The 72,089-nt window shown below is 45.4% G+C and overlaps 1 protein-coding gene and 1 long non-coding RNA gene across 4 annotated transcripts; one reads left to right on the forward strand and one right to left on the reverse strand.

Moving 5' to 3' along the window:
• The first annotated feature begins 22,818 nt into the window (after positions 1-22,818).
• Positions 22,819-39,528, forward strand: LOC149338411 (uncharacterized). 3 transcript variants are annotated; one of them, XM_089547646.1, is made up of 4 exons: positions 22,819-22,944; positions 32,388-32,533; positions 36,023-36,874; positions 37,455-39,528. In XM_089547646.1, exons 2-4 carry the CDS (start codon positions 32,531-32,533, stop codon positions 37,575-37,577), a joined length of 978 nt encoding a protein of 325 aa, XP_089403772.1. In that variant the 5' UTR covers positions 22,819-22,944; positions 32,388-32,530; the 3' UTR covers positions 37,578-39,528. The 3 variants fall into 3 exon arrangements, with proteins under 3 accessions (XP_089403772.1, XP_089403771.1, XP_089403773.1); XM_089547645.1 differs by lacking the exon at positions 22,819-22,944 and having other exon boundaries at positions 30,941-32,533; XM_089547647.1 differs by lacking the exon at positions 22,819-22,944 and having other exon boundaries at positions 30,941-32,533; positions 37,648-39,528.
• Positions 23,046-38,031, reverse strand: LOC149338412 (uncharacterized). The gene is made up of 3 exons (XR_016283440.1): positions 33,232-38,031; positions 26,819-26,857; positions 23,046-25,870 (listed from the first exon to the last, which is right to left on the reverse strand). It is a non-coding gene; the product is annotated as an uncharacterized LOC149338412 (long non-coding RNA).
• Positions 39,529-72,089: the final 32,561 nt, after the last annotated feature.

Here is a 72,089-nt window from a genome sequence, read left to right on the forward strand (position 1 = left end):
ACCACAAGAAAGTGGGTTGTTTTAAACTGCGCCCTCAGTTCATGTGGCAAAGATTTTCAGTGTTTGATGGTGCACTGCAGTTTTGGGATAGGTTTTCGGCGGACAAAGTTGTTTTGCATGGGGTGCTTAGATCTTCAGGGGCTGAAAAAAAAAACACGCGAATGGTCACCTTTTCCCACTTCTCTTGAGGTTTTAGGACCGGCAACGAATGTAAAGAACAATGGCAATTTCTCACTTCGTTCTTTCTCATGGCACAGACGAGAGCTGTTCTTTCTGACATTTCTTTTTCGACATGCTATCAGCGACAGAAACACAGATCTATGACAGCAGGGTATTGGCTTTGTGGACCCTAACGAGTTGTTCATGAAAGCTGGGCTTATTAGGTGAGTGCTTGACTTTTCCTCTCTCTTGAAATGTTTGTTAGTCTAAAACTCACAAGGTTGACGTACATTTCAGAGTAATCGTTTCTGAAGACACTTCGTAAAAGTCAATCTCTCTGTTTCTCAACGATAAACTAAATTTGCAATCGATCAAAGACAGATTTCTAGTGCGTAGTTCAGATGAAGTGGTCGATGTTGTGAAATCGCTTTCAGACAAGAGTTTTCTTTATTCTTCGATAGATGTCAAACATCTGCACTACTGCCTGCCCCGTGACAAACTCCTTAATGTAGAAGAAGATTCTATTAATCTTTTAAGTGTCGTCTCCTTTCAGAATGAATCTGAATTGTCAGTCAGTATTTGTCTGCCACTAAGTCAAGGTATCCTTCGTATTCTGAGACAGGGAATATGCATTTGGCGTCGTCTGGCTCCCGTACTCACTGATCTCTACCTGGCACACCTTGATAGAATCTCTCAAGAACACATACCAGCCCCCATGTGGTTAGGATCTATCAATTTGCTTACGATTTCCTTTTTCATGTCGATTGTTCACCGTCATGCTTAGAAAAGATGGCTTCCGGTATTTTAGGCATAGTACAAGAGCGTTTTTCACCACTGGAATGAGTAACGAAATGTCCAGTGACCAAGAGATCCGTTTTCTGGGTATCAGTTTTTAATTCTTGTGAACCACGTGTGTTGGGGCTATTCACCTCGCGCTAGGAAGCATTTGTTCGCGTATAAGTGGACAAATTCAAAACTCGTGAAAGGAGGCATGATTAATTCATGCTTGAAAATCTCTGAAAAGTCATGCACTCACCTTGTTAGCCAGAGCTTTGGTGAACTACTCGTTTGGTTTCATGGTTTCGTTTGGTTTCTCAAAGCTGGCTACCCAGCTGACACCTGTGTTTCTGTCGCTGATACCACGCTAGAAAACAAATGTCAGGAGGAACAACTACCGTCTGTGCTATCCGAAAGAACAAAAGGCAAAATGGCCTTCAATTTTTACATTCATTGACTGTCCCACAATATCAAGAGAATTAGGCACAAGCGAACGTTCGCGTAGGTTTTTTCAGCCCCTCAGAAACTAAGTGTTCTATGTGCTGCAGTGTACCATCAAGTACCGAACAAACTTGTTATATGTATTGAGGGCATCGTTTACAACTTCCTACTTTCTCGTGGTAAACAGTATGTTGGTCAATCCGGGCGTTGCTTGAATGATGGAAAAGGACATGAAAACCTTTGTAGGTAGTAACCTGGCTGGGCGTTGTAAAGAGAGCGGTTGTGTTCAGTTTTTGGATAAGTGCTCGCTCGTGGTCAGACATCGCGATCAATTAACCCGTGAATTCATTGAATGTGCGCCGATCACTGCATTGCGTGATAAATGTGTTAGTGATCTGCCTAGCTCCTTGTCCAAAAGAGAGCTGGCATTCTTAAGGAAAGTAAATCACCGGCTTTCAGCGGCTTTTAGAAGCGCATGCGCCTGTTTGTACTTTAGTGTTCCGTTTCGCCTTAGTCCCTTCAAGCTTCTTTCAGTCGGATGTAAGGGCCTGTGTTGTGTACCTCTTTCTTTGTCCTTAGCTGGAGTAGCATGCTAGCCTCATAACCAGGCAGACCTCTCCTTTATTCATTAAACTCTCTCTCTTTGCCGTTAGTCCTGTTCACGCTACATATCATGAGTATCATGAGATCCCTAACCAGAATAGTTTCATGATTGCCGGTGTTCGCTGATTCGCTCACTATTATGACAGCATGTGTCCAACTGTTCCGTGGAAAAAGAGAGTCCTGAAATCGGTGAGTGCCGTAGGTGCATCCCAGGCAGCTAAAGATCAGGAAGCCCAGTTGCGTGGAACGCAGGAGTGTAAAGTGGGCATAACGGTGGCTTGGTGGGGAGAGCCCTTTTTACAAGGTCAGGGTCCCATTGACACCGTGGGCTTGTGTGTACGTCCATTGTTGTATGGGCCTTGTGAATGTGGATATCATCATTGTAGACCTCTACGCGATTTTGTGCGCAAACCGATACCTCAGTTGGGGTGGACAAGAATATAAAAGTCAGCCTCTTTTTGAGCAACACGGAATCTGTGAAGGCCTTGGACGAGTACGAGGAAATTTGAGAGCATTGATTCATTATAGTTTTGGTGTTGTGCGTCACACGTGTATTGCGATGCGCATTGAGACAGAGAACGCGAACGGTTTCTCGGAGGGAAACGGCAATGGTAAGCTCAAGATTAGTTCAACTGCTATCAAATTTGCGAGTAACAAGGAGATCGCATTTTTCTGGAGGCCAAATCGCATTGCTCGAAAACGCATAGGAGGGAATAGCGTAGACTCCGCTCTGGTGTTCTTTCCCGATGTGGTTGAGATTCGCATCATGCACTGCCATTTGCATAAACGATATGCTTGATATCCGGAATAATGTGGAATGACATCCGGAATCGATGATGGCTCTGCGGCATAGAGTAGTATTAATGTGCGGAATGGAGTAGTGGGATCGCAGCTGAATCTGGGAAAGTGTTGTTTGCTTGTGGAGAAAAAGGGAGCCATAGTGGAAATACTGGTGCCCCGGTTCATTAGAATGAAGTTTACCGTACTCTGGGCGTGTGTTGTCGACGGTCTTTTCAAAATCAGCAGGAAATAAAATGCAGCACTTTGTGAAACAAGGATTATTCAGGACATATTGTTTAACACTAAGGAAGCTACTAGCTAAATTTTCGGCTAATGTTTCCTTCATCTTTTCTGCCATTTGTAGAAAGCAGTGTTTCGTCGGTATGTGAGAAGGATAATTGAAAAGAGCATGAGGCAAGATGGATGCGTCTTGGAGGAATCCTGTGAGTCATATGTGCATTACATTATGGAATTGCTTCAGGTGGCGACGGGAGAGCGAGAATGGTCACAAGTGGTGTAGGTGTAGCTGTTTGGATTCAGGATAAGCTATTCTACGCGGTTTTTCAGTCTGAGCGAAAACTATCCAAGCCCCACGAATAATTTGTAGATGAGAAAGAGAAGATCTCATTACAAGAGATTAATAATGTGCAGTGAAATGTACACGTGTCGAGGCCAGGATTGATACTCCTAGAAATTAATACTAAGGTCACTAAAGTCGTTTTAAATTCCGATGAGTTTAAAAGGAACGAATTTGTTAGAAGAGAGAAAGCTAAGAAAAAATAATGGGAAAAAAGAGGCGTGAAAGAGGAAGAGTATTAAAGGTGTGTCGGGTGCATTTTCTTTTTATTTTATGCTGCTGAGTTCAGTAAAATCTATCCACCCCTGATAGTGCAGTGGCTTTCTTCCTGCCACCTAGCAATGTCTCTTTTTTCAGTAGAGTCCATTCTCGAGTATTTTTTATTTGTTTCCTTAGTTCACTGCTCTTAGGACGAAACGAGGGAAGAAAAAAGCGCATTCACTAAAATAACGGTGAAGCGCTCAAGGCTCATACTAGTTCCGAGATGACAGGAATGCGTGAAATACCCTGTCTGCACTGCACTGTGTACAGGGTGCAGAATATTAGGAGTTACGAACACGCCCTCTCCACTACGCATGATACGAACGCGCGAGCAGGGTCCTCTAGCACTAAACGCTGCCTGCATATCGCCGGTGTGCGATCACTAATCACGTGATGCGCATCAGGAATAGCGCGCTGGAGCGCGGCCCGTACATCACCGACGTCCTGAGTGGTCGGTTGGCGCCTGCGCGGCCCGTAGGTCTCCGACATTGAGACCACCAGTCGCGTGGCACGCACCGCGAGCAGTAAGCAGCGGCCCGCGCGGCCGTTCATAAACCCCATAAGGGCCGTCTCACATGCTTGCGATTCTCGCCTGCGACGCTACGAATTCTGTCGGTCTGCGACTGGGAAGGGCCGTCGGTCTAGCCGCAAGTGGCCTGCGACCGAGTTCGGTCCGGTTGGAATTCAGTCGCAGCGTCGGTGTGTTCGCTCTGCGACTGACCAATGGGCAGCGCCGAGACGGCACGTGACGTGGGGTCACGTGGGAGCTGTTGCCGCGGCGTAAACAAAACTGTTTTTTGTAATCAAAACATACGAAATATTCCCTTGCATCTATAGACACGTTCGTCATAACATCATCAACACAATCCGTGCAGCGTTTCTGTCGCGTTTAATCGTGGGTTTCCTATGCGAACATCGAGCAACCTTGCGTGTCCCTCCAACCAAATTCGCTGGGTACGCGTTGCATGTGAAAGCACTTAGCGAAAATCGCACTGCGGCCTCGCCGACTAGGCCGACTATTTTGGTTCCAGTCGCAGCATGTTAAACGGCCCTAACGCGTAAAGTGATCTGTCAACCCACCAGTGCCGGCGTGAAAAACATCGCGTAGGCCGCGACAGGGCCATCCCTCTCCACCAAGCAATTTGCACTTCCGCGCGCCAATAACTCTTCGCAGCCTTGTGCCGGCGCTGCACACTGCATTTATTTTATTTATTTTTATATGATTATAGTGTACATTGCCGCCCTGCCCCTACCCTTTCTTTCTATCGCTTCCCCCTTCTCCCTCTCCCTGCCCTTTTTATCACTGTAACCGCAGCTCAGGTGCTTCAGGCTTCGATGACAGATGCCGCGGCCAGCAACAACTTTTCCTCCTTTGTTAATTTATTAATAAAGAGCCACTGATACTGTTGAAGTCCACTATGTGAATGCATTTTGCACGCGACTGCTTGCGGATTTCATTGGTGTTGTATTATGCGTTTTTTTGCGACACCGCACGCTTCATATCATAGAGATTCGACTGTAGGCAGGAAGAGCAATAACTGTTTACTGAGAGTTTTTTCGCTCGCTGTTGCTTTGTACCAAAGTAGCACAGTGAGGAAGTGAAACATGAAAAACCAACCAGGCCCGTTTGGAGGCTTAATTTAGGTCATTTTTTAATCTCCTCCAACTATTACTAGGAACATATTCGGGCTGTCGTCGCCCTTGTCCACTCCCCTCCTCTCCGACACCCTGGTAGGCACTCTGAATGAATGACTCCATTATAGAAGCAACCTAGTCTGGATTTCTTTTTTTGCCGCGGTCAACAGCGCAGCGGCTCACGGTTGCAGAGAGGGAGGAACGTTGCAATTAAAGTACAGACTTGAACAAAAAGATAGAATGGAATGCCCGATTCCACTCGCCAAGGTTTCATCCAAGTGACTTAGTCTTGTTCGTAAAAGTTACGCTTCTATTTGCCGAAAACCATACATCGTCCCTTCGTAAATGGAAGGCTGAAGTTGGATCACGGAAGCCGGGGGTTGCGCTCAGCAAAGAATATGGGATATTGGCGCCATCAACTTTAAAATGATTTTTTTTCGTCAGATAGAGGGCGCTTTTGGAGTATGGATTCAAGATTCGTACTCCCCGTTCTAGCTGAGGTAGTTGCTTCGTGCAGGTGCTGTCGCCATGTTTTCTGATAAAACACCGTTTCGCTTGCCTGCTGGACCTGTGACAGCGTGCGCGGTTCATTACATTTCCGAAGAAACGCTGAAATCCTGTCAGCGGAAGCATTTTAGTAAGCTTTCAAGAATAACTACAAAGTAGCGCAGACGCACAATGCAGAGAATATGCGACACACCAAACACAGCCAGGTACTCATAATGAAGAAGCATGCCAAGCTTGTGTTCGGGATAGATGATATTAATGGGGCCACGAAATGCAAATAATCGCTTCTGCAACATTTTTCTCAATACTCTTCTCAGAACAGATCCCAGAATTGAGATGCAAAGCATCATTGAAAGTTGGGTTCCAGTCGCATATTTGCTTCATACAGCGCCGCATATTTTCATCACAAAAAGATAAATGCTCGGAAGAAACTGATAAAATTATTTATGTGGAAGCTGATTGCAGAATACAGTACACGGTAAATATGCTTACAGCAAGCACATTATATGTTTAGTGCTTATCTTAAGCTCGAGATCAATGTAAAAACTTCCCCTCTTTGATTTCCACATAAACACTTGGTGCATTTTGTTATATATAAATGTGTAGTATTTTTTGCTTGCATTTTGTTGCTACTAGCTCTGTTCCTTTTATTCACATGCAAAGATAAATAGGCATACAATGATCATGCCTGTCTCCAGCGTCAAGCATCAATGTGTATTTTGTGTAATTTATGTGCTATTATTTCATCCGGCTGAGCAATGAACAGCTGGTGATGCCTCATGGCAGAAGTTATTTACCTTTTGCCCCGTCACCTCGGGCCAAGTTCATGTAAAATAAATATCAGCAAATGAATAAACGGAAATGACTGAATAACGCTAACAGAGAGAACCGAGGGGAACACAGACACATGCGCTCCTACAGTAGGATACGACTTAAAAAAACAGAGCAATCGCTAGCACTGGGCCACAGTCCTAAGCGTACTATATTTTTCCGCTAGCCTATCATTGTACTAAATGAATTCAATTTTTTAATGTTCCAGTATACTGAAGGAATCATGTATCAAAACTCTCGGGAATATAATTTATTTTCTTGGGATTAGCTTCTTGTTTAAGTAAGAAAAGTTTTTACAACGGGCTACTTTTTTGTCGTGGAGGAATTCTATGCTGGGGTCGTGAATGTGGACGCAGCTTCACTGCAGACTTAAGCTATATACGACTCTAGCAACCAAATGATTTATTGCCACATAGAGGGCAGCAATAAACAGTAAACATGGTAAGTTTTTTCTTGCCATATTTACTTTATATTGCTGCCCTCTAGCATAAAACATAATTTTGTAAAATTCACAAGCAGGTAAAACCAAACGGTGTCACTCAGTTTTAATAGCTAAGCTATTGTGGGATGAAAGCCGCCGACGGCTGGCTGATCACACGCGTCACTGTAGCTATGTGAAAGTTATGTGAAACCCCCTTCCTGACGAATTAAAAAATAAAAATAAAAACACATGACGAAACAACAAAACATTTCCACGTGTCTCCGGCTTTCTGAAGACACGTGACCCTGGCAGCTCCCCTTCCCATCGCGGGAGAAAAAATACGGAAGCGCTGAACCCCGTTTCTATGCCACTCGTCTACACGACGACTGTTGACAGTCGACCCCCGAAATCCGGGAAGTGGCACAAACCCTGCCGACGCTGCCCTTGAAGATCCCTTTTGTCCGGCTACGTTTTCTTTGCCACCCCGTTTACAGAGAGCTATTGACATACAATGTCAGAATTTCACGGAGCCTGCTAGGCGCGTCCTTGGTAACCGTACTTCACACTTAATTGCTCCCATTAGACCTTTGCTATGTCAGGACGAGGGGGCTGTCAGCGTATGGCGGCTTCGACAGGGCGACGGACCCCATTATTCTTTGCGCCTCTGGCACGAAGCAACTCCGCGGAGGGCAATTAGCAAACCGTGGGTCACAACCCGCGTCTAGCGCGCAGCCGGATTGTTCTCGCAGACGGTAGCTCGGGAGGTTCCGGGAAGACGTACTCTGTGCTTTCCTCTAACTCTGTCGAGGCCTTGGCGGGTCAACATCTGAATGCCTCGCCTTGTGCACTTCTTGCCCGCACACACGACGGGGCTAACAAGGAAATCACCGCTTCATGCTACCAGGAAAGCAACAAAAGCACGGGTGGTCCTAATGCCCCACAACCGGGGCCTTTGAGGTAATAAATAAATAAATAAATAAAAAATAACGCCGCAGGCATCCACCGAACTATTTCACTGATTATGCACTAGGGCAATGTGTATCCATTGTAATTTTGGTATTTTGTTTTTGCTTTCCTTTCCAGTGTCTCTGTAGGTAAACTTTAGCGGAATAAACTATTCCGCAGCTGTTGGGGCAGTTGTAAAGTCAAAAATTCTTTCTTCATGTGAACCTTTCCCGCTCTGAAAATCTGGCACCAAGCGTTAACCGTGCTTCTAAAGCAATGGATGAACGAAGGAATAATGATCAACTGTGCAAGCGGTGGCTGCTCCATAGAGGATATCCTGAAATTGACTTGCCCAACTTCTGCAGGATGGTAAATATGCCAATTTTTGAATAATTCAGGGTGTAAAAGTTCGCCGTTATGTTGGTTCTTCTTTTCTGTTCAAGCTTTTCTTTCTGCACCTTCCTTGTTTTCTTTAAAAGTTCACAAGAATCGAGTGATGTGCGAGTTGCTTCATGGCAGCTTGAAATATAGCACACGGTGCACGGTAGAAACGGTGCACGGTAGAAACGAAAGTGAAGCAGACACGGCGGCCGCTCGGTTTTAAGAATTTGCTCAAAAACATGGCCAGCTTGTCCTACTTTCTGTCTTATAGCTTACTCGCAGTGGATAAGAAGCTATGTGCGCGGGCCTGCGGCTTACAGCCGCGTATGTTTGTTTTGTAAGTGCATAAGTGCATAAGAACAGCAGGCTTCCTTAAGCCGTCGTTTGACCCCTAGAGCTTCTGGTGCAGGGCGCGCCAATTCTGGACATGGTTCAGAGCCCGGTCCTGGATAGTATAAATATACGCACCCATGTTTCTGCGTGTACTTGTCCAGTACGAAAGCGGCATGACGTAAATCGAAGCGCTTTGCATTGCTTTAGCAGAAACGAAATATTGTTTATTTCAGTCCTCGTCATTTCTTTTTGGGTCGACCCCTGAGCATAGCTGTCTTTATGGGATAAAATACCTCCCGGCAGTGCACCATTCCTTCCTTGGTGGATATCCTGAGAGGCGCAAAACACAGTGAGAAAAGAGGATTCCTCGTGCCGGGTCAGAAGACTTAGTACCATGCGCAGGCACTGAAGCACCGAACAACAAAACCAGGAGGGCATTCCGGGCATATACGGACTTGCACTGCTCCCTATTGAAAATGCGCTTTATCCCTGAAAAGCAAGAGTGCAGTCGTCAACATCCGCCTCCGGTCCTCGATGGCAGAAATGACATTTCGTGCAAAGGTATTGGGAAATAGGTTTATGCCGGAGTCAGCCGGGCGTCTATATCTAAGCGCTCTCTCTGTCACTGCCTGGAGCGTATGATGCAAGCTTCGGGCGCACGAGAGCGAGGATCAGGATTCGAGAAGGAAACAGGCCTGGGAAATGTGGCCCCTGTTTGCCGTTGAGTTTTATGCAGTGTCGCATATAATACAGCAGCGATAAATGTCATGACAAAAAGAGAGTGCCTTCGAAAGAAGTGACCGAAAACGGACATCCTTTGCAAGCTGATCGCCGACATCATCCCAAGATCAGGTAGGTAAAGCTTTCTTCTTTATGTGCAGATCTTGTTTATAACAAATTAGCGTAACATAGCGCAAGAACAAGAAAAGTGTACAAAATTTCTTTGGCCTGAATCGTTCCTGTTTGTTTTTGGTGTGATAAATTAGAACAAAGGATGAGTCAGTAGCTCCCTTCACAAGGCGGAACAATGAAGTGAGTTCACAAAATATAAATATGAAGTCCAAACACAAGTGTTATTTTGGGGATCACGTCCCGTTACGTAGTTAACGCTGTTTTAGTACAGGTGCCACAGCCTTCTTTTTTTCTCTATCAGTATGCTCTGCTATCGAGTACAACCCACAATGCTTTTAACTTATCAGATCTGTTCAAGGAAGCATAATTTAGAGGTGTTTATTTTTTTCACCAAGAAAAAAAAATAAATTGAGAAGACTTGCGAAAATTGAACTGAAATGATGGTGCTCCTTCAAAAATGTTCCTACCTCTAAAGTGAGACGGTTGTAATGCGACGCCACTCCTTGCTGTCGGATTCACCATCCACGCTTAAACAACTTTGAGTGCACGCTCAAAAAGAGCAGCAGTCTTTTCTTGAACTAGGGTGGTATGTACAATAGAGGTTCTCAGGTTGAAGAGTGATTAAAAAAGCTAAAAATTAAAGAAAATTGCTGTGTCGAGGCTATCACGTGAAGTTCAGCCCTCCGGAATGCGTAGTGAAAAGGGTGACATCTGAAATAATCCCGTCTAAGAAGGAAACGGCGAAAATTTGTCATTTTGTTTGAAATAATCGGCATGTTTTACCATAGGGTAAAACATGTCGTAATTTTTTCCATTTTTTTGTCATGACCTTACTGTATGTCACTACTACGGGCATGACGCAATTTCTGTTTATACACCTAGTGCAGGGTAGCTGATCAATCTGTTCTGCCGCTGTGTTCAGCTGTGTTTCTAGACAGTTGGAAGGGATGTCAACGATGGCAGGGCTGAAATGGTGGCATTGTATTCCTACTCACATTGTGTTATATATGGCACTGTTAGAAATGTCCTCATTCACTCATTTTGAAATCGCTCTGAGAGGAAAAACCAAAGAAAAGAGTAAAAAAGGTGAAGAATGCCTACTCCAGCGTAACTGCCCCAGGCCTAAACCAATCAAAAATGAACAGGGGCGAAAAAGAAGGAAATCCAAAATTACTGCGCTATTTCCTTTTCCTCAAAACAAATTTCTAAAAATGTACATTTATATAAAACGCCAACAAGAAAAGAAAAGCGAGGCATGGTATGTCTTCAGCGGGAAGACCAAGTGAAGCCCTGGAGACGTGCACGAGATGTTGGCTAATGCGAAAAAATTAGTTTGGCTTTAAGTGGATTAACGACCCAAAGCAGCTCAGGCTATGAGGGGCGCGTTAGTAGAGGGCTCTGGAAATTTCGGCCGAATTGCGTCCTTTAATGTGCACTAAAATCACAAAGTATACGGGCCTGTAGCATTTTGCATCCATCCAAATGCAGCCGCTGACTCCGGAATGAAACCCGCGTCGTTATCAGCAGCCGAGCGCTATAATCACTGAGCCACCGCGGCATCTGATCCGAAAAGATGAAAACGAGGAATCTGTTGTCATGCCAACAAGAACGAAAAAAGACTCCCCCCCCCCCCTCCGGTAACATAAAGCGCCATTATCTTCTTGATCACAGCAACAACAATAAAGCAACACAAGCCTACAAAGAAAGCGTCAAAAGAATGTATGATGTAAAGATGCGATATGGCTTCAAACCGTAGGAAAAGCTAAATAACAAGACATGGCAGGGGAATAAACGCTAGCAGTAAAGAACCGAGAAAAGAGAAAACCGCCGGAAGATATCGGCAGGGAGGCAATGTGCTGCGTGGCGTTTTTGCTCCCGTTTCTGTATTTTCCTTTCTGTAGTTTATTTGCTCGTATCTTATTGTACGTTGCAACGAACCCCCCCATTTTGTAATATCAATCAAGAATCCCAGAACAGTCACTGAATTTCGGACGTTACTGTGTAGTTTGTATTTTAGTTTGGACGCTAAATAGAGAAAACAAAAGTTAAAAAATAATAACATAATACTTCAAATTCAAATTACCAGTTCGAAACTAAAAATAGAGGTAGTAGGACACCCGAAGTGAATGGGGAACAAGCGAATGAATTCGACAACCGCCCATCAGAGCGAAACACCAGCAAGTAGATGTGGTATGTGTTGACTTCTCGAAGGCTTTCGACAAAGTTCCGCATCATAAGCTTCTTTTTAAACTGCGCAGACTAGGAATCAGTGAAAATATAGTACTATAGATTCAGGCTTATCTAAGTAACCGCTGTCAAGATGTCAAAATAGAAAGCACAGTATCAGATAGGGGTGAAGTTCTGCCGGGGGTGCCACAGGGCTCCGTTTTAGGGTCGCTTTTGCTTTTGTTGTATATAAATGATGATGCTGATAAAAATTACTGATATATATATATATAAGATAAAGTCACCAGAAATTGAAAAACATAACAAGATTTAATTCACGACGTTTCGGCTCGAGGACCAGCCTTTTTCGAGTGTATTACAGTATTCGAAAAAAGCAGCTTTTATAGCATCCGCGAGGTACCGGAAAAAGTGTAAAACACAAATGCAAAACAATGGTGAGGGGACAGGTTTAAAAAAAAAAAGTTGGTTACTACTTGAAAAGGCGGCAGGCTGTCGGAAGGAGGTAACGACAGTAAAGTCGATGACAAGCGCGAAGCTCTGCAGCGCACAGCTGCCACAGGGTTGGGACCAAAAAAAAAAACCTTTACTGCACAAGACTTCACAAAATGGCACTCATCACGCATTGCGGTGACAAGCGCGAAGCGCCTGGCAGCCACACAGTGAGAAGGCAACATTTCAGGAGAACGTTCTAAGCATGGGGGTCCGCAGGAATGTCAAAGAAACACCTCCGATAGAAAAAAAAGAACAAGAAGAAGAAGAAGAAGAAGAAGAAAAAACGCTACTACACAAGAATATGAAAAACCCCACTCAGAGAAGGGTTTGTTAAATTGAATTCAGCGCAAAAAAACAGACAAGGGACAAAGAGAGACACACTGAGACAACACGAGCGCTGACTACCAACTGTTTATTCATGCTGAAGTACAGGGGATATATAGGAAGGGAATGAAGAGCATGCGCGTAGCGAGGTACAGATAATGCACATCCGTCAAGCAAACGAGTTAATCAAAAAACGAATCTAAAAAAGCACATTCAGATGAGTATATGTGTACCGACGTGTCACTGACACAACGTTCGGACAGCTTTCTGATATAATAAGCTTCTAAAACGAGCCTTGCCTTATCATTACCGCTCTTGCCAAGAATCGTGGTCTTCTCTAATCCCGCCCTACATTTACACGAAGCAAGGTGCCGCACAAGATTCACATTCGTGTCGTTATTTTCTATGTTTTTGGCATGCTCCCGTAGCCGGTCATTAATACAGCGGCCAGTTTGGCCAACGTATGAAGCCCCACATGAGAGGGGGATGCAGTACACCACACCTATTGCACATTTGGCGTAGGCGAACCCATGTTTTTTGTTGCAGCCCCTGCCGGCACAACCAGTAATGCGAGGGCATAGCTTGGACAGCTTGTTTGGAGCTGAGAATACCAAGGGCACGTGGTGCCTGCCAGCCACTTTTTTGAGGTTGTGAGAGAGTTGGTGTACATAAGGGACCACCACCGGCTTAGAAGAAGGGGTTTCATGTCTTTTCTGGGCGCCTTTATGCTTCTGCAGGAGGGTTTCGGCAACAGCTGAAATGACCGGGCCAGGGAAGCCTGCTACTGAAAGTCGCGAAACCTGATCGTTCAAACTCTCTAGCATTTTATGTGGGCAGGATTTTCGAAGCGCAGATTCCAGGCAAAGCGACGCAATAGCTCGCTTTACCACCTTGGAATGAGCGGAATCAAAGCTGAGCAACTCTTTGTTGGCTCGGGGGGAGTACATCCAGCAGGTATGGTCTCGGCAGAACGTGAGCTTAAGGTCTAAAAGTCTTAAGGTCTTAAGGTCTAGAAGGGTTGTGGCAGCACAACACGATACAAGATTGGTCATTAAGAATAAACACAAGTTTCTAATGAATCCTTACACAACCACTCAATACAGAAAAAAAGGAGAATCCTTACACAACCACTCAATACACAACAAAATAAAAAGACGCAAGGCTAACAACAAACACACACACACACAACACCAGAAACGAACTGCAGTCAGTGGCAAGTACAATGTACCGTGTTAAGACAATGTAATTCTTCACTGCACGTGAGCGCGCGCAGAAGAAAAATGCGTCACAATGCAATACATGGCATGACAATACAATGCAAAAATACTTAAAAACAAAAAAATAAATAAAAATATATAGAAAAGGGGGAAAAACACCAAATACGTGACAATGCATGTGACATGAAAAAAAGAAGAAAAAAATGCTTGGTATGCTTTCTCACGCCCGTTCTGTCAGTCTCTGCTATCAACATGTCTTGGATAATTACTCTAGGGGTGTAAGCATGATAGCCGGCCTACTGTTTCGTTGATGCCGCTTGAGAATGTGCTAAATTTGTGAATCAGCTATGATTCACAGCTCTCGCGCTCATAATGCGTTTTGAACCCCTATTAAAGTGCAATAGCTCTAAAGTTATCGAATGGATGCCCAAGGTTGTTTATGTGTGTTGAAAGTGGGAGGTTTGGCTGCGTCCGCACATGTGATCTGTGATTGTTGACGCGAATTCTCCATCGGATGATGGAAACAACTCCTAGCGTCAAAAGCACAGCGTCATCCTTCTCATTCCAGAGAAGTGGGAGATTTGGCTGCGTCCGCACATGTGATCTGTGATTGTTGACGCGAATTCTCCATCGGATGATGGAAACAACTACTAGCGTCAAAAGCACAGCGTCATCCTTCTCATTCCAGAGAAGTGGGAGATTTGGCTGCATCCGCACATGTGATCTGTGATTGTTGATGCGAATTCTTCATCGGATGATGGAAACAACTACTAGCGTCAAAAGCACAGCGTCATCCTTCTCATTAGGTATGATTCACAGCTCTCGCGCTCATAATGCGTTTTGAACCCCTATTCAAGTGCAATAGCTCTAAAGTTATCGAATGGATGCCCAAGGTTGTTTATGTGTGTTGAAAGTGGGAGATTTGGCTGCGTCTGCACATGTGATCTGTGATTGACGCGAATTCTCCATCGGATGATGGAAACAACTACTAGCGTCAAAAGCACAGCGTCATCCTTCTCATTCCAGAGAAGTGGGAGATTTGGCTGCGTCTGCACATGTGATCTGTGATTGTTGATGCGAATTCTCCATCGGATGATGGAAACAACTACTAGCGTCAAAAGCACAGCGTCATCCTTCTCATCAGGTATGATTCACAGCTCTCGCGCTCATAATGCGTTTTGAACCCCTATTGAAGTGCAATAGCTCTAAAGTTATCGAATGGATGCCCAAGGTTGTTTATGTGTGTTGAAAGTGGGAGATTTGGCTGCGTCTGCACATGTAATCTGTGATTGTTGACGCGAATTCTTCATCGGATGATGGAAACAACTACTAGCGTCAAAAGCACAGCGTCATCCTTCTCATCAGCTATGATTCACAGCTCTCGCGCTCATAATGCGTTTTGAACCCCTATTCAAGTGCAATAGCTCTAAAGTTATCGAATGGATGCCCAAAGTTGTTTATGTGTGTTGAAAGTGGGAGGTTTGGCTGCGTCCGCACATGTGATCTGTGATTGTTGACGCGAATTCTCCATCGGATGATGGAAACAACTACTAGCGTCAAAAGCACAGCGTCATCCTTCTCATTCCAGAGAAGTGGGAGATTTGGCTGCGTCCGCACATGTGATCTGTGATTGTTGATGCGAATTCTCCATCGGATGATGGAAACAACTACTAGCGTCAAAAGCACAGCGTCATCCTTCTCATTAGGTATGATTCACAGCTCTCGCGCTCATAATGCGTTTTGAACCCCTATTCAAGTGCAATAGCTCTAAAGTTATCGAATGGATGCCCAAGGTTGTTTATGTGTGTTGAAAGTGGGAGATTTGGCTGCGTCTGCAGATGTGATCTGTGATTGTTGACGCGAATTCTCCATCGGATGATTGAAACAACTACTAGCGTCAAAAGCACAGCGTCATCCTTCTCATTCCAGAGAAGTGGGAGATTTCGCTGCGTCCGCACATGTGATCTGTGATTGTTGACGCGAATTCTCCATCGGATGATGGAAACAACTACTAGCGTCAAAAGCACGGCGTCATCCTTCTCATTCCAGAGAAGTGGGAGATTTGGCTGCGTCCGCACATGTGATCTGTGATTGTTGATGCGAATTCTCCATCGGATGATGGAAACAACTACCAGCGTCAAAAGCACAGCGTCATCCTTCTCATTAGGTATGATTCACAGCTCTCGCGCTCATAATGCGTTTTGAACCCCTATTCAAGTGCAATAGCTCTAAAGTTATCGAATTGATGCCCAAGGTTGTTTATGTGTGTTGAAAGTAGAAGATTTGGCTGCGTCTGCACATGTGATCTGTGATTGTTGACGCGAATTCTCCATCGGATGATGGAAACAACTACTAGCGTCAAAAGCACAGCGTCATCCTTCTCATTCCAGAGAAGTGGGAGATTTGGCTGCGTCCGCACATGTGATCTGTGATTGTTGACGCGAAATCTCCATCGGATGATGGAAACAACTACTAGCGTCAAAAGCACAGCGTCATCCTTCTCATTCCAGAGAAGTGGGAGATTTGGCTGCGTCCGCACATGTGATCTGTGATTGTTGATGCTAATTCTCCATCGGATGATGGAAACAACTACTAGCGTCAAAAGCACAGCGTCATCCTTCTCATTAGGTATGATTTACAGCTCTCGCGCTCATAATGCGTTTTGAACCCCTATTCAAGTGCAATAGCTCTAAAGTTATCGAATTGATGCCCAAGGTTGTTTATGTGTGTTGAAAGTAGAAGATTTGGCTGCGTCTGCACATGTGATCTGTGATTGTTGACGAGAATTCTCCATCGGATGATGGAAACAACTACTAGCGTCAAAAGCACAGCGTCATCCTTCTCATTCCAGAGAAGTGGGAGATTTGGCTGCGTCCGCACATGTGATCTGTGATTGTTGACGCGAATTCTCCATCGGATGATGGAAACAACTCCTAGCGTCAAAAGCACAGCGTCATCCTTCTCATTCCAGAGAAGTGGGAGATTTGGCTGCGTCCGCACATGTGATCTGTGATTGTTGACGCGAATTCTCCATCGGATGATGGAAACAACTACTAGCGTCAAAAGCACAGCGTCATCCTTCTCATTCCAGAGAAGTGGGAGATTTGGCTGCATCCGCACATGTGATCTGTGATTGTTGATGCGAATTCTTCATCGGATGATGGAAACAACTACTAGCGTCAAAAGCACAGCGTCATCCTTCTCATTAGGTATGATTCACAGCTCTCGCGCTCATAATGCGTTTTGAACCCCTATTCAAGTGCAATAGCTCTAAAGTTATCGAATGGATGCCCAAGGTTGTTTATGTGTGTTGAAAGTGGGAGATTTGGCTGCGTCTGCACATGTGATCTGTGATTGACGCGAATTCTCCATCGGATGATGGAAACAACTACTAGCGTCAAAAGCACAGCGTCATCCTTCTCATTCCAGAGAAGTGGGAGATTTGACTGCGTCCGCACATGTGATCTGTGATTGTTGATGCGAATTCTCCATCGGATGATGGAAACAACTACTAGCGTCAAAAGCACAGCGTCATCCTTCTCATCAGGTATGATTCACAGCTCTCGCGCTCATAATGCGTTTTGAACCCCTATTGAAGTGCAATAGCTCTAAAGTTATCGAATGGATGCCCAAGGTTGTTTATGTGTGTTGAAAGTGGGAGATTTGGCTGCGTCTGCACATGTGATCTGTGATTGTTGACGCGAATTCTCCATCGGATGATGGAAACAACTACTAGCGTCAAAAGCACAGCGTCATCCTTCTCATCAGCTATGATTCACAGCTCTCGCGCTCATAATGCGTTTTGAACCCCTATTCAAGTGCAATAGCTCTAAAGTTATCGAATGGATGCCCAAAGTTGTTTATGTGTGTTGAAAGTGGGAGGTTTGGCTGCGTCCGCACATGTGATCTGTGATTGTTGACGCGAATTCTCCATCGGATGATGGAAACAACTACTAGCGTCAAAAGCACAGCGTCATCCTTCTCATTCCAGAGAAGTGGGAGATTTGGCTGCGTCCGCACATGTGATCTGTGATTGTTGATGCGAATTCTCCATCGGATGATGGAAACAACTACTAGCGTCAAAAGCACAGCGTCATCCTTCTCATTAGGTATGATTCACAGCTCTCGCGCTCATAATGCGTTTTGAACCCCTATTCAAGTGCAATAGCTCTAAAGTTATCGAATGGATGCCCAAGGTTGTTTATGTGTGTTGAAAGTGGGAGATTTGGCTGCGTCTGCACATGTGATCTGTGATTGTTGACGCGAATTCTCCATCGGATGATTGAAACAACTACTAGCGTCAAAAGCACAGCGTCATCCTTCTCATTCCAGAGAAGTGGGAGATTTCGCTGCGTCCGCACATGTGATCTGTGATTGTTGACGCGAATTCTCCATCGGATGATGGAAACAACTACTAGCGTCAAAAGCACGGCGTCATCCTTCTCATTCCAGAGAAGTGGGAGATTTGGCTGCGTCCGCACGTGTGATCGGTGATTGTTGATGCGAATTCTCCATCGGATGATGGAAACAACTACTAGCGTCAAAAGCACAGCGTCATCCTTCTCATTAGGTATGATTCACAGCTCTCGCGCTCATAATGCGTTTTGAACCCCTATTCAAGTGCAATAGCTCTAAAGTTATCGAATTGATGCCCAAGGTTGTTTATGTGTGTTGAAATTGGGAGATTTGGCTGCGTCTGCACATGTGATCTGTGATTGTTGACGCGAATTCTCCATCGGATGATGGAAACAACTACTAGCGTCAAAAGCACAGCGTCATCCTTCTCATTCCAGAGAAGTGGGAGATTTGGCTGCGTCCGCACATGTGATCTGTGATTGCTGATGCTAATTCTCCATCGGATGATGGAAACAACTACTAGCGTCAAAAGCACAGCGTCATCCTTCTCATTAGGTATGATTCACAGCTCTCGCGCTCATAATGCGTTTTGAACCCCTATTCAAGTGCAATAGCTCTAAAGTTATCGAATGGATGTCCAAGGTTGTTTATGTGTGTTGAAAGTGGGAGATTTGGCTGCGTCTGCACATGTGATCTGTGATTGTTGATGCGAATTGTCCATCGGATGATGGAAACAACTACTGGCGTCAAAAACACAGCGTCATCCTTCTCATTCCAGAGAAGTGGGAGATTTGGCTGCGTCCGCACATGTGATCTGTGATTGTTGATGCGAGTGACACTAACACAATCTTGACTGGCGTACCCATATTAAAAATATCTATTTAAAATCCTACCAGAGCGTTTGTTTCCTGAGGAGGAGTTTGCCGAACGGTGTACGCAAGCGCAGTGTGGAGTCCACATGAAAAGGGTTTAAATCGAAAACTGGAAAGATCGCAAAGGATGTCAGCGCGTTTTATGTGCTCTAAATACTGTAGCACTGATTCAATCATAGCAATGCTAAAAGAGTGTCAGTTAGAATCACCAGATATAAATAGAATAAAGCAGAAATTGGAACTTTTTTTCTGATAATGAGTGATAAAGTAATCAGTTAATAAACATCACAATGTGACACCTCCCCTGAAGCGTTGCCCACGAAGAAATCACAGTAAGGTATTACAACCTATTATTACATGTACTGGTGTCTATCGCTACTCCTTTTTTCCCGATGCTGTAGAGATTTGGAACCAACTACCAAGTGACGTTGTGGACCAAGCAGATGTAGAAAAATTTGAGATAGGTCTGAACACGTTCCTGAAGGATTGCTGTGAAAATCTGTAATTCTGTGTTACTGTGTGTACTTTAGCGAAGAGAATTGCACTTCTATCTGTATATGTTTCCCTCCTTCTAATGACCCTCATAGAGAGGACTAACAGCATGAATAAATAAAATAAAATAAAAATAAAACAATACGTACCTTGTTTACCAAAAATAACCAGGCAACATGACTCGCTGCTCAGTCGTATAGCAGTGCACTTAAGGCAGCCTCCATGCTCTGAACCTCTACGAGGTAACAACATTGCTTTGCCTCATCTATAAAGATCTTCAGGTGTTTACGGGCGCCTTGAGGGCCCCACTATACGTGTGAGAAGCAAATCGCGATACCTGTTCGGCAAAACATGAAAACAAAGCTGAAAATGCAGGTAGACCTACAGTAGAGACGGATGAAACTCGGAGCAGGAAATGGATAACGAAAATATGAAGAAAATTTCAGAATGGAAAAGGTGATTGTGTGTGTGTATGAAGCTTAGAAGAAAAGGTGTCTGTTTGAACGTGTGCTAATCTCTCTGCTGTTCGGTTCTGTCTGTGAAGTGAAGAATTTGTGGCAGCGCTACACAATTGGAGCTGATACTGTTCTAAAGGATTTTGCTGGGCCTCAGGAGGAGACACTCGCTGTGCCATGTAATCGGCACACAAATTCTCTCTCCACAGCCTTCATCGGGAGGTGGAGGTCTCCGTGTACCGGTTTCAGGCAGCGGTGGATCTCTTTGCATCTGTCCGTCAAGTGCGACGTGGCAGTAACAGCCATATGTCTTTTGCAGTGGTGCACAGAGAGCAGTGAAAGGGCAAGAACAATGAGAAGAATAAAAAAAGAGCGACAGACGGGCAATTAGAACGGTGATAGGAATGACATTGACAGCAAATAATAAAAACAAAGGCCGTTCAAAAGCACGACACCATAATCCGCCTCAAAGATTTCAAATCCTAAAGAAATATATCAGGACCCGATGATGCCATTGCGTTACATGTATGCACACATCATTACACAATGGGGCTTATTTTGAGCTGTGACACGTCAAACACGTGCTTTGTTGCACAGATCGTCCCGTGATCCGAAGCTTCATCAAAGATGCCAGGTGCATGCAGTCAGTGTGTTCATGTAAACACTTGAAGAGGAAGAGAAGGTCGCGAGATTACCGTCTAGTCCCCAAGTCGTCTAGTCCTCAAGTCTTAGGGCCCTGCACACACGGGTCACCACGCCAAGCATGCGCAGACTTCTGCTCTTGACCCACAGAATATGAGGCTAAAAACGCAACTTGGTATCTAGATGAACACGTAACAGAAGAACAACACACAGTCTCGTAATAGCCTGATTGCTAAGTATGTATAAAGACAACAAGGTACGTCTTGCGCGTAAATGATACCATCACAATCGTTTTACGTTTCACTTTTCTGACAAACATCACCTGTGGACAGAGTTCACATCCTCTTTCATTAAAATGCAGTCACGAGGGGTGGGATTATGTAGAATACATTTTAGTCATCAGCATATAGGTACATCTCAGAGTGAGGGACAAATTCGTAAAGGTCATTGATGAAGAGATTGAATAGCAGAGGCATGAACTCGGATCCCTGGGGAACCAGGGATGTTACACTAAAGGGACGAGGCTTTCCTCCACTGTAGCTCACGGAGCTTTTTCTACCTTGTAGGTAGCGAGCAAACCAGCTGCAATTGGACTTACAAAGACCCTAGTTTGAGAGTGTTTATTTTATTTACTTTATTTTAACATACCGTTAGTCCCACTGGGATTGTTACAGGAGTGCATTTATAAGGTATGAAGATACAAATTAACAAACAATAATACAACACAAGGGCCAACAATCAGGTTTTAAAAGACGATATTGATGCGTTCATAAGCGGTCACATCAAGTGCGGCTTATTAGACGTGAGATAGTCGGCAACTGTGGTCTTCAAAGCATGCACTCAAACACTCCTCAAAGTATTCGTTCATACTTGAATACAATGCGTACACATCGAGTGAGCAACAACACAAAACAAATACACACTGAACATGATCATGAGGTCGGGCTTGTTGGCAGTACTGATGAGGCTGCGAGCTTAACAAACTTTTCTAAGGAATCCTGTAAAGTTATAGATTAATATAGGGCGTCCCATTTTCTTACGGCTCAGGGGAAGAAGGAAAAGTAATATTTGTTAGCACAAGAGAATACATTAATCGTAAATTCATGCTTGTGATGTGTTTCTCTAGAACGATTAAAATTAATGTAAGTAGTGTGTCAGTCATGGTGACTGAGCGAGTGATGTACGCCAGTACGTGTCGATGGAACGAATGCCAGCAGTCGTTTATTGCACCGTATATAAAGCCACGTTGGGCGAGAGGGTAGTGTGAGGGTAGAGGATAGGAATCATGAAAGGAAACGTCGGCACGTGTGTGCTCGGAAGCAGATAAATGCACGCACAAACAGATATGATAGAGTAGCAGGATTCATGTTGAATGCGCTATGAATTAATTGGTATAAAAACTTGAGTCTGTGCAATGTGACGCGGCTTGATAAGGTGTCTAGGCGTGCGCAGGAAAGCAGCTCTGTGGGAGAGTCAGTGCACTGGTATCTGTGGCAGATAAAGCGAACAGCTTTTCGCTGTACTGATTCGAGCATGTGTGCATCTTTTTGCATTACGGAAACCAGATGACATTTGCATAATCTAAGATTGGACGGATAAGGACTTTATACGCGAGTAACTTGGTATGTGAAGTTGCAAAGCGCAAGACGCGTTTAAGGAAGTATAAATTGCTCATTGCGTTTTTGGTAATGTTTAGTGCTTGGAATTTGGAACCGAGATCATAAGAAATATTCACACGGAGGTATTTATTTTTAGTTATTGTTTTAAGAACGTCATTTCCAGCGCCATGAGGGAAGCCAAGTTTTGTTTTCTTATTTGTGACAGAACTCACTACCGTTTTTGTTGCGAAAGACACACACTAAGAGAGTCGCCTAGCCATTTCGCGGAGCTGAGGAAAGGCCATACTGCGCATGCGCGAGGAGCAGTGACGTCACACGGAACCCAGCTGGCGCGCCGCCGCCGTCGCTGCGCGGGTGACTCAGAGGGGCCACCGTCGCGTTCACCAGTTGCGCATGCGCAGTAGCGGCGCATAGCTAGCTCGCCGGGGCGCGTATTTGCCCATCCTAGTCGATACAACCATAGCCTCGCTCCAGGGTGGAGTGCGCTTATCACGACACATTCGTTTTGAGCTTTTTATCGCAAGCGCACGATTTATTATAATAAAATAAGGCAAAACACATTTATTAATTGTGTGTATTAACTACAAGGCAAAGTCTTAAAATAAATGGTCACGTTTCCCATGACGACGCTCGCGCTTATGAACGCTAGAAAATGAAAATGGCGGCGTCCAGAGAGTGCCGTCTTGGCGGCTGCGATAAAGTGAGCTTTAGCTGCGACGCATCCTGTTTACGCCCTCTTCAGTTGTGCTAGTTACCCGCGTGCTGCTGACTACAAGCACGAAAAGGTGAGCACTTGCAAGAATGACAGTACGAGAATTCGACTGTCTCGCTCGCGAGCCTGACGTTGCCGCAATACTGCCTGCATAACAGCCAGCTTACTGCTGTGCTAGTTTTTGATGCATGGAAGGCATGTAATGTCTGCATTTTCGCTAATCCAGTGCACGTATGTATGTTCGACAGTCCGTGTACTTTTCGCCTTGGTATCAATAAAGAGCGAGCATGTATTCTGTGTGCTGCTGTCGTTTCGAGAAGTGGCCTCGGGCTAACGAATGATAGGTAGTACCTTTTCAAGGACTGAGCCCCTTAATTCATCTGGATCGTCGTTTACTTTGTCTAGTAAACACCCCTCTCCTAAAGTATGACGTTTACAACACAGATTTAATATACTGACGCTTACAAGAATGACAGTACGAAAGTTTGACTTATTGCGCCAAGGAAACTCCCGGTTTCGGGCCTGACGTTGACACATCCTGCATAACAGCAAGGACACTACTGTGCTCGGTTTTAATGCATAGAAAGCATTTAACGCTTTCATTTCGCTTGCGCAGTGCGCGTAATGTTAGTCATTTGGGCGGACGGACTGTTCACCTGGAAAGAGCACAGAATATTACTGACGCGCACACCGGCCGAACGCCGTTCGACCACTGTGGCGAGTGTGAAGTCGCTGCCTACATGGTTATTGATATGATAAGGGTGGGGCTGGATGAAAAAAGGAAAGGCGTACTAAACAAAAAGCTAGCCCCTAAGATAGCCAATAAAAGTGTGTACTCACAGTGTTTGGCGTGTTTGCATGTTGTGCGTGGCAACACAGCACAACACACTGGACTGTACTGCTTGTATATCCACCATCAGGGCGTCAAGTCCTTCAAGGCAGCGCAATGCTCCCAGCTTTTCCCCTAATGTAATTCATACAATGTACTTACGTGTTCTTTACACTCTTCCATTAATATTTTCGACCAAGTATAATACACATACCAGGGGTTCTGTGCGGAACTGCCCAATATGGTGCTTGCTACATGTGTCACTCTGTTAGTCGACAGAGTCATGTTTCCAACAAGTAGTATCCACACCATCTGTGAATATGACATTCGAAGTTGCGATGCCTTACTGCTGTACCTGCTAGGACACCTCTGCAGCTCAAGGATCATTTGCTTGTTAGATAGCCGTTGGGACAATTGTTGTCAATGCCAGTTCATTATGCTGGCTGAAAAGTGCTGTCAGAGCTCCCACATCACTGAATAGCCTTTTGTGATAGTGAGTGACTTCCTATCATTTCAGCTTCCAAGCACTCTATGCAAGCAGAGTGAAAAATTCAGTGGGCACATCACTGCAGACTGAAAAAAAAAAAAAAAATTATCACTGCAGCATTGTGCTATTTTAGATTACCTTTTGTAGGTTTATTGCTAGTGGAGGTACAACCATATCTACATGCAGAATTACTAAGGATGTAGAAATATTTAGCATGATCTAAAAGATACATTAGAATATGAAGCAATAAAGTACCACAAAACAAACACATCTATGTGAAAGTCTACCGACAAACTAGGCAACAGTGCAAGAAAAGAATATTGCAAAAGATGGGCACAGTGCCAGCAAACATTTAGGTTCCTCAGCATTTGGTTGGGACCTAAGGTGCAACTTCATTATGATGGACTAGGAGTTTATTCTCCAGGTACATGTCCACATCACGGCTCAATACGCTCAAAGACTGCATCCTGGATAATTTCACACTGGTGCAAATTGCACAACCAATGGCTATGGCCTACAGCAATTTGAGAAGATGCAAGCATTATACTGTGCTGCACGACTGCTGCAGCCGAGCAGCATACAATTACCCCCAAGTAATGGGTACTTACTCTTGCCGCAGCTGGTCTCATCTGCTTTCAGCGCACTGCCTAATTTGTGGGAAGGTGCAGATTTTTCATAATGCAGCTTAACTGTCAGCATGGCGAAAACATGGCTATGTTCACTGCCACACCTGCAGCAGCACGGCTAATGCTGTCTGCTTTTCCCGGATCCTATGTAACCACAACTCAATAACGCTGCATAAAGAGATGAATCGTCCTCCTTCATGTCATGCGCTGAAGTGTCTATCTATGGTGTCTTGAGCACTTCAAGTGCCACTACAGAACTAGCAAGAAGGATCTAGTGCATGTTCAATTGTTGCCACTGCTGCTGCCTGTGAAGTTACGATTTTTGCAAAGCCATGGCAAAAGCCTGCATTTGAGAATGTTTGATTGTATATTCACTGTTTAGATGTATCGTTCTTGGCAAAAGTAACGAAGCAATGAGTTTTATTTCTGAGCCTATAGCGGAGCACTTATGGCACCCCCTAAGCTAATCCTCAACAAAGTAAGCAGAACCCCTTTGTTCAGCTCACCTTTCGAGCCTATTTCATCTTCAGCAGTGCCGCAAGGGCTCCATTATATGGCTGAGAAGCAAACCCGTCTGTCTACTTTTCACAGAGGCGGTGGTACACCTGTAGAGGAACTAGTGTTTAATAGCCTTGAAAGGGAACAGTAGTTTACGATAGGCAGCGAGGTGTTGGAAGCATAGGTCAGCAGACTCACATTCAGATCATGATCCGAGTCATCAGTCTGGGCTCAGGATCAGATCATGTTCCTATTTTTTTTTCCCTCCTCGTTTGCTAATTTATGTTTACTTGCTGCCACAGCCAAGGATGCTTGAAGGTGAGGAGGCTTGGTGACATCTGATGGCTACCGAAGAAGAGGATTTCACGGAAGCGAGGCAGACAGTGTTTTGTCCCTTCCCCTTTACTAGTTTACGCGGCTGCAGGTGTGGTGATGAACCACGCGAGGATGTGTCGGAAGCTTCCATCAAGTTCCACACTGTCGCTGCATGGGAGTCTCTTGTCATGCGTCTTGGTCGGCTCAGGGGCATGCCACTTGTGATGAGTGAGACCAGGTTTGTCTTGAGTCGAAATCAGTGAATGAGCCCAAATGAGTCATGAGTCAATATGAGTGAGTTCAGATGAGTCATGGGACGAAATAAGGGTGTGATTTCGGATGAGTTGCGAGTCTAAACTGAGCACAAATATAGCGAGAGTCAGTGAGTCATGAGTTGCAATGAGTGGCTGTTCAGGTGAGTCAGAAGTTGAGGTGTAAATGAGTTTGAGTTCATGAGTTAGAGGGAGCCCAGGCCTATGCTTGTGTGAATCAGAGTAAGCCCATAGGTTGACCAAACTCTTGTGAGTGAGCCTGAGTGAGCAGTTGTGATTTTGCCGAGGTATGGTTGGAAGTGGCAAGGAAATACATCCACTTGGGGCAGGTAGTGACTGCATATCCAGATCATGAGAGTGAAATAACTACGAGAACAAGAATGATGTCATGTACATTTGGCAGGTACTCTCAAAATCATGAATGACAATTTACGAATATCCCTCGAGAGAAACATATATAACAGCCGCATCTGGAGGATAACAAAAAAAGGTCCAACTTAAATTGACGACAATGCAGTGAGCTGTGGAAAGGAAAATGATAGTTGTAATGTTAAGAGACGGGAAGAGAGCAAAGTGGATCAGGAAACAAAGCAAGTTCATGACATCCTAGTCAAAACCAAGAAAAACAAATGGATGTGGGCCGGGCATATAATGTGAAGGAACGATAATCAGTGGACATTAAGAGTAACAGGCTGGATTCCAAGAGAAGCTAAATGTAACAGGAAGTGGCAGAAAGGTAGGTGGGTAGATGAGATTAGGAAGTTTGTCTGGATGGGATGGCTGCAGCTAGCATAGAACAGAACTGGGATATTTGGAGAGGTATAAGAAAGGCCTTTGTCCTGCAATGGGCATAGTCAAGCTGATGACGACGCTGACAACATATCTCCACACAGTACTCATTAATGTTGCATTTCACTTACCTTTCGCCGTAGCACAGATGCAGTTTGAAGGTGCTCTCACTGCGCAGTTCCCAAAAGGTATCTTTTGTGACAACTCTCCAGCAGCAAGAGCAATGCACATACAAAGGACTGCTTTGAGTCAGCATCGGCTCTTTTCAAATTCAACTTTTATTAGAGAATTTTTTTCTCTATGCATTTCACACAAACTTCTGCATTGTCAGTCAGGCGAACAACTGTAACAGTATAGCATAAAGGCACATGAAAGTTCAGGTTGACAAAAAGAGGTGCCTGCATTCAGTAAGGCAGCAAGGTCAGTGAATGTTCCTAAATGTAAACCTGCCACTAGCACAACAGCATGGGAGGCAGCATAAGAAACCCCTGTGCAACTGACAGTTTCTTCAGCATGGTCAGCAATGTCACCAAAAATCAGCAAGAGATTACACAATGGAATTGCAGGGGGCTCTCTATAAAGTTGGGGAAATTAAACCAAAGTTATTATAAGGCCAGCTGCATTCCCGATGCAAGAACAGAATCGACTCGTACTATCGCGGGATATATTCGGTACCAGTGCCCTTCCATTCATGATAAACAAGCAAAAGCAGAGACAGAAATACCAGGAAAAGCTGCTGTATACACTAAGGCCAACATTCCCCGAACACTGCTTGACTTGAACAAGTGGTGCAATAGTCAGCAAGAAGTAGTTGCGGTACTCATGCGGCCAAGCAAATCATCACTGATATTAAAGCCCCTTCAAACTCGACCCACAAACACTGTGACCAGTCTTGGATGGGTCAAAGGCATTGGTCATTCATGTCCTGGAGCACCAATACTACCAGGTGGAGACATTAACACTTTGTACACTGCTTGGGGATATAATTATGACTCAAAAAGAGATGATGAAATTTACACTGTCCTCACAAAGCTGTAGTTTACAATGCAGAATCACCCCACAAACACATGCACCAGATCTGATGTGGTGGAAGGGTCACGGTACAGTGCAGTTGGAGGCAGAATTGGATGCATGGGGTAGTGACACCACTCGTGTTAGAATAGGTTCTAATTTGGCACAAATGAGGACGATTTGAAGGAAAGTTTCTGTAGCGCATTGGGATGGTGTACGGCAAGATATTCGAACCCACACCATATACTCTTGCGGCCACCTTACGAACGGTTCTCAAGAAACACACCCTTCATAATGACAGTGAACGGAGATCAGACAACTCATGATTTTCACTTTCTACAACTTTGGACACGTCGAAAACAGGCGGAGATACACACTGGTCGGCATCCTGAGGGCATGCAAAGAAAGACAGCCATCAACCAAGTGTTGGATCAGGCAATGGCATAGTGAAACGCAACTGGCTTATAAGAGGTGCAGCAATGGTTTCTATCGTCTGGGACAGGAACGACCAACGGGACTTTCAAAGGCATGGAAAGGGGGCAGAAAATCAAAGAGATCATGCTGCTGTGAGAGTACTTGGCTCACCCTGCAGCTCACGTCAGAGGAGTTAACAGCTCATGCAGCAGTCCTTTTCTTTCCTAAGCTTGCACAGTCTCCAGAACTACCACCGACAAAGGACACGGTTGACAAGGTAGGGATAACATCAACATTTACGAAACCAGAGTTATTGGCTGCTACAGAAGGAGCAAGTGGGAGAACTACAGCAGGACATGTCTATTTTCCTTAATAAGTCCTTAAGAACTTAGGAGGAGACACTACTGATGGCCTTCTGGGTGTAATAAATGAGGTTTGTCAAAGAGACTAGACTGGAAACAATCAGCCGTGGTCCCAATACCAAAAGCTGCAAAATATCCCACAAGCACATAATAATTATGGCCTATCTTGCTGACACAATATGTAAAATCCGTTTAAAGATGAATGCCATGTGCCTATCATGGTGGTTCCTATTAAGCCTAGGCATGGAAATTGGGTTGGCTATACTGGTTGAAGAGGTCATACTTGCATCGCCCTACAGCCAACTTGTACGCTCTGTGGCAGCTACAAAAGTGGTGAAAACATATGACAACGTGTCACATGCTAAGATCTTGGAGACCATGAAAGATGTGGGTCTTCTCCTATCTTACAGGTCACCAAAGTAGTACATAACCTGCTTAAGGACAGGACATTCTCTATCAGGCTCAATGGAGAACAAATCGGTAATATACCTCAAATAGAGCTCAAAAAGCTTTACTAAATAGAGGAGTGTCACAAGGTTCAGTTTTAAACCTCTTACTTTTGAATATCACGTTGAAAGGCTACAGGTGCAGTTCATGATTTGTGCAGACGATGTCACAGTTTGGTTCACTCATAACCATACACCATATACAATAGACCATATTCACGCTATCAATCAGGTGATATAAAAATGCGCAGAATATAACCAGCCCCTACATATAGCCTTTATTGATTACGAGAAACCGTTCGACTCAGTAGAAACCTCAGCAGTCATTGCGGAATCAGGGTGTAGAAGAGGGTTATGTGAAAATATTGGGAGATATAATTTATAACGATTGCACAGCTACCATAGTTCTCCATAAAGTCAGCAATAAAATTCCAATACGGAAAGGTGTCAGGCAGGGAGACACGATCTCGCCTATGCTATTCACTGCCTGTTTACAGCAGGTATTCTGGGGCCTAGAATGGGAGCAGGTGGGGATAAGAGTTAATGCAGAATACCTAAGTAATCTGCGATTCGCTGATGACATTGCCTTGCTAAGTCAATCAGGACGTGAACTGTGAAGCATGGTCAATGAATTAGACAGGCAGAGCAGAATAGTGGGGCTAAAAATTAACATGCAGAATACCAAAGTAATATTCGACAGTCTAGCAAGAGAACAGCAGTTCGCAATTGGTGGCGAGGTGCTGGAAGTAGTAAGAGAATATGTCTATTTAGGGTAGGTACAGTATAGACCTTTGCAGTAAGGGCTCCCTGGGCGCTGCCATATTGTTCACTGGACTGTGGTGAGCACCCCTCGCTAGCACGGTGGAAGCGGCGGCGGAACCGGTTTCCGACAGTCCAGAGAGGAGGCTTTTCGACAACTCCCTCGCCCGATGCAAAGGTCTATACAGCTGATCCGGATCATGAGAGGGAAATAACTAGAAGAATAACAATGGGTTGGAGCACATATGGCAGGTTCTCTCAGATCATGAATGGCAGTTTACCAATATCCCTCAAGAGAAAAGTATACAACAGCTGTATCTTACCGGTACTCTGTTAAGGCGGAGGCTTGGGCAAGTTGGTACATCATATGTAAGTAAAACAGCGCTAGACAAGGGACGAAGCGCCTTGTGCTGTGTTGTTCTTCCTTCGTCCCGTGTCTAGCGCTGTTTTACTTACCGGTACTCACTTATGGGGCAGAAACGTGGAGGCTAACAAAGAGGGTCCAGCTTAAAGCTACGGAAGAAAAATGATAGGCGCAACGCTATGAGTTCGGAAGCGGGCGGAGTGGGCGAGAGAACAAACGCGGGTTAATGACATCCTAGTCGAAATCAAGAGGAAGAAATGAACTTGGGCAGGGCATTTAATGCGAAGGCAAGATAACCGGTGATCCTTAAGGGTAACGGAGTGGATTCCAAGAGAGGGCAAGCGTAGCAGGGGGCGGCAGAAAGTTAGGTGGGTGGATGAAATTAAGAAATTTGCGGGAATACGGTGGCTGCAACTGGCGAAGGACAGGGATAATTGGAGAGACATGGGAGAGGCCTTTTCCCTGCAGTTGGCGTAGTCAAGCTGATGATGATAATAACCAGCTTGAGAGACAAAACCTGCGCGTACAAGAAGCCTTAAAGACACGGGAAGAGTATGCCTGCTAAGCAGGCCTGGAAGCCACCAGAAACAAAAGTCAAGCTACATTCATGCGGCTGACAAAAATTAAAGACAGCAATTGGCAACTAAAAGAGTTCGAAATGAGGCATCACAAGAGGCAGATGTGCTGAGAGTCCTTGGACTAGACAATCATAAGTATGGGAAAGGAACACAATGGTGCCATAACACGTAAATAGCAACAGCAACTTTTGTACACCTGATCAAACATATATAACCTTGTGGAGCAGGAGCCTGAACAGAGATGGCCAGATGTTTTGTACGATCGGTGCTTCAACCCTGTCTACTATATCAGGCTCAGTTATAATGACTAAGAGGACAGTGGGTGGCATTGGAAACAATATGCAATGCAAGCTATCATGGCCTTGCCAAAACATCCAAATTCTTCAGAAACATGCAAGCCTTAACACATTGGCTGAACTAATTGAACATCTAGAGGCAGCAAGAAATCTAAAGTGAAAGTATGTTATACCCATAGCGTCTCCGTACAATGAGGAGACAGTTCAAACAGTGATGATGGCAGACGCCCCCTCCATGGGAATACATGACGATAACCACAAACAAGACAATTAAGTCTTGCCACAAAGAGAAGCCAACAACTCGAACCCTGGTCGGTGTATGTCCGGGAACATGCATAGCATATAAGGATGTTTGGTCAAAGAAGAGGGCGATAGAACAGCAGCTACCAGCCAGACACACAGAGCCAAACATACATCATAGATACATATCGGGCCACCAACCCACTTGTCATGGAGCCATACACAGCATGCGATGCTATGGAGGCCATAAATGACATAGTGTGTATAACAGAAGCTCATATTTACACAGACTCTTAGTGGCCTTAAAACAACTAAATAGAGTGACAAGGGCACTAAGCGTAACTTGGGCGATACATGCTCTCAATAAGCAAACAAAAAACGCATCCGGATACAGTGGACAAAAGAAGGCATCGTGGGTGGGTACAGCTGAAGGTGCTGAGAATGTTGACAGAGGACAGCAGACACAATCATACACCAAGTCCGGAACACTAATGGATCCCCTGCCTGCCAAAATCAGGCGGCGGCATTGCAAGTGAAAAACCCCCGGAGAAGCAGCCTGTGTGGGCCACCTAGATCACATGACCTCGTGGTGTCATCACAACTGGCCCATTCAATTGTGAGCACACACTGCAGGTGGCAGTTAAATTAATGACTAGTTGCTTGGGAAGAGCAGCCTGGGTCGCCCAAGCACCACCGGCGACAGCACGTGCCATTGCAGGGCTGTTTGCCGTGTCTCGAGTGTTTTCTTCCCTATGTGGTTGCCTTTTTTTGTGCTGCAGTTATGTCCAAGCTAAGCAACCAATTTTCCCAAAAGCTCGTTTTACTAAACCACCAGGAGTGGTATAGGACCCCCAGGAATCTATGAATGTAAAGTAGGGAATGATCAACTGCACATATATTAGCGTTAACCCATTAATGCAATTGCATCATACCCTTAAGGTGCAATTTTTTGATGCGCGCTCAGCTATTCCCATCTTAACATCTCTTTTAAGAAAAAACACAGGATTCCTGCATGTACTTTCTCCCTCTCTCACATACATAATCGGAAAAGTGCCCCTCAGAAGGATAAGGGCCGCACTTCCCCTGTCAGCGACATGCCGATGGAGTTCTGAAGACAACACAGGACCCAGCACTAGCCCAAAGTGTCCCATGCCACCCGCAGAGGTGGATATTAGCCACCTGCTGTAGACCTGTGCAAGGACAAGGGCTTCAAGGACTTGTACATTACAGGATGTGCAACTTGCAGCCAGAAAGGAGGAAGAGCTCTTCAAGTGGCTGACCAACGATAATAACAGCTGGAGCCTGCTCAGGTTGCTGAATGAAAATAGCCTATATGGCTTTTTATAGTACAAAGCCTGCCAAAATTATGCATTATGGTAAGTGTTCGAATTAAAGGAACTTCAACAGTGATATGACATTCTTCAGTTCCCCATCAATGCTGTCTTTCCAACACTGTCAATTTTTCGAGTTTTGACTCCTCGTTTTGTGCCAAGTGGCGGAGGTAAAGTAAGCACTTATGATTACAGTGATTAAGCGTCAATAAGTCGAAGCTTTTCGTAATTTCCATCATGGTTTCATACACCTTATAGTCATTGATCAGCATGTTTTGCATGCCTAGTAATCCTACTGGGCCAAGAATCAATCGATTAGATGATAGCCTGCGGCAATGCCAATAGCTTTTTTTTTAATATAGTACCCTCAGGGTGAAAGTAAACAGCAGAGTGAGAGGGCTGCTAATTATTAGTACACATCTCGAATAACATCGAACGATGGGACTGCCTTAAATCGGGTTAGTATTTAGAAATCGCACTGGGTGTGATCATTATAAGCTATTAAGATTATTTCTACCAAGGCAAGTCCTGGAGAGGCAGATGCCTTTCCATACAAACCGGCAGTTCGTTTGCGTTTGTTACTGATCGTCAATCGCACCGTCACACAACACTACGGTGCTTAGGAGATCGCGTTGCTCTTTAAAGTTGTTTATTTGCTCGCTGTGAACTACAATCTCCGCAGCTACAGAAAATGCATCGCATACGAAGCGTCTTATTTTCCAGCAGCTGTACGCTATACTCACCTTGGCAGTGGGATGCACTCCGTTTTCCGTCCGCACACATCGCAATAGGCGTCAGTGCCCTAACTTTACGATTACATTCATGGTATACGTCGACTGACCGCACTTACGTTGACTCCAATCAGCTTTACCTCGACAAGAGTTACAAATTGTAAGAGAATATCCTTCAACATTGTCATTCGTCTGCCACGGACACTGTACGCGTACTTTTACAACGGCTGCAGTGCAAGCCGCCATTCCCTTGCGAAACGTCGAAAACATTCTAGCTTCTGCATAGCTAGCCTCGTTTATCACGGCACTTCTAAATAAAAGGCAGCGCTGTTAACGTGTCGAAAACAAGCACACAGCGCCCATCGAAACACCAGCACACACAAACGAAACAGACACGCTCAACGTTCACAGTCGCGTTTGTAAATGTAAACAAACATGGGTCATGGGTGCTGATGATGATGGTAGCCCAAAGCGCTTCCGGTGTCATAGGCGCGGCGTTTGAAAAAATTCGCGCCGGTGCAGACGACGCCGACGACGCGTGTCGCACTGGTTTTGATAAGACAGCGCGGCAAGCGAAGCATTCCGCGCAGTGCTCGATAAGGCACCGGTGCAGGTGACTCGGCAGATTTTTTCCTCAACATTTAGTTCAACTCTAGTTATTCCCTTTCTTTAAAAAGCTTATTCCCATTAAGCCATGCAGTCTGTTTGGCAAATAATGCATACTTGGAGGTGGACTTTTCAATTTAAACAAGAAAAATAAAAGATAAAAGTACACCAATCTCAGTTTTCGAAATCCGGATTTAACTGAAAGAAGTCAGTATTTCTGGTATGCAAGCCATGGCTTGTTGAATGTGGGTTACGCTCAGTAAAAGTTAAGAATAACTAACTAGGGAAGCCAGGGGAATGACGAGAAATGGCAGTGCTCAATAAGCAGCGCAGTTTTGAAATTTGAGGTATTGCTCCTCTAGCTTACGTGCCTCTGCAGACCAGGAAGCATCACCTCCCCACCACCTTCTGGCTAAGCACTCTTTGTTCGCTATCATCACCTGCCCAGAGAAGTTGGTCAGTTAGGTAGCGAACCAACTGTATGTCGAACACTAACATGAAACTGTGCATGGGCTTCATGGAAAGGTGGCTACTGTGACGACTGAACGACAGTTCCGCAGCTGCCATCAACACACAGACCACATGATGCCCTGCCCTAGCGCTCACAGCAGCGCAACAGCCAAACGATAACACAACACCTAGTTCGTAGAATTAAACTTCCACCCCGTTTTTGTCTGCCGGCAGTCTTGTTTAACTTGAGTTACTCTCTTAATGATGGGAGCAATTTTTTCTACAAGTTTCTATAAGTAACTTTTGATCACGCAGAATTGCTACAATAAGCCACCGAAGAAAGTCGGTATTTTATTCGTCGGAAATTATACTTGCCAAAGAAATAAAAGAATTTTCCATTCTGAAATAACAGCTGAAAAAGGTCCGCCGAATTTACAAAAAATAAAAGCTGAAAAGTCCAACCCCCTATGTATACGCCAGCAACACAAAAGATGACCGACAGTTTCATATGTGATTGCACCACTGCTTACAGTCTGAGGCATGGTAGGTTACCTTATTTCTCTCAACGTCACATTTTACAGCCCTAGCTGTGCAAGAGTCTGTTTCTGCAATTTTCAACATGCTGATAGGTCACTTGTGCACACTGGATTAGCACACATGCATAATACAGTAACGTTGCAGTTTGGGCATGTTGGTATGACATGACATGGAAGTTTCAGCACACAACCAGACAAGGATGGTGAAGGAAGACAGAAGCACATGAGCACTCGCATTTTCCTGTCTTTCTTCATAGTTCTCGTCTGGTTGTGCACTGACGCTTTCATATCGTGCATTATACAAGCAGATTGACCCTTGCACATCCCCCATAACTCACAACACTGGTCTAGCACCATGACAGCACTCTGCATAATACCCCCCCCCTTCTGCCACAGCTTACCATTTCATTAGAAGCCAGTCCATAAAAATGTTTTCACAAAGTCCAGTAAATGTCATTTTTTTTCTTTTACTTTCTTTCTTTAACTTCCTACACTACTGTACGTACCATATTAAAAGCGCAATGATGAGTACATACTTCATTATGTTTTGTATAGCAGGTATGATAGTTTGACCACTCCAAGAAGCGTGGAGAATGCAAGCAATTTCTAAGAAATACCGTGTTCCACACCTTATCCTTACTGGCATTGCAGCGGGCTTACAAAGATTTCCAAATTTAACAGACTATCTACCCGCACTGGGCGGTCAACAGTTAACATAGTAAAGGTACTTTGAGGGTATCTTCTTAGGACATGTTCTGAGAAAGCACACCCTTAGTGATTGCAGAGTAGTAATCTATCACTTTAAGGTAACTTCAAAGTGTCCTCAGTGTCCATTTGACATGCACTTAGGCGATGAAGTGCGGATACCATGTGGGCCAAAAATTACTTTCCCTGGCTGTGAGTACATCCTGACTATACAGAACAAACATGCACACTAACAAGGAGCCACACAGCCCCTGTTCTCATGGGATGTACAGTGATGATGTGCTGCAGTAAGATTCAGTTGGCACTTGCATAGTATATAGATATACAGACTTTATATCCATGTTTGCAGGGGTAGGGTTGCTGTAGCTGGCACAGGACAGGGCTAATAGGAGAAATATGGAAGAGGCCTTTGTCATGCAGTGGCCATAGTCAGGCTGATGATGATGATGATGCAAAGTTGACCTCTTCAACATGGCAAGTTATAATTATTCGCAATTCGATTTCAGGTTCTCTATGCAGTCAGCAAGGATGAACTGGAGGCAGCCAAAGAAGCACTTCTGACCATCTGCCACCAGGGCTACATCAAGCGAGTGTACAAGTTCCTTGACCAGGAGGAGGAGTGGGTGCTTTTCCATCGGCAGGGCATTGTCACAAGAGGGCACAATACGAACAATTACTCGGAGGCCTCTATTAGGATACTTAAAGACATAGTCCTCAGCAGGACCAAGGCATACAATGCTGTGGCCCTTGTTGAAAGTATAACGACAACATGGGAAAAATACTTTGAGATGAAACTTCTCCGGCATGCCCATCAAAGGGCAGGAAAACACCCAACCAGTTGTGAGCAGCTGCTAAAAACCATGCCAGAAGTACCAAAAGAAGACATCACTCCAAAAGGAGAGAATGTCTTCTCTGTTCCAAGTTCTTCTGGAACGCACCACTATGAAGTGCGCACTGATGTTGGTCTTTGCAGCTGTTGGGGAGGCAACCAAGGTGCCTTCTGCAAGCATCAAGCAGTTGTGCAGAAGGCCTTTGGTGGCCTTTTTCCAAACAGCCCACAGCTGACAACTGCAGACTGCATTCTTCTAGCACAGCTAGCACTTGGGGACAGATGCCCTCCACGAGCCTTCTTTGAACCCCTCCAACCAACCCAGCAAGCAGAAATGCCCCCTCCTCCTCTCACAGCAACAGATGACCACACCTACAGCCAGAGAAGCCAAGTGTGCGCCTCCAGTGGCCAACTTCTGATGGAGGTCGAGCAAGACCACTACGAGGCACCAGAAGCACCACAAGATAAAGCTGGTGTTGCCAGTGGCCAGCTTTTATCAGGAGTGGCTTCATGCAGCACAACTCATGAGGTATATTGGGATACTTTTTTACATCTCATTCAATGCTTGCATCAAATATGGCAAGTGAGACATGAGAAATGCTATGATGGGAAGGCTTGCATGCTTGAAAATGATACTGGAGTAGTGGCCTAGTGGTTTGAGCATCTGCCTCACATGCGAGAGGTGCGCGGTTCAAACCCCAGTGCCATCAGGTAGTCACTAATGATACAGTGCGTACAAGCTTCCCCCTGGCCTGGTGCCCGGCTTCTTCGGTTTGGTTTCGGTGTGGTTTTAAGGGGTTTAACGTCCCAAAGCGACTCATGCTATGAGGGACGCCACAGTGAAGGGCTTCTTTAGGGTGAAATGCTTGAAAAATGGGTCTTTGAACCCACTTTGACAAGATGACAACAGCTTATGCCTTGGCGTTCTTTGGCCACAGATGCCCTTGTGCCGCAAAAATTCACCATCAGCATTTTTAAAATGCTAGGTGCATTCTATACAGATATATAGGTGCTTCACAAAGGCAGCACTTTGTGGTAATGTCCCTTGTTGGTACAGGTAAAAATGTAAGCACTGAGTGAGTATTCACTTCTATTCAAATATCATGCAGGAACGTGAAGAAGCATGTGAGGCCCTGGAGCAGGCCATACGCAAGGTCCACGCTTTAGCCGACAACTCATTTCCTTGCCGCTCTTTTTCCTTTTTTCCCCTTTGTTCCCCTCCCCAAGTGTAGAGTAGCCAACTGGGCATCGCCTGGTTAACCTCCCTGCCTTTCCGTCCTTTTCTCTCTCTCTCTCTCTTAGCCGACTGGAGCCCTTCTTATTTGTCACTCGTGAGACTTAGCTGCTGGAGTGAGAAGCGTCAGTACCAGCAGCGGGGCCTGATGCTTCGGCTCAAGGCAGCAGCGAGAGTGGGCAGGCGAAGTGGCAGAAGGATAAAGGTTCAGCCAACGAGCCTGGCACGCCGGCGACCTGGACTCACAAGAGGTTCAAGGCGTGTCCCTGCTGGTCGGCCACCCAAAACAGCAACAAGCAAGAAGGCGAAACGTGGCCACACGTTAAGCAAAAATGTGCACGACAATGTGCCGAGTGCAAGGCTGCATTAAATGTATACTTCAGCAAGTGACGCACTGCATAATTTGTCGCATTGACAAAAGACACATGCAGCATGATAACAGACAATGCACACTGCATTTTTCATTTTAACTTTGTTAAGTGGTGCAATGCTTAATTTTTATGTTGAGGAAGACAGGCACGGAAAGAAAATGGATGACACACACATTTTTGTGCTAAGTGTGCGATTCTTTTACTTTATTTTAGTTCGTGTTCTGCTGGCATAAAAATTCAGCAGTAAACCATTTACCAAAGTTAAGGTGAAGAATACACAATGTGTGTTGTCTATTATCATGCTGTAGGTGTCGTTCTTTGTCACTGCAACAAATTATGCTGCACACCATTTACTGACGTCAAGATTGTAGCGCCACCGCTTCTGCTTGCGCTACAAAGAAGAGCTTGGCGAGCATGAGCAGAACAGAACAGGTTACGCACCCGGCTCAAATGGCAGCCATCATCTTCAGCTTTTCAAGGCTTGCACAAACTGCCTTCATCCATAGAACGGCATCACCAAGAATAAACGTGGCCGCACCACATCTGGTACCACTGTGTGCCACATAGTTGGTGACCCAGGACAGCCTGAACGCCCTCTCAACCAGCGCACTGCAGCTGTACCTCCGAGTTCCTGCCTCGCCACGGGCCTACCACAAGATGAGTGGCGCCCGATCCTGCCCCGCGACCTGTCCTGAGTGCAGCTGTGGCCACTCTGCCTGCACAGCCCCGTTGTATGCTTCGCACAAGTGGAGGCCCAGCTATACGTGAACGGTGTGTCGTCCCAGATTTGGCGGTTCCTCCTCGTCGAGTGGAAGCTACCCGCCAACATCTTTGACCAGCTCAACCTTCCACCGTCGGACGGCCACCTGTTCAATGGACTGAAGGAAGCATTTTTCCGTTTATACGGTGTTCCACTCCACCACCTCGCTGCCAGCACTCCGCCGCATAGTGTGGCAATGGACGCAAATAAGGCTGCAAGCATCTGTCCGACAGCAGCTCCAGTTCAGCCTTCCTCGTACACTCCTGTGAGTACTCACGCTACTGCCAGCTGAGGTACCACTCACCGAGCGCCCCATCTCTTTGACTGGCTCTTCGACCTGTGGATCCCCATCGCCTTCCCCACACAGTTCGTTGGCAGCTCCGTCCCTGCCTTCCGGCGCAGCCCCCTCTGCCTCCTGCCGCCTGCCATACGCACCCTCAACGCTGCCCAGTTGCGCCAACAACCTGCTTAAATTGCGCCACACCACTGGCTATACATCGGACGCTGCAAACAATGCCTGTGCCACCATGACAGCTGAGACAACCACAGTAGCTCCTGTTCTCCGCGAGGCATCGAGACACCACCGTGCGTCGCATCCACAGCAGCCGGCGGCGGCTGCAGCATCTCTTCCAGCCAATTGTGGCCATGCCGTCTCAGACTCCGACTTTGCTTTCACTGACTATGCTGCGGCCGGTGCAGCGTCAACTCTCATCACTGCGGCCGGCCTTGATAAGTCGCTTACCCCAGCACCATCTCCGCTGCTTGCTACACTTCAGTGCCTGAGAGCCAAAATGGAATAAAGTGAGCTGTTTCCGGTACTGCCGTATTGTACGCAACAGTCACGTATGGGAGGATCTCGTCCCAAGTTTTATGCTGGACGTCTAGGTACATTGCGAGCATGTCTGTTATAGTTTTGTAGAGTCGCTTGGTGAGCTCATTTGACTGTGGGTGGTAGGCAGTAGTCTTGCGATGGCTCATGACTCAACTTGAACACCTCGTGCATGAGCGGCACTGTGAAAGCCGTTCCTCGATTGGTGATTACGTAGGACGGGGTGCCGTGTCATAAAACAATGCAGTGCATGAAGAACTGTGCTACTTCAGACGATGTGCCACATGGCACCGCCTTGGTTTCCGCATAGCGTGTCAGGTAGTCTGTCGCGACAATTATCCACTTATTGCTGGCCGATGATACAGGGAATGGGCCCAGAAGATACATGCCGACTTGGTCAATATGCTTGCCATCTCCAAGTTTTCACTGATGGTTCTGTGGAAAAGGTCACCGCATGAATACTGCCTGGTCTGTCCGTCTAACTCGAGCCATATCCTCCGCTGTGGCTGAAAATGTTGCCACTGAGGTGACCTTATGGAAGCTAATGTCTTCTCCATCTCAGCATGTTGTCATGCTTACAGATCCAAAATCTGCTATTCAAGTAGAACTGCTTGCGGGCTACCACTGTTTTCTATCGCATCTTTGTTTGGCTTCGGGCACCCTCATTTGCAGTGCTGTACTTAAGTCAAAATCTAGCATTCAAAGGTTAGAGCATGGGTTTCCCTTGTAATCATGCAGCGTGCAATACAAGTGAAGGGCACTTTCTTGGCACAATGCACCAAGTAGCCCAATAATGCACTTCACAGAAACCCAGGACCCTACTCTTTAGCAGGGCAGAACTTTAAAAAACAGCACTTGGTAACACTGGTCAAGGTCGGTGGCATCCTGAATTGTTCTGCTGACCAATTTCAACATGAGAACAAAATCAGGTGTTCAATGCTTGACTGTATCAAACTAGCCAGAGACATTACAACTGTTGAGTGTGTACTTTCATCTCGCAATTACCTTCTTTAACAAGGAAAGCTTTAACAATGGTCACCTTTTAGTCAAGGAGGAATTCTGCCTGGTGGAGCTGAATGTGGGCAGAGCTGTGCTGTGATACTTGAGTTGTTTCCAATTATAGAAACTTCCCTTATTCATTTTGAAAACATGATCTTTATGATAAATACAACAAAAAATCCTTTCTAAATTCCTACCTGCCATTCAAACTAGGCAGGTATAGGACAGTTACCGCAGGTGCGGAGGGTTTTCCAGTTATCTTTTAAAAAGTGCAGCATACTCACAGTGAAAGCCACAAACTAGGCAGGCGGTTGCGAACCCCCTGCCTAGTTTGTGGCTGACATCTAGCCCATGTTGCTGACAACATGAATGCTTACCTTCCTTCGCTGGAAAGCATTTGCTGGCAAATGTCTTCAACATGGCCTATCTCAGCAGCAGTACTATTCACCTGTTATATCACCTATTACATCAATACAGCAGAATGATTTCGGTATGCAAAATGTGCTGTGCAATTCTAGAGTGCTTTCTGGCAACACTTGCTGCTGTAGCATTTCTGTTCCCTTTTGTGCCCCCTTTTTTTTGCATTGTAACAAATGAATCTGCCAGTGTTTACTTTGACTTTTACTCTTCCAGTTGCAGAGTGCTCCATGCAGTCTTTGCTCCATGCATCTGTTTGCGGGCTCACAAATAAATCGGAGAAATGGGGTGCTTCTTTTGACTCACAATTATGCGGCCTTTTGTAGTGTACAATGAAAAAGACATATAAACAGTTGTCAGAGCATTGCTGGTGGTTGCATTTCATTGCTCTCGTATTTGGACACGCATGTGGAACACAGCGCACAGCTAGCCATACGCTAAATAGCTCGCTCTGGCCTTGCACTGCACTCGAGCTACCTGTGCAGAAAGCAGTCACGCTAAGTTCTTACAAAGTGACTTGCCTTGCCATTGTAAGCACATGTAACTGACATTATTTACAACTTCCTGTATGTATGGCAACTAAACAAAAAAAAAATGATCGAAAACATTTCACCTTCCCATTGAGCCGTCTGTTTAAGGGACGCATTTGACGGGTGGCCTAATATGCCTTGTTACCTACAACCAGTACTTTGCACTTTAAAGTTTCAAATGAATTTTTATTTGTATATTCTTATTTAGAGTAAGTTAGAGGGGTGTGTTTACGACTACGAGAGGGGTGACTACGAGAGAGACTTCACGAGAGGGGTGTTTACTAGACAAAGTAAACGGCGATCCAGATGAATTAAGGGGCTCAGTCCTTGAAAAGGTACTACCTATCATTCGTTAGCCCGAGGCCACTTCTCGAAACGACAGCAGCACACAGAATACATGCTCGCTCTTTATTGATACCAAGGCGAAAAGTACACGGACTGTCGAACATACATACGTGCACTGGATTAGCGAAAATGCAGACATTACATGCCTTCCATGCATCAAAAACTAGCACAGCAGTACGCTGGCTGTTATGCAGGCAGTCTTGCGGCAACGTCAGGCTCGCGAGCGAGACAGTCGAATTCTCGTACTGTCATTCTTGCGAGTGCTCACCTTTTCGTGCTTGTAGTCAGTACCACGCGGGTAACTAGCACAACTGAAGAGGGCGCAAACAGGATGCGTCGCAGCTAAAGCTCACTTTATCGCAGCCGCCAAGACGGCACTCTCTGAACGCCGCCATTTTCATTTTCTAGCGTTCATAAGCGCGAGCGTCGTCATGGGAAACGTGACCATTTATTTTAAGACTTTGCCTTGTAGTTAATACACGCAATTAATAAATGTGTTTTGCCTTATTTTATTATAATAAATCGTGCGCTTGCGATAAAAAGTTCAAAACGAATGTGTCGTGATAAGCGCACTCCACCCTGGAGCGAGGCTATGGTTGTATCGACTAGGATGGGCAAATACGCCGCCGGGGCCGCCGCCGCTGCCGTGCTCTCTCCACCGCGTCTCTCTCTCTCTCCTCGTTGCTTTCACAATCCTCCAGGTTTATCCAGAGCTAAACCACTGCCAATTTTTTTTCATATTGATCATCATTTGCCATGTGTTGCATCACTGTACGACGCTACCTAAAGCTTTGTTTAACTTGACTCTATTTGCTTGTGTGTTTATTTTTTGTTGGAGCACGTGATCCGCGAAAAGACGCACCTTCACGTCTGCATGATATATTATGACGTTTATTTTTAAAATGAATAAAAATGGTGCTAACAAAGAGCCTTGCGGCAGAAGGATGCAGTGGTCTGTTGCATCAAAGGCTTTGCTGTAATCAAAATAAGCAGCCCCTACCCGCTTTCAGTAGAACTCTGCAGGAAACTAAAAAAATGACAAGGTTGCTTTCAAGACAACGACCTCTTCCAAGGCCACGCTGATAGTGATGTCCGCGGCTTTCGAAATGCACAGTTGCGAGAGAATGATCATATATACTTGAGACACGTCTATAAAGGAAAACAGAAGGGAGATCGACAAGTTGCCGGGAGAAGGACGCTCTCTGACCTTAAAACCTGGTACGACGAGAGTTTCTTTCAAGGCGGCGGTAAATGTCGACGTGCTAAGATGCAACCTAAATTTTACCAATAGAATTGGTGCCAGGCGTCGCAACAACACTTAACGACCAAAAGAAGGGATTCCATCAGTGCCACAAGGTGCTAGAAATTTTCGGTGACGTCTGGCGTCAGTAACACCTTCCATTTTAACTCTTGCAGAATACGCGCCGTCGCACTCGAAAGCAGGGGTGATAGTATAATTTCCTGTAAACACAGACGAGAAGTAAGATGCAAGCATCTCTCAAATATCAGAAGCATCAGTAACATAACCCACGTTTGAAATTAGGGTTATGCGGGGAGTGGTTGCTTGGCTCTTGAGCTAGCAAAGTGCCAGAAATTCTGCGGCTGTCACGTGAGGCTCTGTTCAATAAAATCATGATAAGTATCTTTGTAGCGTCTAATAGCCTTTTAGTTTCGGCGCTTCAGGCCTTGAACTTTGTTACTGCGCCACTGTCGGTATTGTTGTCTGCTAGTGTATATCAGTGAGGCTTCACGCGCATAGAACGCCAAAGTTCAGCAGAAAACCAGAAAGGGTATTCTGAAATTTTTGTTTCCTTGATGAAATAAAACGATTCATCACCTCGTCGACGAAATTTGCCAATCGGACTGCTGCTATATCAATTGGACAGTCTGTTTCTGTAATACGGTGAGAGTTGCTGCGCACACAATCATAAATACTAAAAAATCCCCCTTGGCCCAATCGGAGCAAGGATCTGGCAGTTTGACATGCACAGGCCTCGGAAGGAAAAAAAAAAGCCCCAAGAAGGAACATGTCATGCATCAGCTGGCAAAAGGAGATCACAAACACGCGATACAGTGTGGCTGCTATTATTTCGTAGCCGCACGTCCAAGACACTGCCGCATGGGCTAATAGGCTAGTGTGCAGGCTGGAGACCCGATGCACAAACAAAATTAAAAAAATGAGCAGCCTTGGCAGACTAGCCACAGCCATTTGAAGACAAGCCTTCATCTTTCCGCCAGTTATCAGAAACATTCAAATCGTGAAAAAGTGCGACGTGGGAGGGCTCCGGACCAAGGGCATCGTGAAGAAGTTCCAGGATACGCTCTAAAAAATCAGCACCAAGAGATTGATTTTAGGCATGCTACGAGTCTTATCACGCAATCCAACGCCGACAGCGTACCTTGGTCTTGCCAGCGGGTCACAGGATGGCGACATCGATCCCTGCGCCAGCTGGCTGCTCAGAGACTGTGCGTGCTGCTGGAGTGAGGAGACCGCTACCGTATGAGCTTCATTCCTGATGCCTGCTTACTTCCGTAGATGCTCGTTTTCATCCAAGAGCGCTTTCACCTTACCAGTAAGGTACGAAATTCCTTACAAAAACCTGTGGTAGTTTAATTTGCAAATTGGCGCGAGCATACTGCGCATGGTTCATCTCTCGGTGTTTGACAAGTGCCCTTGCTGTGGCGCTTCACCAGATGCATGCGATGTGCGACACTTGCTGTGGACATGCCCAGCGACAGCTTCTGTGCGTAAGCGCTTCCTCTGGCAGGCAGGTCTGTGGTGTCACCACGAAGCCGACTACAAGAGATGGACATTGGCCAATCGACACCCAGACAACCTCTGCGACTTGCTCGATGAACTCGCCTGAATTCTTTCTTCTAGCCTTCACCTATGTCCTCATCCCGCTTTCTATAGAGATGCCTTGAGGAACACTTGTGGAATTAAAGACAAATTTGGAATGAATGTCGTAGTTTTCTGTGTGGTCAGGCTCTAAGAGCTTACACCAATCTTGCTGCGTATGAAGCTATGCCGTAAACATACCTGCTTCACAACGAGTCAATGGAGCAGCTAAGGGCCTAATTCGGAATTAGGCCCTTAGCTTACAAAACCACATTCGGAATCGCTGGACGTTCATCAGCTAGGCTGGCTAGTACTTACTGCGAGAAACAGCGCGAAATGGAAGAAACACTTGAGATTTTTTGGGTAGCAAGCGCCGTGGTCTCTTTTGTTTCTTCCTCATTGGTTTGTCGTTTGTTAGTCTTCATTTCTATGTTTCATTGTTTTCGCACTGCTGGTTCTATTGCACGCTGCGACAAGACAGCGCAAATGCTCGCTACTCCGCGCACCTGTGCCTGCCGTGAATTGAGCCGCATATCTTCCGGCCTCCATAGCTGTGTCTTAGTATTGTCAAGCATATTTATTTATTGATTGATTTCGTTACTGTCATGGTAATTGAGGCGTTACAGTCGGGACTGGAAAGTAATTATACATAATCAAATAAAATATGAAGAGTTATTGACATAGGTCTTCAAAAAGCGCAGATTTGAATGCTTCTGTTTGTGGGATGGAGACGATGCAGGCGGTTCCAGTCTGAGCTGGTCTTGGGCAGGAGGAAAGAATTAAAGTACTGGTTAGTTCCGCAACTTGTAACGCTCACTTTCAATCGATGATGAATGCGGAAAGATGCGTAACTTGAAGCAGTGAAAAGACTTTGATTTACCGATTCGTTTTTTTAATATATTTTGTATAAAGTGAAAAGTCTAGAAAGATGACGCCGCAGTCAAAGATCCCGAAGGTCTAGAGATCTTTTCATGACTTGACGCTAGACGAACACGAATGGTTAGTCAAGATAAAACGGGCCGAATGATTCTGAGCAGATTCTAAAGCATTAATCAGTCACTTGATGTTAGAGTCCCATACGGAAGACGCTATTCTGTTTTAGATTGGGGGGCTGTTTTGTACAGAAGTAATTGTAAACTAACCGCAGCAAGAGAAAAGTTACGGCGAAGGAAACCAAGCGTGCGATTAGCATTGCTAGTTATATGTTAGTTATGCGTTTTCCATGAGAGGTCATTGCTGATGTATACGCCAAGATACTTATATGGAGAATCGAAAGCTAAGGGGGAGCCATCTAGAATATATGGATGCGGGTTACTTTCATTACTTATTTAGACACATTAAGCTTCATTAGCCAAGTCTCGCACCAAAGAATAAATGCTATTAATGTCAGGCTGAAGAACCAAGGTATCAGATTGGTTAGAAATTTTTCTGTTTATTACAGTCGTCAGCGAACAGCCTGATAATATAACTAATATAGATTAGAGAAAGGAGAGGTCCTAGCTCAGATCTTTGACGAATGCACGATGTTAATGAATGTTACTTTGTTCACCCTTGTCCCCACAGAGAATGTTATCCTTTTAACATGTGCATAGCAACTTACTCTTCAGTTACTTTTGAAGGTCACTGATAGGTCGTTTGCTCTAGAAAAAGTACGATCGAGGCATAACAGGTAAATCCAATACTTGGAGCAATTCTATTATTACTAATATTTTCTTCTAAGCTGTAAGCCTAATTTCCAAGAAAATAGTTATTTTCACTCGCATCAACAATGTCTCGGTACCCCGCTTTCGGAATGCCGGCTTCTTCCTACACAATACCAGGAACAGTATGATCACAAAACACACAGCGCTTGCTGCAGTGTTTTCCAGCGACAGTTGTGGCCCATTCAACGTGGCCACGCCATTTCAGTCGCCTTGCAACATGACGGCGCCGCCATCGTTCACATACTCCCTCTTCAATGAATCTTACCTCGCAGCCGTTTGTCTGTTCAGAGTTCACAGAAACATACCTTTTCATATTAAAAAACATTAGCTCCTTTAATGAGAAAGGTGAGCGTGTATTTTTTAGTTTTAATGTATTCCCTTTCAATATTACCCTCTCCTGGCACCAATTTCATCAGAGAACATATTGGTTTCTTTCCTTGTGTATGTAAAACCTAGATGGCACATCCAACAGGAATACTTCGAATGGCACACGAACTCAAATGGCCATTATTTCGCACGCCTGTAACATTAGTGCAAACAGAATGGTTGACCTCGAGTCATTGGAATTGAAAACAGCGAAGTTCAAATTCCGTCGCGTTTCCAGAGCACATTTGCTAATACACTCGAGGAAAATGGACTTCAAACATCGGTAAAGTCGACCTGCAAACTGTAAAACAGACTACAGATTGGAACCGTCACTGCTCAGAAACCTTTCTTCTTATACGGGAAAATGAACAGCATCAAATCGGGACCTAAAGAAAAGGTTTGGACAGCATTTTTCAGTGCCACTAAAAGGCGTAACCCCAGTCCGCTACTTAAGGTGTGAACGCCTTGTACGATGGCAGTTTAGAGATTCCAGAATATTTATTAGTATACGAATTAACGAGCTATACATTTTTTCACTAGTTCGCAACCAAGGCAGTATACAGAGAGAGAGAGGAACCCTTTAATGAAAAAGCTGATAATTTAAGCAAGGCTACTCAGCGTGGGGACGGGAATTTGGGGTATAAAGACGGAACGAAAGCGGTGTGGAAATAATGAAATAAAAGAAAAAAACGGATAAGATAAGATGCGGCCACGAAATGCGTAGTACGGCGCATTGGCGAGAAATTATATAACGAATGAAATGACGAAGTGCATAGTCCGACAAATGAGCGAACAAAGCAGAGTGTGAAGAATACATCAGGGTTACACCAAAGATGAAATCAGAGGTGTCAAGATGTCGAATGTCCTTAAATACGCAGACAAATGTTTCATTCCATGTCTCTTTCGCCTACCACAGGATAAGGGTCCTAAAACACTGTCCATTGTTAGAGGCACTTGAGAGGGATTGTTCATGCAACGTTCATAGTACACACGCTCGTCAGCATATGCAGGGTGCTCAAGCAGAAAGGGTTGGTAAATTGATAAATTGGTAAATTGGTCTTTTAGGAAACGAAACGGCGCAGTATCCGACTCACATATCTCGGCGGACACCTGAACCGCGCTGTAAGGGAAAGGAGGAAGGTGGGAGGGAAAGAAGAAAGAGAGAAAGAGGTGCCGTAGTGGAGGTCTTCGGAATAATTTCGACCACCTGGGGATCTTTAACGTGCACTGACATCGCACAGCACACGGGCGCCTCTTGCGTTTCGCCTCCATCGAAACGCGGCCGCCGCGGTCGGGTTCGAACTCGGGTACACCGGCGCGGTGTACCCGAGTTTGAAGCCGACCGCGGCGGCTCCACAGTTTCGATCGAGCCGTAGTTGTCCCAAAGCGGACTGTTCATCTGACGTGTCGCCGCGTTGGCTCAGTGGCTATGGCACTCGGCTGCTGACCCGAAAGACGCGGTTTCGATCCCGGGCGCGGCTGTCGAATTTCGGTGGAGGCGAAATTCTAGAGGTCCGTGTGCTGTGCGGTGTCAGTGCACGTTAAAGAACCCCAGGTGGTTGAAATTTCCGAAGCCATTCACTACGGCATCCCTCGTAGCCTCAGTCGCTTTGGGACGTTGAACCCCATAAAGCATAAATCATGTTTATTTGACCGAAACACTATCGCAAGCCATTTGTAAATGCAGCGTTTCAGGTGAAGTCGGTGACAAAGTGTTTCCAGATGGTGAAGAATTCGATGTGGGAGTCTTGATGTGATATGTGGGTCGACTTAGCAAAGAAATTGGCTGTGATGTGTAGGCATGCTCCAGAGCCGACACGTTTCATGTGAAGCAAATATTTTAGCCATTTTGGACGGGTCACATCTTTAAAGCCCGAATATATCTCGGAAGTTGCTGCCATTTACGGGTCGCTTTATCTACTTTTTCATTCGCTAGAATACCACATTGTGCTGGTACCCACTCATATGTTATGCTGCGGCCTGTGGCAATAGCCAAATGAAGTAAACATGGAATATTAAGGAAAACGAGCTGATGATTGGTTTTCTTCAGCAGGTTGAACAGCATATGCAGAGATAATTTGAAGTTGGCAAAGATAACCTATCGCTCGTGTATTTGGCGCAGTCAGTATAGTGACCATAACAAGGTTTCATTCGAGGCGACAACTTTTTCTTCCCAAAATTTGGAGCGAAATATTTTTCTATTTCTTGCAAATATGTGCGCCTTAATATAAGCACGTCTGGAACACAGTTCATGAAAAAATAAGACCTTATTTCGTATCATTCTTCAATCTCATAAATAAAAAACAAGCATAACAGAAGACTCAACATGATCAAATATGTGTTGAACATGGTCTGATTGAAGACGTCTGCTGATTTCCTTTCTGGATACCGATGTTCATGTTTTCTCTTTTACACTTAAAATCTTGAACAGTTCACATTCCATTAATACCTGGATCGTTAAGCAGCTATTGTGATTTGTCTAAGTGAGATGACTCAGTGAATTAGCCGACCTGTGTAAACTGCATAAGCAAAGAGGGTTTGGTTTGGTTTACGGGGTTTAACGTCCCAAAGCGACTAAGGCTATGAGAGACGCCGTAGTGGAGGGCTCCGGAAATATCGACCACCTGGGGTTCTTTAACGTGCACAGACATCGCACAGTACACGGGCCTCTAGAATTTCTCCTCCAAAGAAATTCCAGCAAAGAGACAGATGTTCTTGCTTTGTTACTAGTAGTTCTGATCTTGCTTGCTTTTTATGCAGAGGGAAGTACTAGCTTTTGCTGCGTTTTAGCGCGCATCTGCGGGCAGCTCTGAGAAAGCAGATTTCTCGCTGATCGCATTTATCTCTATTTCTACAATACGACCCGCAAGGTTAAGAAACGCGATATAATAATAAACCACACGGCTCGCAGTGCTACTTAGCGCGACTGTTGCTACGTTGCTTGTGGGCCAAATACCTTGCGTAATGAATAACTGTGTGTGGCACGCTGGACTTCTGGAACATGAATTACAGTCTTATGTGTTTCTATTATGAAACCAACCAAAATATTGCCGCAACGCATTACTGGCGCCGCCTAGTAGTCGCGCTCAGGAGGCTGGCGCGCGCTCTTCTTCGCCCGTGAGCTCGCTCGCTAGTCGGTTAGCCGGCCGGGCCGTTTCCGCTGGCGCTTGGACGTTGTGGGAAATACAAACCTGCCTACCTGCTTCTGTGACATTTTGGTGGAGGTGCTCGGTACATCCCTTGTCCGAAGAGCTTTTGGGTGCCTCCGAAGACCCGCTACACACCGTGGACACACCTGTGCACAAGGCCAGCCGCCGCTTGAGAGGCCTAGCTCCCGAGTGTGGTCCCCTTCTTTCCTTACCGCGAACCATGACGACTACAGAGGCAAGCCAGCCCGTTCACCATCCAGTAAGTGCCCAGCCGCTGTTCTTCCATGCTCCGCGTATGCCCACGCCGTTCCATGGCGACAAATTTGAGGATGTTGAGGACTGGTTGACCAACTACGACCGGGTCGCTGCGTTTAATGCGTGGGACGATGAGCGAAAGTTGCGGAACATTTATTTTTCACTTGAAGACGCCGCCAAGATGTGGTTCGAAAACCACGAGGCTACCATCACCACCTGGCAAGATTGCCGGCAAAAGCTGCTCAGCACATTCGGCAACGACGCAAGAAAAGAGATGGCTGAACTGGCTCTACAGTCCCGAGCGCAGCGGCCCAATGAGAGCGTCGCCATGTTTGTAGAAGAAATGACTCGGCTTTTCAGCCGCGCGGATTCGTCCATGTCGGAGGCAAAGAAGGTGCGCCATCTTATGCGTGGCGTTAAAGAACAGATCTTCGTCGGCCTTGTACGTGACCCTCCATGTACTGTGGCTGATTTTAAGAGGGAGGCGACAAGTATGGAGCGTGCCCTACAACAGCGATTCGTACAATTTGATCGTTCTGCGAACATCACTGCTGTGGACTTCCGCTTGCCGATGAACGACAACGAGAGTGGCGCCCTTCGCGAGCTTGTCCGAAGCATCGTACATGAAGAACTTCAAAAGCTGCCCTTTCTCGAGCAACACCCGCGTGTTGGAGGCATCTCGGATGTTATACGTGAAGAGCTCCGGCAAGCAGTGCCATCAATGCCATCCCCCCAGCCGCCTGCGCCGCACGTCATGTCCTACAGCGACGCGTTGCGTACCCCTGCGCCAGCACCGCCGGCACCCTACAGGCCCGCTCCTCTCGTCCGTCCTGCACCCCGACATCCAGCTCCGGCTGATGCGCCCGACACTCGCCCGCCCGTTCGCAAAGCACACCTGTGGCGTACGCCGACCAATCTACCTCTGTGCTTCCACTGCGGCGAAGCCGGACACGTACTGTGCCACTGTCCATACCGTCGGATGGGCTTGCGCGGATTCTCACCGGATGCCCCTCGGCCGCGCTATGGTGAACGACCTCGGGACATCGACCAGTACCTCAGCGCCAACGTCCCACCTGCGTCCCCACCGGGACGCCAGTCCAGGTCGCCATTGCCGCGACAGTTTTCCCCCAACCGGCGTACTTCCTTCAGGCAGTCCCCAAGCCCGCGCCGGGAAAACTGAGGACGGCGACTCTCGGAGGTAGAGCCGCCGTCGATGAGCACTGCGACCAACATCCTCCATTCGCCGATTCGATCAAACATTCCGACCTCCGACCCCCCGCATCGACCAGCAGTCCGACCACTTTCCGACGATCGCCGCAGTTTTCCTCCGACGCCCCCAATCGACGCACCGAACGACCAACTAGTCCGACGACCTCCCGACGATCACAGAAGCTTACCTTCGACGCCGCGCTTCGACGCACTGAACGACCCGTCAGTCCGACGATCCGTGATACGGCGCACTTCGTCGACGGTGAGCTTCTTTCCGCTGAGATACCGATCGCCGTTGACAACCACCATACGACTGCCCTTGTAGATACCGGCGCTGATTTTTGCGTTATGAGTCGTAGCCTTGCTACAATCCTACGCAAAGTTCTGACTCCGTGGCACGGCGCGCCGATAAGGACCGCCGGAGGGCATGTGCTGACGCCGCTAGGAGTGTGCACCGCCCGAGTCGAGATTCGCCACGTAACTTTCTCTTGTTGCTTTGCTGTGCTGGCGGAGTGCTCCAAGGACCTGAACTGAACTGCTTTTAACGAACTTTAGCGCCGAATACCGCCATTTACCGCAAGGGGCAGCCATCGCCTACATTGATGAAGTCGGCGAGCCCTCAGCCCACTGCGCCCTATCGTTGCTCACCAAGAATCCTCCCGAGAGCACTGCCCATACAGTTCGAACTGACGTGAATCCTGCTTTGCCTTTTGACCGGAAACGCCGCCTTCAAGCAATTCTTGACTCTTACCATGACTGCTTTGCCGTCACGTCCAAGGTGGGACAGACGTCAGTAGCAAAGCATCGCATTATAGTTGACCCCACCGAACGCCCTATCCGCCAACACCCCTACCGAGTGTCGACTAAGGAACGCGAGGCTATTCGGGCGCAAGTTGATGAAATGCTTCGCGATGATGTGATCCAACCGTCAACAAGCCCATGGGCCTCGCCTGTTGTGCTGGTCGCTAAAAAGGATGGAACACTCAGATTCTGCGTCGACTACAGGAGGCTCAACAAAATTACAAAAGAAGACGTCTACCCACTGCCTCGAATCGACGACTCGTTCGACCGACTCCGCCATGCCCGATACTTTTCATCGCTCGATCTACGCAGTGGCTATTGGCAGATCGAAGTCGATGAACGTGATCGTGAAAAGAGGGCGTTCATTACTCCTGACGGCCTCTACGAATTTAAGGTGCTTCCCTTTGGTTTGTGCTCCGCCCCCGCGACCTTCCAAAGAATGATAGACACTGTCCTAGCCGGCCTCAAATGGCAGAAGTGCCTCGTCTACCTTGACGACGTCGTCATTTTCTCTGCGACTTACGACGAGCATCTCCAGCGCTTGACGGCCGTCCTAAATGCCATCCGCGCGGCCGGCCTCTCACTAAAACCGGAAAAATGCAACTTTGCATTCCAGCAGCTGAAGTTTCTGGGCCATGTCGTCAGTGCTGAGGGTATTAGCCCTGATCCAGAGAAGACGGCTGCCGTAGCTGCTTTCCCGACTCCTACTGATAAAAGTTCTGTTCGACGGTTTTTGGGCCTCTGTGCATATTACAGACGCTTTGTCCATGACTTCTCCCGGATAGCCGAACCACTGACTCGTCTGCCTACCTGCTTCTGTGACAATATCAAAGAACCTTTCCTCGTTTATCCTTTGAACGCTTCCAGACTCCGCCTGAATGTAAGGAAAGGGTATTAAGCTTAATCTCTGGCATGACACTTTACTTCGTTCATGACACGTGGGCAAAAATGACCGGCCATATTTGGACTGCCTCAGCGAGAATGAGAATAGTGAATGTCGTTTGTTATCGACTTAGAGCTTAGTGCACAAAAGAAAAGCGTAATAGTGTGCGGGGCTTAGTTTCCTGAGAATATTGAAAACCCCAAGTATTAACTTATGCGGCTCTAGAGTAAGTTTAAAATCCTTGTCTCTAGAGTGTGAAAATTTATCCTACGTTATTTCGCGTAGTTAGACACTGCGAAGACTGGGAAGCGGGCTTCCCCTTTTATCATAAAGGCACTCAAGCTTTTTCCCATTTCCGAAGAAACCAGACGCTGTCTGAGTGCAAGGAAAGAAGGAAATTCTCATCAGAGTCTGGTTAAGGATGCCGAAGCGTGTTCACTGTGAGCACGTCGCTTGGTCCGCGGACTTCCTGGTCGTCTTTTCCTTGGAAGAAGGACGCCAGAAAATTGTCGTCCCTTAATGAACATCACGGTCTCTGTTATGAAAGTAAAGATATGAAGAAAAAGACGTGATACCACTAAGGGGGCACGCTTGATATCTCCTGCACCGAACGTCTCTGAGACGTCCGGATGTAACCCTATGTCCTTGTTCCTCGACCGATATTCTTGGACCCTTCTAACTCTGACGGACGGTAATGAACGCGATGAAAACCGCATCGCCTCATTACTGCCAGAAGACTCATTTGCTGTTCTGGGATGTTCCCCATTTAAGGCGATATTGCTGCCTCTCTTGAGGACCAAGAAATTTTGGTAGCACTTTCGACAGTGACGCTGAAGGAAGTCTGTACTGTCGAATTGGTACTGCTGTAATTCCAACCTTCTAAATAAGCTACTCATAAGAGGATGGATTTATGCCTGTGAACTGTGGGAGCACTCAAAATTTTAAACGAAATTGATTAGAAGATCTCATATGTTTTAATTGTGAGGGTAAACCCGACCGCTGTTTCATTTTTTACCTGTCTATAATGCAAGGCGGTAAGGAGCTTTACTTACTGTAATTTTCTGACACATTCTTGAAAGGACTTCTTTTCCCTCAACAGAACATGGTTTTTAGAAGGCGACTTTCTTCTTACGCACGATTAGTTTAGTTTATTTCTATATAGCTGTATCAATGAATACAGGAGGCGTTAATTAATGGCGGTGGAGAGAAGGCGCTTGCTTCGATAGGACATAAATTGTTCTGTGTAAAATTGTGTGCACTCGAATTTCCTGCTGTTATTTTGCGTTGGATTGGGGTCTATCTTGCTGAGCGAAAAAGGAGTGTTATGCTCAAAGAAACGAGCTCATCGCATCAAGCAATTTTTTCAGCTGTTCCCCAAGGATCCATCCTGGGGCCTATAGTTTTTTTTTTTTGTTTCCACAATGGTATGCGTGTACAGGTCAAAGTAGCATCAGATTATGTGCCCATCATGGTTGCCTGTGCGGCCATATTATATGCCCAAATCACGGGATTCAATTACAAAATGACCTTAACTACTATATTACAGAGGTGCAATACCTAGAGTATGACATTCAACATCTGCAAAGGTAAAGTTCCCCAACAAAATATATCCGCAAGATGGGAAGCCGGAGTGCAAATGACGTGACACACGCCGGCGTATGATCATAAATACATATCCCGCGGGAATGCAAGTAACAGCCCCCCCCCCCCCCCCCCCCCCCCCTTGGGGATCTGCTGCAAGATGCGTCTCTTGAACAGTGGGAGGCCGTGGCCGTGGAGGCCGAGACCCGGCCGTCCAGGTCCGGGCCTTGGCTGCCCACGTCGCTGTCAGTCGAGGACTGATCGCCATCTAGCACGAAACCATCTGCGTGTGCTTTTGATGAAATAAAGTTTTTGCGGCTTCTCTTCCTACCACTTCGCAAAGAAACGTCACATCCTAGACACTATAAATCCTGTTCACGGATGTATTGTAGGTACAAATTGCTTACAAAAGACACACACAGGAAGAAACACGAGGGAGACTAAAAGTGCGCTCTTTCAGTTTCTCTCGTGTTACTTCCTGTGTGTGTCTTTTGTGCGCAATTCGTACCTACAACAGTATGCACCAACTCGCCCAGCAAGAAGTTCTTCTTAATCACGGATGTATGACGGCAGTTTCTTTAAAGTAACCCGGACAATGGAAGCAGCGAAGAAAACAGTCCAAGGTAGGTCAGGTGGAGCACAGAGACCCACGGCGAGAGCAACGCCGCTGAAACGCAATGTTTACCTTCGTTTTAAAGCAGTACCGCTGCGGATGTAACCTTCATCTTCACATGGTGAGAATCTGTCGAAAGTATCAAATTATAAGTACTGAGGTGTTCTGTATATAAATGAGCTTTTCTGGAGTGACCATATTTCCTATATAGCAGCGAAGTTTGGACGTGTCGCTAACTTTCTATAACAAAACCTCAAGCAAGCCTCAGCTCAATTCAAAGATACACTTTGCTTTTCAAATGTGGGCATCATCATAGAATAATAATGCTCCGCAGTGGACCTTAAAAAATTTGCCACACTGCAGAGCACTCAAAAACATGCACCACGATTTGCCTGCTCGAACTTCGCACAAAGCTCGCACAAAGCTCATGGGACATAAGAACAAACATCGCTTGGTCCTTTCTGTACGAAAGACGAAGACACATGCGTGTAAGAGCATTCCATAATAACTTCACACGTGCAATGGCTTTAGCAAAAGAAACACATACAGGGTGTTTCACCTATGGCTCTGCAGATTTTATAATTAGGTTTTAGGGTTACAAAACCGCTTTGTTAAGCATAGCATTGTTAGCGGTGTAGTACAGGTTAAAAGGTAAGCAGGCTAGGACTTCTGAACTAGAAGACTGGTTAACTAATACATAATACATAGCATTTTGACTATTACTATTAACTATATAGAGGCGTGTAGGTCACCACAAGTAATATTCATATCAGTTTTTATAATTTATAATTTATCCTCGACGCTAGGGCCCAACAAATTGGAATATATCGCGGCAAAATGCATGCGCTTTCGAGAAGCTTGTAGGCAAAGCAAGCTCTCCAGTGCACGCATCTCGTCAAAATAGCCAAAATTATTTGGGACACAGCGCCGAAGTTAACTGCGTTGCGAAATTCTAGGTATTGATACAGCTATTACTTACGGTGGGCTACACGTCTCTCAATAATCAAGGATCATAGCAATAACAGTTAAAAAGTTAGGTATTCAATATTATTTAACCAGCCTGGTAGTTAGCACGTCTTAGCTGTATTCTGGTGTACTACAGCGTTGACATTGCGATGCAGAAAAAAGAGCTTTTATAACTCTAAAAGCCTATATTTAAAAATTGTGTAAAGTCTTAGGTGAAACACCGTGCACAGATGATGCTATTTAGAGGGCCGCCCGTCTTGATCACTGAATAAAGGTCCAGAAAAAGAAGTGTAGAATCAATATAATTAACCACTTCTTTTTATTGCTAAAGGTAATGAATGATTGCAAGTTTTTACTGGAAGATGATTATTTATGCCTTGCCATCTTGTTTTAACAATGCTCTAGCAAATGTTTTGTATGATGCAGTGTCGGGTACCTGTTTAGGTGTGCTTTGTGAATGTTACTATTTATACTGATAGCGTTGCGTTTTCGTTTTGCAGTGTGCTACATGTATCATTAATCTATGTTTCTCCACTGTAGTAGAATAGGGACATAGGGGAATAGCGGGGCGCTACTCCGCATGCGCAGAACGCTGACGTCCCTTGGGTGTTTGAGTGAGCGGGCGACGCTAACACTAAATCGGTGAAATAGCATGCGCCCCAACGCCGCTTAACGTTCGGTCAACATGGCGGCGCCCGTCGAAGCGGGCCCTCTCGCTTCATCACCGATTCGTCGTTGCCGCTACTCTGCGGCTCACGCTCACGGCAAACTAAAGGCGCCCGAAGCTTTCAATTTAGCTGAAGTTGCCTGAACCACAAAAATTTAATGACAAAGCACACAAAATTTTCACATTGCTTCCATGCTTACAGAGCTGCTAGGCTTGACGAGTACGCGTCGCATGACGTCAGAGAGCACAGGAGGTTCGGACTACTGATTTCTACAAACCGGTTTGCAATTTTGTTCCAAAAAGGGGTCACAAAGAATTGGGATCCCGGTAACACACTTTTCTTATTTACGCCGTATTTTTTATATGCGCGGACGTAAACAAAACTGAAAATAATTACATTTGCGAGAGTTACCAGTGCGGGTTCCGCCCGAGATGGCTCTTCATGTGGGAAACAATAAAAAAAACGTGAAAAGCATTTCTTGTTTGTAGCGGTTGTTTCAATTATTCTATGCGAATTTAGTGCTGCAGAAACGGAACCAGATATATTAAAAAATATATTTCAATTTTTTAGCATTTCTCTTCTTGGCCGCAATGGTGCTGCAGTCAACGAACCCAAGCCTAGCGTCACTGCGCAGAGGAGATCGTATTCTAAAGGTCAGCGGTGTACGCGTCCGTATCGTTGGGGCGCTATATTTTTTTGGTGCCCTCAATCTTGGGGGCCTCCATTCTAAAACTCTCTACTCTCTCTTCGCCGTTCGGATCGGTTTCTCTACGTTAGAGATTTTGAGGCTTCGGGCTGTGTAGGCACTGATTTACCCAACTAAAATCCTCGTGCCGACAGGTTTCTAATGCTTTTGTTGCTCATCACGCTGAGGAGACGATTATGTATGTCATGTCTGGCATCCAAGAACTGGGCGGCGTAGACGTAGCATCGAAGGAACGTTTATTCCTGCTACTTGCAGGAAGCCAACAGGTTACATACTGAGCGCGGTGGGCCCGTGCGAGCGGTCTTTTAAAACCAGCACGGGCTACCCGATAAGAGATAGCCGGGCAGTGAGCATGCGCAGACAGTACGCGATAACACGCGTGCTTGGTTTCGCGCGCACACAACAATGTATCCATCCATCAAAGCGAAGCCGTGCAAGTACAAATGAAGCCTATAGAAGTTTGTTGTCCATTTAGTATCAATTTATGAGGTATGGAAAGAAAGAAAACGACCTACACATCATGCTTCCTGTGCACGTAGAATCAAAAGCCTGTACTAAGAATTGCCAGCGCCACTAAAATCTCAGAAAACAGTACGTTGCAAATTTGAAACTATGGCCTCATGGTCCGTATTTTCAACTATTCTGATTTGTTCGAATGACCAAGTTTCAAGCATCGAGCCAACTCAAAAACCTTGGGAGAGCAGGCATTCTTTTCTTAAATAAATTTGTTCCTATTTTACCTCAACATGTGTCAGAAAACGATAAATATTCGAGGAGTTTTTGAACGCCGGACAGAAGTCGCCACACGCTCTTCCCGAAGTTTGTTCTCAGTGTCGTCCGACAATTTCTTTTAGAGGTTCGGCACTGATAACACGTGATGTCAAACTTTGCTTGCATGTTCCATGCAGTAATGAGTACAGGGCACGCAAATGGTATGCTGAAAATTTGCTACAACCGGCAATAAACGGGTTGCACTGCTACGCTTCTAAAAGATTGGTCCTTTCAAGGCGTTTGTTCCTCGCACTTCAGCCAGGCAGGAATTTTCGCTCTAAAGTCGGAGTTGTACGTAACCAAACACATCAGTCTGACATGGCGCCAACTTTGGGGCCATGGTACTCAGTTGTGTTTATAGCTCTCCGTTAGGCAAGAACAACTGAAGCAAGCAAAAGAAATTGAAGCGACACATGCCTAATGCAGACTGTGAGAATAGCCCTGCCCACTGCAAATGTTGTTCAGCACACAGCATTGGACCGGAAATACCTAACCGTAATACAATGCGGCGGTACACGATTCCTTCATTTTATAATGTACTGATCTTCACTAGAACGCGACTACCAAAGGAAGCCCTTCAAAGGACATTACTTTTCAAACACTCTGAATGTGCGGAAGACCCACCGCGGATACACTACTTGTTTTTTAAAAGAAAACACATTTGAACATCTGCAAATTGACAATACTCAGCCCCTGTAGCCTGCAAGTAGCTATTGTTGGCTTAAAACAGGTCTACGAGAAGTGAACATTTCTTTCCTTCTGCACAAAATTCAAAAATCGTTAAGAAGGATTGGTCCTTCACTTACAACTGAACACTCAGACAAGTTTGAATCTGCAGCGAATGCGTGAAACTTGTGCACTGGAGAAGAGATTGCAGTGATTGTCTAATATCTGAGGTGAACCGTGGTTTCATACCACAAAGAAGATTTAAATTATTACATCAATGGCTGTTGATACAACTAAACAGTTTGGTAAGGTAATCCCTAGTTTCTTTCTGCGTTCTTGGTCAAGGCAATTTATTTTTATGGCGCAAGGGCACCTGTGACCAAAGAGCGTCGTTGAACAAGATGTTTTCGTCAACTCACGCAGGGGTCAAAGACATAATTACAAACCATTTAACTTTAAAGAGGCCTGAACCAGGAAAGGGAAAGCTTTTTTCCCATTGCATCACCAGTGGGTACCCGGCGGCACCGGGGATCAAACCCCGCACTTCCGGCAGGCGAGGCAAATTTAGTACAAATAAAAAAAGTAGCTTACTGTGCGTTCATCATCATCACCATCAGCCTAACTACGCTCACTGCAGGGCAAAGGCTTCTCCCATGTCTCTGCAATTGACCCTGTCCTTTTATAGCTGCGGCCACCGTATCCCCGCAAACTTCTTAACCTCATCCGCCCACCTAACTTTCTGCCGCCCCCTGCTACGCTTGCCTTCTCTTAGATAATACTCAGTTATCCTTAAGAGGCAGCGGTTATCCTGCCTTAGAATTGCGTGCCGTGCCCAAGCCCATTTCTTCCTCTTGATTTCTTTGGAGGAGAAATTCGAGGCCCCTGTACTGTGCGATGTCAGTGCACGTTAAAGAACCCCAGGTGGTCGAAATTTCCGGAGCCCTCCACTACGGCGTCTCTCATAGCCTTAGTCGCTTTGCGACGTTAAACCCCATAAACAAACAAATCCTCTTGATTTCGACTAGGGTGTCATCAACCCGCTGTTGCTCCCTCACCCACTCTGCCTGCTTGCGGTCTGTTGACGTTACATATATCATTTTTCTTTCCCTAAGTCGCTACGTTTTCCTTAACTTAAGCTGAGCCCTTTCCTTTAGGTAGGGAGAAAGTCAGCTTTAGGGTGGAGATGTGATTAAGAAGTTCGCGGCGATAGAGTAGTCGCAGCTGGCACAGGACCGGGTTAATAAAAGATATGTGGGAGAGGCCTTTACCATGCAGTGGGAATGGTCAGGCTGATGATGATGAAGATCTGCAACTGTGTAAAGACTGAATAAGCTACTAGGCTGTGTAACATTGCACAAGTATATATGAGGAAAAGATTTACGCATGCAATATAATAATTACCACTTTAGTGTTATTTGGTGTTCTGCCTTCTGCGTATTTAATTTTTCTGTTGATTTGTGTTTTTTTTAACTTAGATTGGGAACTATCTCTCTGCATTTTGCATTTCTTTTAAGTTTCAATTGGTAAATGTGGTAACAAATTAACACTTTGTTCATTTTTCTTAATGCTTCTCGTTTTATGTTCTTCCTGCAGTCTCTAGTGAAAATAGGCGCAAACAGACTTTAAAAACTGTAACGGGCTCCTACTCAGCGCTGAAAGGCAGCTATAATAAAGCTAATTATTAAATATAGCAAATCTACAGAGAGCCTACTCCGTGGTGTAGCTCAATTGTGATAACTTGTGCACAACACGGAATGCTCGTAGCAAGTAAACTAGACGTCTAAAAAGGCGGACGTCACGAAAAGCTGGAGCACTCAGTCCGAAAGCCTACCTCTAGAGAAGCGACCCAATTTGGTTGAAGCAGTCCTGCTGAATAGCCTTCACTCACAGATGGTCCAGTACGCGGATCGGCCGAATGGGCAAGAGCAGTGAAAATGAAAACGCTAAATTCTTTTCGCGACCTTTCATGAATGGAAGGTTTGCGCTGGAATACATCGCTCGGGATGGGATGAATGGAAAGGAAGCCAAGTATAGAAAAGCTTCGGTGCGCAGTACATGTTACTCCTTTTGCTGTATTACTAAGAGACACACTTACGTCGGAGGTGCAAGCGTTCATGTCATGACCAGTGACTCATGAGTACATGGAGGGCATAAAAAACGAATAACAGCTTCGAGTAGCCCGGTCAGGCTCTGTGATGTTTTCAAGCGCAGTGAAATACGACTGGAGTGAACATCACTTGAACGAACTTTTTCGTAAAATGAACTTTTGAAAACCTCCCCGCTCCCCTCCCCCCCCCCAAAAAAAAAAAAAATTGGGAAAGTATGACAGCGCACATTACATTTTGTGTTGTAAATTATCAACGTACTACTTGCGAGTGCGAATGCATCATTTCGGAAGACGTACAGCATATTATCCTGCATAACTTCAGCCCCTGTTGTTTTTAAGCTGTGTAGCTTGGATGGTTCTCAGTGTCTTAGTTAGCTTGAAAAAATTCCTTCATATCATTTCAGCTCCAGTGCAGTAAGGATATGTAGATCGCTTGAGCCTTGGGCACTGCGTGAACGCGTTGGCCAGTATGTTTTCTTAACTTTTATTATTAGGAATCCTGAGAACGCCACCAGAAGGCTGTTGCAGGGCCGAAAATTACATGAACTAAGTGAAGACGAAAACAAAAAAATACAAAATTCAGAATGGGTAGTCTGTGACAAGAAAAGCAATTAATGAAAAAATATACATATGAACAAGCCAAACAATCTGAAAACTTTCTTTATAATCATGCACAAAATCGACAAGCCAAGAAGATACGTATACTGACGACGAAAGAAGAAGTAAAAAGATGTTCGTCATTAGTGATACAAACACAGCTCTAAAGGGCTCACACCTAAAATGAAAGAACTTATCATTATTGTTTCTTAGGATTAAATGGTTATCGAACTTGTTCCAATCCTCCAACAGGCGAACAACAAATAGTTTGAATGCGTGGTTCCTGCCATAGAGAGGAAGCAGAGTAAGAGCGTAGCGGCCTCTTGCAGCATAGCGGGGCAAAAAAGTGACACGTTGAGTGGTATAAAATTTATTGACCAGTGACTGTTATTAAACAAGAAGTTATACGACTAACTCAATTCCTTGGAAAAATAATCCCGAGTGTGGCTTCAGGAATATAGTTGGAAAGAGTGGCGGTTTCATATTTATTTATACAATATGCAATCTTCTAGTGCCCCAAGGTATTAATGAAAGGTAGGGGCGGGGAAACGACAAGCACCTTTTGTATAAAAGAGTGAAGAAAACAAACACAATGGCAATGCAATACAAAATCCTAGGAGGACGATCAACTCACCTTAACGGTGGAGTGTGATGACATTAAAGCTTGCTGTTGTCGCAGCTTGTTTGCAACTTCAGTGCGCGTTTGCGTCAGTTTATTTTAAGTATCCTTTATGTTCATGTGTTTTTATGGCTTTAGGTTCTTTTTCAATTATCCGTATGTTCATACGCTGCGGTGAAGCCTAAGAAAATTGATTCTCTTTGGATTCGCTCGTTAAAGCTGAGGCAAAATGATGAACTGTTTTCACAAGCTGAATTACAGTGGATAAGTGGTTTGAAAGCCGTGCTGTGCCGGGCAAATCATCAAAAATAAACATATATATTGGTAATTTCCCGTCACTGATAGGGAAGACTAAGGTAAAAGTCGCTTGAGAAAGAGTGACCTGACTAAAGGCCACAGCCTTCCTTCCTGCTTCTTTTATGTGGCCGAGTGCCGTTGCGCTGAAAAACTTTGAGCTTCAATCAAGAATACCAGCTAGCCCAACAACTAACTCTACTGGAGTTACAAAGCAGGAAGTTAGTGCAACGTGTTCAGAATAGAAAAATTGCCAAAGCAATATTTTCGCACCTGAAAATGTTCATTACGCAAAATATAGAGAATATTGTACTCTGATACGAAATATTCAGTGAACAAAACATAAAAACGAAAAAAAGATCGCACTCTTTGTATATCTTGTAAGTAAGGGCTCATGGAAAACATTAGGGGAAAATTCAATAGCAATTTTTGTAGAATTTAGTGGAAAGTTAAGGTTTGTGGAAAACTGAATGAATTTGTTTGAATGCTCACGAAATTCATGATATATACCTACTAACAGTGTTGCGCGATAGTTTAAAAATTTCTTTCTTTATCGCCTTGGTTATGAATAAATAGATGTATTTTATTTGAGATATTCCTGAGACACCCCTCGAAAGGAGTGCCTAAACATATCGGTAATAATTTTACAAATCCATTCAGCGCACTTCTTTCAAAATATGTTTGGCAACTTATTCGAGCCGAAGAACTTGCGTTGATCTACGCTTAACGAAAGGTTAGGCATGCGTCCTTCCGGAAAATTCAAATGCTGAGTAGGCGGCAGTGGTTTGAATATGTCAAATTAGGGAGTAACCTCTTCGCCTGTTTTCAACACTGATTTCGGATGCCTATTGAAGGCATTCGGAATTTGTTCAGCATGCCATTTTGAAATATGTTTTATCACAAGGCTCAATGAAATATGTTTTAAGGGATAACGACCAACCTCCAAAACTTAACAGGTGCTACTAAACTATCTTAATTAAACGTATATTGTAAAAGTTTTGTCATTCACTGGGCATCTTATCCTTAGGTTCTTCTGAAAAAAAAAAGCGCACTTTTGTTGTTTAGATTTATGGTGGCATATTTCTTGAGCTGTTTTCGTAGTCGATTGATTTTTCGTTTATTGTGACTCGCTCCTCGCGTAGCCCAACGCTTTGAGGTAGGCATTTCATTATGTAATGAAAGACCGACTCGCCCAACAACGTGCTGTCTTAAAGGACAACAAGCTGAATACATTCGCTCACTGGGGTCTAAAGTTTCAAAAAGCAGCTGATGTCGTACATCCACAGAGTTCTTTTTAGCGCATGCAAAGACGACACTAAGGAAGAGGAGGGCACTACAGGGCGCTACTTGCAACTGTTTTATTCAGAAAATACGAATCAGATGACTTATATGCTCTATTTTACTGAGGCGCTGCCTCTTGCATACGCAGCACCGTCTATGCATGGTCTGCGCAATATCGTCGCCATGTTGGGATGTGGGTTCACTCAGTTGCGCATTCACATGCGTGTCAACGCTAACTGTTTTCTCTCCAGTAAGCTTTAATTTCGGTGTTCCTTTGCGCATAATGCGAAAAATTATTGCCTGAAGTTCAGTCAAGGTCGCTGATATGACTTTTCCGGAGCTTCTGGTAGCAAGAAAGCTGCGAAAGCTCGCCGAATCACAACAGTGCGCTGGCTTTGCCAGTGATTAGTATTTAGGGTTAGTGAAGACCCCTTATAAATGCATTTGCCTTGATTAGCTGTCTATAGATATTATTGTTACGATTTTACACAGCGCGAAAAAAAAAGCACCCCAGGCCTTCGGTGCTTATAGAGATAGACATTCCCGTCGAACAAAACACGTTGTGGGGCTCATTGGTGAAGCTTATGGTTTCTTGTAGTGCTGAAAAACTTCTTGAAGAAACCAGACATTTCCGATGCGCTGGGTCTTCCGTTTCAAATCGAATGTGCGCGCGCGAAGGCTTCGGTAGACTCATCGTACTTCCACACTCAGTGCATACGTCCTGGGAATCATGCATGCTGTTCAGAATTCGCTTTTATATTTCCGAGCAATCATAACCCTGCGGGTCGATCGCGGCCGATCTATTGATGGCGGCACTGTTCATACGCCCACCGCGTTTCTTCATCCTTCGTTAAGAAAGGCCGCGATCGTAGGATTGAATATTTTCGGATAAAAACAGCCACATTGAGAAGTTGTGTGCAAACACGCCAGACACATTTATTGAGGTTTCGGCGCGTAGCGTTGGCGAGTTTGGCCTGCAAAAATCGAGTCCAGATTAGAGTACTGTATTATCTAAGCTAGCATTCGTGGATCGTCCTGTGGTGGTTGCCTTTCGTCTCTTTTTTCGGCACATAAGCTTGTCACGATATTGTGGGCGGATTGATGTTTGATTGGCGCCGAAATTGCAATTATTCGGTCCAGCCTGCCCACCACTGCACTTTCCGTAAATTTGGAGGGGGAGGAGCGACAAACTTCTCCACCCCGCGTGCAAAAGATTAGGTTCGACTGCTGACCGGCGATAGGGGCCACGCCTGATTAGACGTTGACCGGAGGCATGAGGCGTAGTCCAGTTCTTTACCAACACCTTTATACTTGCGCAAAGAACCATAACAAAAAGTTACAAAACACGGACCGATAAAATAGCGGCAATACACAAGTGCGACGCGAATAGACACAGAATCAGAACACAAACAACTATGATCAAGAAAAGGAAAACAACACGCCAAGAACTATACAACCACGTTACAACAACAAAGCAGTACTGTACAAAAGGTTACGACGAGAAAGAGCGACAGGACAAAGAAAAAAGTAAAGCGAGTGGGGAGAAACGGCGGCTTAGCTGCGGGGTGGCAAGGTCCGGTCGCAGGGATCGTCGGGCTGCGGAGGCGCGCTGGGCTGAGATGGGGGGTTGTGCATACGGTCGAACTTGGGTCTTCGAGGCCGCCGTCGCCGCGCTCTACGCGTCAGACACCCGCCTTAGCTCGCTTGCCGAGCACTCCCCTGGCTGACCTCACACACGTCCGCACGCACCGAAATCTCTAAGCCAACTGCTGACTCACAGTTTTGCCGCGCCCCCTCGTTCTCATGGCAAACAACCAAACAAACAAAAGCTCAAAGCACAGCGCGAAAGATTTACAGATGTTGAAAGGGGAAAAACACGAAGAAACAGAGAAGCAATGTGAGGGAAAGCCCTACCACGGTCCTCACGATGGGCGACGCTAACTTGCCGAGGTCGGAAGGGGTACTGGGGCATTCAAGCGACCGCTTCCCGTCCCCCGCAAGCGCTCGCTACCCGGCGATAGTACTAGGAGGGGGTGGTGTGGCCTTGACCCTCCAGAGTCGCAAGCGGTCAACTGTCCACGCCGGGGCAAAAGCGTCGCCGCCGCATTGCGACATGCCTGCGAACCACCGGCGCCATTGCCCCCTCGGTCGCAAACGAAAAAAGACAGACAAGGCATGTACGCACTTTGTGAGAAAGCTTCCCTGTAGATGCGTCGGTGACCAACTTTCACTGGAGTAAAGTGGATTCCAAGGTAGAATTTCTTGCTTAAAAACATAAATAGCTCAAACACAACTGAAACAATTAGTGTCCTTTGGTTTATACCCAAGATGAAGAATTGGCGTTTTGTTTGACTGTCCGATTTCCACCGTAGAAGTGTTGCGAACAGACCCGGGTGACAAAAAAGGAGAGAGGTTTTTTTTGTTAATATTTGCGACCAAAAACCGTCATTGCTCGTCGTCCTCGGGAAATCGATGCAGCTGAAAAAGCTTACAACCACAGTGCCGGCGCAGCTGACCGTCAGCTTCGCATGTTTGTAATTCTATTTTTTTTCGATTTCGGCAGTTGTTGCATCCGAAGACTACGTAGGGAGGCGGAAGGCAGTCGGCGCTGTGCCGACGAACTGGGTGCGAGGCTAAGACGGAAAATGTTATATCCCGAAAAGAGAAAGAAGTGATCGCAGACATCGGCAAGTGCGGGGCAACTCCCATCCACTCCCCCTTCCAAACACACACACACTAGCGAAAAGAGAGCAAAGGAAGGACACAGTTCAGTCGTCAACATTTATTAACATATCCGGAAAGGAACAATCCTTGTCATACAACGTCACAGACAGCGTACTGACATATGGACTCCAACACTCGTTACTACGGTAGGCCTCTACCAGTTCCCGCTCATTCGTGTCAGTGCTCCTGTATACAAAGCTATCAGCTTGGGGTCTTAGATCGCAAGTTTGCTGTTTTGCTTTCTGTTTTTCATCATTTTCTTTTCCACATTCCTTAATGTGCACCGGCACGAATGAAAAGGTACCCCTCCGAAATTAAAAGTTATGTTCCCCAAGGCGCCTATTGATACATCGCCCCGATTGCCTAATGTAGAATGAGTGCGTTTGAAAAGTCCACACAAATGGCAAGTACAATCTTCTCTTTCTCAAAAACAAACACAATAAGGCCTTCTGTTCCAGCAAGGCCAACGTGGTCAATCTGTTCTTTCGGAATCCGTATTAAGCTGCTGAAATTAATTTGTGCAGATCAAAGAAGGACCAAATCTGGCGATGGATAACCTTTATTAAAAGTTCAAAACATTGCAAAGACGAATATGGATTGGCAATTAATCATATTATTACAAAACTTTTACTGAAGGGTATTCCAACTTTAGCGTTTTGCATTCACTTGGGAAAAAGCACTTGAGAGGCGAAGATTAAAAATAAGATTTTAAAGAGGGCATAATAAATCAAATCCGATTTGCACGGCACGAATGTGAACAACTTCCGCGTAGATCTCTAATTATAATTTAAACAATAAAAAATTACTTTCGACATGCCGCCATGTTCAGCGTTGGAAGCAAATATTTTCAGCGGGCTGGCTTTTCGTCGATTAGGAAGTGTGAAGAGTTTGTCCTGCAATTCATTCCCAACAGTTTTATACCCCAATATAAATTCTTCCAAACAACAGGTAGGTAAAGATATGCTAAGGAGTAAACATTTTCCTGGTAACGATGCACCTGCGGCTGCTACTAGCGAATGACCCCATAAATAAGAGCTAGAAAATCAAAACGCTGAGTAGAAAGAAGTGAAACGCAGAACGGATGGACTGCACGCATTGTCGGCTGTAAAACGGGTGAATACGCGGCTTCTGTGAGGAACACAAACCGCGGCGAGTTCATGTCGGATCCTCCTTTTAAACAACCCAAGCCGATTCTGACACGGCAACAAACCTACCACAACTGTTGCTTGGGCGAGCTGGCATTCCATTTTATGATGAACAGTGCGCGCTCAGTGGTGACGAAACAGTAGACACACAACAACAGGCGCTGTCTTTCAAGTGAAATGTTTTCTTCGATCATGGAATGATATACGCGAGGCTACAAACAACAATAGGAAAAGATGATAATGATATACGCTCCCTCTGCACCCAAAAAGAAGATGACAACAGCTTTGCCACTTGCGTGCAAGCAAGGAACCCCAATTATTTTCCTTATATTGCCAAGGAGGGACTGCTGATCTATGCTTCCTTTCACCAAGTTATTTCTGTACCTTCTATAATTTTCGGCGTTATCTCGCTGCTTACTTAATATACTTTTGTTTGCTTGAGGTGCGGCTGGCAAGTTTTACTTTCATAGTATCTGCAGTATATAGCTAAATGTTTCACTGCTGCTTACACATTGTTCTGATGTTCTTTCAAGCATTCTTAGGGCACCTTCCTGTCTGGCGCACATATTGCTTGCCGCAAGATAGTGGAATGCTATAGACAAACCTTCTTGACTTGCCACGAACCGATTCTGGTGCTTTATGGAACGCTGTTGTGAAATGAATTCACCGTTAACATTTTACAAGCCTTGCCTAACTTTTCGGTATCCGAGAAAACAACTCTAACAACATGGTGCTCGATACTAAATAACTCTGCTCGATTGCCCTGCTTTTTGGGTATGCGCGGGAAACGGTGAATATAGGGATCTACATTTTTCTTTTCTTTATACTTTAGACTTTAGCTTGTTTCTCCTCTTTGTCCTTGCTTAACCTTCCAAGGAGTGATTCAAAAAGAGAGAGAAACACCTGCTTAGGATATCCCGCCTGCACAAGGCTACCGGTGAATACGGCGTCTACTTAGCGTGCTTAAAGCACTACTTAGCCTTCGGCACGTTTCATGAGTTTTGAATGCGACTGCGCAAAAGAAAAGAATAGCTTGGTGCTACGCGCCTCCTAGGCCTATTAAGTGTGACTTGACAATTACCTGAGTTTAAAGTCAACCAATCTTACCGGTCCATTTGCTGGCACTTCTCTAGTTTATATGACTGATGAAAGCACTTTGATGTGTGACATTACCGTGTAGAAGTCTTGGAAATTCGTACCTAAAAGGACAAGAAAGACGCCAACAAGCGAGCGTTTTGTTTTCGTTGAAATCATGCTCTTTCCTTTTGCGTCTTCCCTTTCGTCCCCGTTCAGTACGGGCTGCTCACCACAGAACGATCTTATCACTAGATGCGTTCGAGAATACAGCCGTCCACTTGATTCTTTGTGGCAACAAGCAGAAATTTTTCAGCTGCGGTGCGGATATATTTCGCCCATCATGATTTGTACGTTTAGGAGCCTTATTTATAGTTTCAATGTTTAACCGAGATCCCTTAGATCTCCATTCGTGGGTTAGGCATCGGTGGCGACATTGCAACCTTACGATCCCGAGGACCAAAGGGATGACGAAGGTAAGAAAAGTGGTGCCACTCTTGCTTTATTCTCGCTGCTCGAAGTGCCGAAGACGATGAAGTTAGCAGAGATCAGAGGTGCACTTGGGGCTTGGGTGTGCTTATGTACACCTCCATTCAGAAGCACCATCGGCATGATCGCTCTGAGTTAAATGATTCCACACGAAGACCACGTCTGAGTGTGAAGTCCTCAGCATGGCAGTTATGGATGACTCATGATAGGGCTATAGATATATAAAACGAACTTTGCCAAAAACAAATGGCCAGCACAGCACAAGAGCAATCGACGCTAATACAAAAAGGCCTACTTCATAAGTTGTACAAAGCGGACTGCCGTTTTCATGTCTTACGCACTGGTTTTTTAAAGCGCACCTGTTCACGGAATTTCCTACAGATTGGGAGAAGACCGGCATTGAAGCCCTTCGAAGAAGATGAGGACGAAAGGGAAGAAGGACGTTTGCACGGTGGAAAGCAGAGCTTCGAACTGGAATTTTTAAGCGTTCGCTTAGTTTAGAGTTATCGCATTTCAGTGTCGGGAGAAGCTTTGGTCCCGGAGCAGCTTATTTCTTTTTCGAAGTGATTCCAAGCGACTGAATGTATTTGAAATGGGTTTGGAGAAAAGTGCAGAGTGCTCTTTTTGAGCACTTTCGTAAGAGATTGCTAAACTTCTGACAGTGGTGAAAAGAGTGAAATCGACAGCTTTTTTTTTGCGATATATGCTCCAACTTGGTCAACGTCAATGTGTTGTGCGCCTCATTAAATTAAGGAAGATGAAGAGGCGTGTAAAACTGAATTCAAAAAATTTATAAAAAAAATTGTTTTGTTTTGCTTTTTGATACTTTTAAACACTGGTGATATTGTCACAGACTTGGAGAGGAAGGGACACTGGCGCGGACAGGAGTGCTCGCGCTAGACTCGCAGCCATTAAATCATTTCATCCGCATCCGTCATGTCATTTTGTTATCATCTCCTTGCCAACATGTAACATTTGGTGGAGATGCGTGGTATCATCTTTCTGGTCCTAGAACTGCCACGTCCTGCTTCTGTCGTGGTCACCGGCTGTGTGGTCCTGGTAGGAGCAGCTTGGCCAGCCAGGCATTAAGCGAGCTCGGCGTCCACCCCAGCCCCGTCCTCTGTGTCAACCAGAAGAAACAATCATCTCACAACGCCGACGCGACAAGACCTCATGGCCCCACCGACCCCCCGAGAAGCTGACCAACGTGAGCACGCAGCCATGATGTTCTGTCCATCCATGGGCCTCGACTTTCGGCTCCAATTGACCTGTGGCCGGGAAAGCTTGTGAGCTAGCGCTCATCTGTTCATACTCACGCCCATCATCATGTCCTGCTTCATATCGTCAGCGCCGTCCTTCTAGTTCGCGACCGGGACGGTCGCTCAGTGGCCCCAGTTCATGTTACGGACTGGAAGAAGACGAAGCGGGCAGTGGCCCGGGCTGGAGCGCTCGCGCTAGGCCAGCAGCCATTAATTCGTGAAATCACAATCCGCCTTGTCGGTCGGTTTTTCTTCGGCTTGTCGCCCCATCACAATAGTATTCATTTTTTTCTCTTTCATTCAATCAACAGCATTGCTTCGTGTAGAGGCTGGTTTCGAAAAGTTTTGGATTAATATACATTTTATTAGGAGCGGGCGAGCGAGGTAGAAATGCTCTCAAACTCCTGCACTCCGCTCGACACCCCAGTGTCGCCATCCTGCTCCAGGCTATTAACCCGGCGCCCGGAGCTTCCTTGGGCTGCTTAACCAGCGCTTAAATGCGTGTTTGCGCTTGTATAACAAGTAGTTCAATGTGCGCAACGCTGATGTCCTCTAGACATCAATCATTTAATTCGGGCTGCTAGCGTAGTCGATGAAAATAGGAAAAAGTGGCAGCATGTGAAAAAAAAGGCAGTGCACGCCGCTACCAAGGAGAAAAACCTTTTTCCATCAACTAGCTTACGCATATGTTCAGCGAACTTTGTGAATGAATTGTGCAAACAAAAAAAAACACTATTTATGGTTTAGGTGACTGGACTTTCGGAGAGTTTGGACAAAGCTGTTTTAATTCAGTAGTAGGCAGTGTAGAGAGTACACGAATTTAGCCACAACTTTGCTTCGCCACACCACTTGTTTACAAATGTCGGGTGACTGTAGGCATTTCCTGGTGAAAAAGAAAACATGTGGTTAGTATGAAAATACTAACATTTCCACGGGATGAATGAGTGTGCCGGCTAGAACTTGTTACCCTACCTCAAAGTGTGCAAAGATGCTGTGATGGCAACGAAAGCAGAAAGAAAAACCGACATGCACGGAACAAGAACTTTCATGCTTTCTAACAAATCGTTTGACTGAAAGCACATCGAATGCATTCTAAATATATTTACTCAGACTAGTTACAAACGGGCCAGAGATATAACAAACGTTCGCAGGAAGAAATAATTTTACGGATCCTGAATGCCTTTTTCGCCAAACACATAACCGGAAGATTACCTGGAGTACTCCGAATATGGAGCTTAAAATTTAAAATAGACTTCATATTGAGCACTCAGCATGCTGTTGTGAATGATTTGGTGGTGCTCGGCAAGGTGCGATGTAGTAACAATAACACGGCGAGGTCTCGAGTGAGCCTACCCTTGACTTGTGCAGGTAACGGAAGAAAACAGCGACAACGAAGCTCATTAGAAGAGGAAGGAAAGTACAGGAATTCAGGATGTCTGTGCAGAACAGATATTCAGGTCTAACCAGGGACGACGACCTTAGTGTTCAGTAATA

The sequence above is a fragment of the Amblyomma mixtum genome, chromosome 6 (assembly GCF_055824585.1).
Source record: "Amblyomma mixtum isolate Tamu chromosome 6, ASM5582458v1, whole genome shotgun sequence".
Classification (NCBI taxonomy): domain Eukaryota; kingdom Metazoa; phylum Arthropoda; class Arachnida; order Ixodida; family Ixodidae; genus Amblyomma; species Amblyomma mixtum.

Bases quoted from the DNA above. Each gene is read 5' to 3' on its own strand.
- LOC149338411 (XM_089547646.1), top strand. The intron at 36,875-37,454 runs GTATATTGGGAT...AATATCATGCAG, and splicing joins CATGCAGCACAACTCATGAG to GAACGTGAAGAAGCATGTGA.